This window comes from Helianthus annuus, chromosome 4 (genome assembly GCF_002127325.2).
Source record: "Helianthus annuus cultivar XRQ/B chromosome 4, HanXRQr2.0-SUNRISE, whole genome shotgun sequence".
NCBI lineage: Eukaryota > Viridiplantae > Streptophyta > Magnoliopsida > Asterales > Asteraceae > Helianthus > Helianthus annuus.
Window position 1 is genome coordinate 70010348 of NC_035436.2, and position 72089 is coordinate 70082436.

A 72089-nucleotide genomic window follows, 5' to 3' on the forward strand; every position below is an offset into this window, starting at 1 on the left:
ATCAGGGGGAAGCAAGTGGAGCTGGTGGTGATGGTGCAGCCAAGGATTGAGCTGCAGGATTGGGCAATGATGGAAATTTCTAGACATAGCCGGAGCCCAATTTTTTTTGTTTGATGGTAGTTTGTTTCGAACAATTTGATGGTCTGTAACTTGAACAATAGTTTTTAGGGTTAAGGATCCTGGATCCTTTGGACAATAGGTAGGATCGCAAATGGTGGAGGGATCCTCTGTTTGGGGGATGAAGCCTTTGTGATCCTGCCGCTTTTACTTTCCTGCACCTGCTATGACCGCATAAACAATGGACACCCTTTGCCAACCCATGTGGACGGGCCACGTTTTGCTGGTAGAAACGTGGGTTGGCAATCTTGACAACTTTTGAAAGGGTTTAAAATCCTTTGTTAATAAAATAACTCTAATCTTTCTGGCTTATCTCGTGTTGTTATCCTTTGTTTATCCTTTTATTTTCCAATTGTTAAGCAAATCATGTTCAATCATTTTAGGATATGATCCTGGATCAAATATCCTATAATCGAAAGATTTTCAAAAATAGTTTATGATCGAGGATCATAGGTTTAGTTGTCAAAGTGTAAGGGTTATTCAAAATAACAAGTATAATCAAAATAGTCAAGGATCATACCTGAGAATCCAAGTTAGGATCCTAACCTTTAATCAAGATAACCATAAGTGAAATTTTAACGGATAATAAGGATTAAGGATCCTTATTTGTTTAACTTCGAAAACCTGAAAAATGGAACATAACTTGGGGCTAAGCCAATGTAAAAGACAAATTAATAGCTGGGGACATGCCCAAAGGATAACTGCGGACAAGCCCAAAGGATCACTGGGGACAAGCCCAAAGGATAACTGGGGACAAGCCCAAAGGATCACTGGGGACAAGCCCAAAGGATAACTGGGGACAAGCCCAAGGATCGTATGTAAACTAGAGTATGGCCCTTACTGGCGACTATCCAAACTTGGTGACATGAAAATGTCAAAACCTTAGCTAACGTGAAAACGTTAGAAACCTTAGGAACGGATGTATGGTACGTCTACCATTATACGTAGGATCCTAGATATAGCCAGTACGATGAGGTTGTCAGCCCCTAAAGTGGGTACTGGTCCCAAAGACGTGAACTATACCAGGATCATCGTGCGCTACAGGCAAAAACTGGGGACAAGCCCAAGGATAACTGGGGTTGAACCCAAGGATCTGAGATGCTTTTGAAGACTATCGAAAATATGCTGAGGATACCTGGACTATCAGAACTCAAATTCTCGTGAGAGAAGGATGAAGGATACGTGATCCTTATCCTTAGGTAAAAATAAGAAAATGGAAAAGTTTTGAGATAAGGACTTTACCAGAATAAGGATCACTGATGTTGCCGGGATCCTTCGAGGATGCTTCCAATGTAAGGATCATATGCTTGAAGGATCCTGTTCACATGAAATATTTCTTTAAGTGAATAGCATTCCAGGCTCTTGGTAACAAATTTCCTTCCATGGTTAGCAATCTGTATGCCCCCTTTCCTGCTTCGGCTTCAATCAAGTAAGGGCCTTCCCATTTTGGTGCCAATTTTCCGTCAGCAGGATTGATGGTGTTTTGGAATGCTTTTCTCAACACCATATCCCCGACTTGGAACTTCCTTATCCTGACATTTTTGTTGTAGGCACCAGCCATTCTTTGTTGGTAGCTTGCCATCCTTATCCTAGCCAGATCCTTGATTTCCTCAATAGTATCCAAGTCTTGAGCTAGGTTTGCAGCATTCTCTTCAGGATCACGAGTACTTGTTCTAGTAGTTGGAATCACCATTTCTGTTGGGATCACTGCTTCTGCCCCAAATACTAAAGAGAAGGGTGTTTGACCAGTGGCATTCTTGGGAGTTGTCCTATCAACCCATAGCACATAAGGCAATTCCTCTGCCCATTTCCCCTTCTTGGATCCTAATTTCTTCTTCAGGTTGTTGATGATGATCTTGTTGGATGATTCTGCTTGACCATTGGCTTGTGGATGGACTGGTGTTGACGTTATCATCTTAATTCCCCAACTGTCACAAAAGTTAGTGGTTCTGCTCCCAATGAATTGGGAATCATTATCACATACAATTTCAGAGGGAATGCCAAATCTGGTTATAATGTTTCTCTTAATAAAGGATATAACTTCCTTTTCTCTGACTTGAGTAAAAGCTTCAGCTTCTATCCACTTGGAGTAGTAGTCGGTCATGGCAAGCATAAATACTTTTCCACCAGGTGCTTTAGGGAGCTTGCCAACTATATCCATCCCCCATCTCATGAATGGCCAAGAGGATGGTATTGGATGCAAAAATTCAGCTGGCTGATGAAGGATATTTCTGTGTCTTTGACAAGGATCACATTTCTTAGCATATTCTACAGCATCCCTTTTCATAGTTGGCCAGTAGTATCCTGTTCTAAGGATCCTTGAGAACGATGCCCTGCCCCCAGTATGGTTTCCACAATCTCCTTCATGGAAGTCTCTCAACACTTCTTGAATTTCAGGATCCTCGATACATCTTAAATATGGTCCTGCAAGAGATCGCTTATATAATACATTATTTAAGATTGTGAATTGAGATACCTTAATCCTGAAAGCTCTGGGATTTTCTCCCATAGGAATCTCCCCATGTTGTAAGTATCTCATGATTGGTGAGATCCATGATCCTGAATAAGATTGAGTTTCTTCACTAGGGATCATTGCTGTATCCTCTTCTATTTCCATGGCTACCTGATTTTCAATAGCAGGAGTCAGGATATGGATGATGGGGATACTTATATCCTCTGGGATCTTCAAGGATGATCCTAGATTGGCCAATGCATCAGCTTCTGTATTTTCCTCCCTTGGTACCTGTGTTAAACTGAAAGAAACAAAAGAGAGTGCCAATTCTTTGACTATCTCTAAATATTTGGTTAGTTTTTCTCCTTTAACAGCATAGGATCCATTAAAGTGATTAGTGATTAGTAATGAGTCTACGTATACTTTAAGGTATCTGACCCCCATATCCTTACCAATTTGTAAACCAGCAATTTAGGCTTCATATTCAGCCTCATTGTTGGTTGCTTGGAACTCACAGGCTATGGAGTGGGGTATTATGTCCCCCTGTGGCGATTTTAGAAGTATGCCGAGTCCTGTGCCTTTGATATTTGAGGATCCCTCAGTGTGTAGTATCCAAGGATCCTTGGTTTCATCTAGCTGCTGGACCTCCAATTCTGCTTCCTTTTGTAGATCACTACTGAAATCAGCCACAAAGTCTGCTAGTGCTTGGGATTTAATGGCTGTTCTAGGCTCATATCTTATATCATGGGCACTAAGCTTTACTGCCCACTTAGCCATCCTTCCGGACATCTCTGGTTTCCTGAGGACATTCTTGATTGGAAAATTAGTTCTAACAACAATAGTATGGGTTTCAAAATAATGTCTTAACTTAGTTGATGCCATAATTAATGCAAGAATAAGTTTTTCAAGGTGTGAGTACCTGGATTCGGCATCAAGTAAGCTCTTACTTACATAGTAGATAGGATGTTGTGTACCTTCATGATCCTTAACAAGGACTGCACTTACAGCGGTTGAGGATACCGCCAGGAATAAGGATAACACATCTCCTTTTCCGGGTTTCATTAATGCTGGTGCTGAGGACATATATTCTTTAAGGGCTTGTAAAGCATTCTCTTGCTTTTCAGTCCATTCAAATTTTTTGTTTTTCCTTAGGATATCATAAAATTCCTTACATCTTTCTGAGGATTTTGATATGAACCTGTTTAGGGCTGCTATCCTGCCTGTCAGCCTTTGCACATCCTTAGCATTGGCAGGGGACTTGATATTTATCAGTGCTTTAATTTCTTCCGGGCTTGCTTCAATGCCCCTCTGAGTTACCATATATCCTAGAAATTTACCTGCTTTAACACCAAAGTGACATTTCGAAGGATTAAGCTTCATGTTATAATTATCAAGGATATCAAATGCTTCCTCCAAGTCCCTTAGGTGATCCTCAGCTTTCTTTGACTTTACTACCATATCATCTATGTATACTTCCATAGTCTGTCCAATTTGGTCTTTGAACATCATATTCACCAGCCTTTGATATGTTGCACCTGCATTTCTTAGTCCAAAAGGCATGGCAATATAGCAATATAAACCGGTTGGGGTCATAAAGGTCGTATCCTCTTGGTCAGATGGCTCCATCTGAATTTGTTGGAATCCAGATGATGCATCTATAAAGGTTAACAGTTCATGCCCCGCTGTTGCATCCACCATGGAGTCAATGTGGGGTAATGGGAAAGGATCCTTGGGACATGCCTTATTCAGATCAGTGAAATCGACACATACCCTCCACTTTCCGTTTTTCTTTTGGACAACAACCACATTGGCTAACCATTTTGGATATTTTACCTCCCTGATCATACCTGCTCGAAGTAGTCTTTCTACTTCTTCCTGGATAATGGCATTCCTTTCTGGTGCAAACTTCCTCCTTTTTTGATGGATTGGTTTGATCGACCTGTCAATGCCAAGTTTATGAGTGATAATATCCTTAGATATACCTGTCATATCTTCATGTTTCCATGCAAAGGTAGATTTTCTTCTTTTGAGGAAGGATATTATGTCTTCTTTCAATTTGCCAAGGATCCCTGATCCGATATAGATTTTTGATTCAGGATCACTAGGATCCAAAAGGATTTCGTCCACATCCTGTTCCCTTGCCTCCAAGACATTCCTTGGAGGATACTGTAATTGCTATTGCTCCCTTGGCTTCGAGGTTGGTTTCATGGATGAGGTATAACAATCCTTAGCCTCCTGCTGATCACTGTCGATCTTGATTACCCCCATGGGCTAGGGAGTTTCACACATTGATGGTAGGTGGATGGGACTGCTTTCATATCATGTATCCAGGGCCTGCCAAGGATAACATTACAACAAGATAAACAGTCAATAACACAAAATTTTTGATAATTATGTAATCCTTCCACGTAGATTGGGAGTTTAATGTCCCCCAGGGTTTTCTTAGTTTCTCCACTGAATTCCACAAGCACGGAGGATCTTGGTGTGATGTCTGATTCCGGGATACCCATTTTCTTTAGAACATCAAGCTGGATAATGTTTACTGAGCTTCCTCCGTCGATAAGGATCCTGCGGACAAAATGGTTAGAGATACAGAGAGTAATAACTAAACTATCATGATGAGGATCCTGGATGTGAATGCGATCATCCTCATCAAACGTTATCGTTTTTCCTTCCGAGACACTTGATGTTCGAATAGGACTTTCTCCATTATCCATTTTAGCTTCCTTTGCATGCCTTTTAGCCGCTGAGAAGGATGTACCACAGATGTCTGATCCCCCGGAAATAAAGTTGATCACTTGTGCGTTTGCCGGAGGGGCTGGAGCTTTTTCAGGGATCCTTTCAGGATCCTGAGTCTTTTGCTTTTTCCTTCCCAACAATTCTTTCAAATGTCCCTTGCTTAGCAGATATCCAATTTCCTTTCTTAATGCGATGCATTCTTCAGTTAGATGCCCGAAATCCTCGTGGTATGCACACCACTTTGACTTGTCTTTAGTCCCGGATGGTTTATCATTCTTTCTGGGCCACCTGGGTTTTTCTCCTAGATTCTGCATTGCAAGGATTAGTTCATGATTGTCAACAGAAAAACAATATTCAGAAATTGGAGGATAATCCTCATCATCCTCTTCTTGGTCAACAGCATGCACGTTCTTGTTGTCATTTCTATGGTAGGATTTGAATTTATTGCTCTTGAAGGAGGATCCTTGCTTCTCCTGTTTTGAGGATCCTACTTGTCTCTCCTGGATCCTCTTGTCATCCTCTAACCGGATGAACCTGAGTGCCCGAGTTCTTACTTCATCTAGGTTCCTGCACGGTGTCATAACAAGATCATCATAGAACAATGAATCCTTAAGCAGTCCCATTTTGAAGGCCTCAACAGCCGTGGCCATATCCAAGTTGGGAATGTCTAAGGATTCTTTACTGAATTTAGTTATATAATCCCTTAATGATTCATTATGACTTTGAGTTACCCTATATAAATCACTAGTTAATCTTTCAAATTTTCTACTACAAGAGAATTGATTATTGAACAAATTAACTAAATTAGCAAATGAAGTGATAGAGTAAGGGGGAAGACTTAGCAGCCATTTAAGAGCTGATCCAGTAAGGGTGGATCCAAATCCTTTACATAGGCATGCTTCCTTTAACTTTTCTGGGATTGGATTGATCTCCATCCTCTCCCTGTATTGTGCTATGTGCTCCTCAGTATCCGTTGTACCATCATACAGCTTCATAGTAGGGATATGGAACCTTGTGGGTACCTCTGCATCACAAATTGGTGGTGCAAAACGAGATACCTTATGGCTTCCATCTGCAATCTCCGGGATAGGCTTGACTACCCCTGGAACACTTGAGATCATATCCTTCAGCTTCTGTAACTCCCTGGCCATAGCATGATTGATACCTGTATCCTGCACGAATCCATGGTTAGTGGTAAGATAATTATTTAAGGTGTTACCTCCCATCGGGTTCAAGTTAGGAACATTGGGTGTGAATCCATATTGCTGGGATTCTGGGATAATGGATGGACCAGTGGAAGCAATGGTCTGCATTGGAATAAAATCTCCTTGATGGACATCTAGGCTTCCTGTTTGCAAATTCTTCAAGGATCCTGGTATCTGTAGGGATTCTTGAATCTGGCATGATCCTGGGACGAAGGAGGATCCTTGAACCTGGGATGATCCTGGAACAAAGGAGGATCCTTGAACCTGGGATGATCCTGGAACAAAGGAGGATCCTTGAACCTGGGATGATCCTGGAACAAAGGAGGATCCTTGAACCTGGGATGATCCTGGGACAAAGGAGGATCCTAAGCTCATGAAGGATCCCAAATGCTGGGCGTAGGATCCCGCCGGTTGGAAATATGATCCTGATGCCGGAGTTATTGTTGCTGGGCTGAAATGCACTTCTCTTGATCCACCCATATATTGAATGTCTGGGACCTCTGATGGCTGAGAAGTAATCATTGGAGTATCAAAATTCAAAGATTTGGGCATTAGTGGGGAATGGTCCTCTGCCGTTTTCTTTTGCCTTTTGAGATCTCCGATTTCTCTGAGGATCCTGTCATTAGTTTCATCCTGCTGCTGCATACGATCCCTCATCTGCAAAATCAAAGTAAATATATCACTAGTACTGGGAAAAGAAGAAGTTAGAGCAGAAGATGATGGTTTAGAGGAGATAGAAGTTGGTCTCTTCTCAGCATTTTTCTGAGATCCAGCTGGTGGTGGAGGCAAAGGTGGAATGCCAGTAGATGAATTGACTGCCGACATCGCTGTGGATGTATTCTTCAATGATGAAGCCATGTAACTCTTTGAAATGATTTCGAACAGAAAGTTTTCTTATGAATGAAGCACCAATTGCCCCACGGTGGGCGCCAAACTGTTTTGGTCAAAAATCACACAAGGATAATGCAACCAAACTCTAAGTAAACAGGGAATGATGCTTGGTTTATTAAAAAAGTAAAGGATCACTTTGGTAAGAAATATGCAAGTGACACAAGGATTTATACGAGGAAAAAGCCCTTGATCAATGTATGATCTCCGGCATAAAAAACCTCGGGTGATGGCAACTACCGATCACCAAACTTCAATATAACAAAAAATGGTTACAACTTCGGATGATAATGAGCTGAGTACAAGGATCACTATAGTATCGAGTATCTAAGTGTGTGAGAAATGTGTTGTGTGTCTTCCGAATGGGGAAGAGTGTTATATATACAAGTGTGAGTGACCTATTTTAGGTAAATAGACTAACAATCAGCTCATTACCCCTTTAGAAATAAAAGTAAATCTAGCCTATATTATCGCCCTTAAATCATGCCGAGTTTCCATATCCTCTACAACGTTCATCTCTGATTAAGCATATGCCAAAGTTGTAAAGACGCGTTCCTTGTTTGCGATGCTAAGAGCGGATCCTGCTAGACATTCCTGCAAGATAACATTAAATTCAATGGAAACAACTGTTAGCATGAGGATCCCTATGATGGTCCGTGATCCTGATCCTGGAACTCTGCTGAGGATCACTATCTGCCAAAGAAACAAGGATCACTGGTTAGGATCACCTGTAAGGATCATGTGTTATAAAAATCCAGCCCTAACAGTATGTAAACTGGAATATGGCCCTTACTGGCGACTATCCAAACTTAGTGACATGAAAATGCCAAAACCTTAGCTAACGTGAAAACGTTAGAAACCTTAGGAACGGATGTATGGTACGTCTACCATTATACGTAGGATCCTAGGTATAGCCAGTACGATGGAATTATCAGCCCCTAAAGCGAGTACTGGTCCCAAAGACGTGAACTACACCAGGATCATCGTGCGCTACAGGCGAAAACTGGGGACAAGCCCAAGGATAACTAGGGACAAGCCCAAATAACTGGGGTTGAACCCAAGGATCTGAATTGCTTCTGAAGATTGTCGACAATATGCTAAGGATACCTGGACTATCAGAACTCAAAATCTCGTGAGAGAAGGATGAAGGATACATGATCCTTATCCTTAAATAAGAAAATATGTAAATAAGAGTTCGAGCTTAGGACATTACCAGAGTAAGGATCATTGATGCTTCAGGGATCCTTGAAGGATACTTCCAATGTAAGGATCATATATGCCAGAAGGATCCTGCTCACATGAAATATTTCTTCAAGTGGACAGCATTCCAGGCTCTTGGTAACAGATTACCTTCCATGGTTAGCAATCTATATGTCCCCTTTCCTTCTTCGGCTTCGATCAAATAAGGGCCTTCCCATTTTGGTGCCAATTTCCCATCAGCAGGATTGGTGGTATTTTGGAATGCTTTTCTCAATACCATATCCCCAACTTGGAATTTCCTTATCCTGACATTTTTGTTGTAAGCACCAGCCATTCTTTGTTGGTAGCTAGCCATCCTTATCCTAGCCAGATCCCTGATTTCCTCAATAGTATCCAAGTCTTGAGCCAGGTTTGCATCATTCTCCTCAGGATCACGGGCACTTGTTCTAGCAGTTGGAACCACCATTTCTGTTGGGATCACTGATTCTGCCCCAAATACCAAAGAGAAGGGTGTTTGACCAGTAGCATTCTTGGGAGTTGTCCTATCAGCCCAAAGCACATAAGGCAATTCCTCTGCCCATTTCCCCTTCTTGGATCCAAGTTTCTTCTTCAGATTGTTGATGATGATCTTGTTGGATGATTCTGCTTGACCATTGGCATGTGGGTGGACTGGTGTTGATGTTATCATCTTAATCCCCCAGCTGTCACAAAAGTTAGTAGTTCTGCTCCCAATAAATTGGGAACCATTATCACATACAATTTCAGAAGGAATGCCAAATCTAGTTATAATGTTTCTCTTAATAAAGGATATAACTTCCTTCTCTCTGACTTGGGCAAAAGCTTCAGCCTCTATCCACTTGGAGAAGTAGTCAGTCATAGCAAGTATGAACACTTTTCCACCAGGTGCCTTAGGGAGTTTGCCAACTATATCCATCCCCCATCTCATAAATGGCCAAGGGGATGGTATAGGATGTAGAAATTCAGCCGGCTGATGAAGGATATTGCTGTGTCTTTGACAAGGATCACACTTCTTAGCATACTCCACAGCATCCCTTTTCATAGTTGGCCAGTAGTATCTTGTCCTTAAGATCCTTGAGGATAATGCCCTGCCCCCAGTGTGGTTTCCACAATCTCCTTCATGGAAATCTTTTAACACTTCTTGAACTTCAGGATCCTCGATACATCTTAAATATGGTCCTGCAAGAGATCGCTTATACAGCATGTTATTTAAGATTGTGAATTGAGATACCTTAATTCTGAAAGCCCTAGGATTTTCTCCCATAGGAATCTCTCCGTGTTGTAAGTATCTTATTTCCATGGCCACCTGATTTTCAATAGCAGGAGCCAGCATATGGATAATGGGGATACTTATATCCTCTGGGATCTTCAAGGATGATCCTAGATTAGCCAATGCATCAGCTTCTGTATTTTCTTCCCTTGGTACCCGTGTCAAACTAAAGAAAACAAAGGAGAGTGCCAATTCTTTGACTATCTCTAAATATTTGGTTAGTTTTTCACCTTTAACAGCATAGGATCCATTAAAGTGATTAGTGATTAACAATGAATCCACGTATACCTCAAGATACCTGATCCCCATATGCTTAGCAATTTGCAAACCAGCGATTAAGGCTTCATATTCAGCCTCATTATTAGTGGCTTAGAACTCACAAGCTATGGAGTGGGGTATTATGTCCCCCTGTGGCGATTTTAGTAGTATACCAAGCCTCGTGCCTTTAACATTTGAGGATCCATCAGTATGCAGTATCCAAGGATCCTTGGTTTCATCCAGCTGCTGGACTTCCAATTCGGCTTCCTTTTGTAAATCACTACTGAAATCAGCCACAAAGTCTGCTAATGCTTGAGATTTGATGGCTGTTCTAGGCTCATATCTTATATCATGGGCACTAAGCTTTACTGCCCACTTAGCCATCCTTCTGGACATCTCTGGTTTCCTGAGGACATTCTTAATTGGAAAATTAGTTCTAACAACAATAACATGGGTTTCAAAATAATGTCTTAGTTTAGTAGATGCCATAATTAGTGCAAGAATAAGTTTTTCAAGATGTGAGTACCTGGATTCAGCATCAAGTAAACTCTTACTTACATAATAGACAGGATATTGTGTACCTTCATGATCCTTGACAAGGACTGCACTTACTGCTTTTGAGGATACCGCAAGATATAAGGATAACACGTCTCCTTTTTCTGGTTTCATCAATGCTGGAGCTGAGGACATGTATTCTTTGAGGGCTTGTAAAGCATTCTCGTGCTTTTCAGTCCATTCAAATTTTTTGTTCTTTCTTAGGATATCATAGAACTCTTTACACCTTTCTGAGGATTTGGATATAAATCTGTTGAGAGCTGCTATCCTGCCTGTTAGCCTTTGCACATCCTTAGCATTGGCAGGGGATTTGATATTCACCAATGCTTTGATTTGTTCTGGACTTGCTTCAATGCCCCTCTGGGTTACCATATATCCTAGGAATTTGCCTGCTTTAACACCGAAGTGACATTTTGAAGGATTAAGCTTCATGTTATAACTATCAAGGATATCAAATGCTTCCTCCAAATCCCTTAGGTGATCCTCAGCTTTTTTGGATTTTACCACCATATCGTCTATGTACACTTCCATAGTTTGTCCAATTTGATCCTTGAACATCATATTCACCAGCCTTTGATATGTTGCACCTGCATTCCTTAATCCAAACGGCATAGCAATATAGCAATATAAACCGGTTGGGGTCATAAAAGCCGTATCCTCTTGGTCAGATGGTTCCATCTGAATTTGTTGGAATCCAGATGATGCATCCATAAAGGTTAACAGTTCATGACCCGCCGTTGCATCCACCATGGAGTCAATGTGCGGTAATGGGAAAGGATCCTTGGGGCATGCCTTATTCAAATCAGTGAAATCGACACATACCCTCCACTTTCCATTTTTCTTTTGAACAACAACCACATTGGCCAGCCATTTTGGATATTTCACTTCTCTAATCATACCTGCTCGTAGTAATCTTTCTACCTCTTCCTGGATAATGGCATTTCTTTCTGGTGCAAACTTCCTCCTTTTTTGATGGATTGGCTTAACTGACCTGTCAATGCCAAGTTTATGAGTGATAATATCTTTAGATATACCTGTCATATCCTCATGTTTCCATGCAAAGGTAGATTTTCTTCTTTTGAGGAAGGATACGATGTCTTCTTTCATTTGTCCAAGGATCCCTGATCCGATATAGACTTTAGATTCAGGATCATCAGGATCCAGGAGGATTTCGTCCACATCCTGCTCTCTTGCCTCCAAGACACCCCTTGGAGGATACTTTAATTGCTATTGCTCCCTTGATTTCGAGGCTGGTTTCATTGATGAGGTGTAACAATCCTTAGCCTCCTGCTGATCACTATCGATCTTGATTATTCCCCAAGGGCTAGGGAGCTTCACACATTGATGGTAGGTGGATGGGACTGCCTTCATATCGTGTATCCAGGGCCTTCCAAGGATAACATTACAACAAGATAAACAGTCAATAACACAAAATTTCAGATAATTATGTAATCCTTCCACGTAAATTGGGAGTTTGATGTCCCCCAGGGTTTTGTTAGTTTCACCACTAAATCCCACAAGCACGGAGGATCTTGGTGTGATGTCTGATTCAGGAATACCCATTTTCTTCAGAACATCAAGTTGGATAATGTTTACCGAACTTCCTCCGTCAATAAGGATCCTGCGGACAAAATGGTTAGAAATAAAGAGAGTAATAACTAAACTATCATGATGAGGATCCTGGATGTTAATTCTATCATCCTCATCAAAGGTTATGATTTTTGCTTCCGAGACACTTGATGTTCGAATAGGTCTTTCTCCATTATCCGTTTTAGCTTCCTTTGCATGCCTTTTAGCTACTGAAAAGGATGTACCACAAATGTCTGATCCTCCGGAAATAAAGTTTATCACTTGTGCATCTGCCGGAGGGGCTGGAGCTTTTTCAGGGATCCTTTCAGGATCCTGAGTCCTTTGCTTTTTTCTTCCCAACAACTCTTTTAAATGCCCCTTGCTCAACAGATATCCAATTTCCTTTCTTAATGCGATGCATTCTTCTGTTAGATGCCCAAAATCCTCATGGTATGCACACCACTTTGATTTATCTTTAGCTGTGGCTGGTTTGTCATTTTTTCTGGGCCATCTGACTTTTTCTCCTAGATTCTGCATTGCAAGGATTAGTTCATGGTTATCAACGGAAAAACAGTATTCAGAAATCGGAGGATAATCCTCATCATCCTCTTCTTGGTCAACAGCATGCACATTCTGGTTGTCAGCTCTGTTATAGGATTTGAATTTGTTGCTTTTGAAAGAGGATCCTTGCTTCTCTTGTTTTGAGGATCCTACTTGTCTCTCCTGGATCCTCTTGTCATCCTCTAGCCGGATGAACCTGAGTGCCCGAGTTCTCACTTCGTCTAGGTTCCTGCATGGTGTCATAACAAGATCATCATAGAACAATGAATCCTTAAGCAATCCCATTTTGAAGGCCTCAACAGCTGTGGCCACATCCAAGTTGGGAATGTCCAAGGATTCTTTACTAAATTTGGTTATATAATCCCTTAATGATTCATTATGACCCTGAGTTATCCTATATAAATCACTAGTCACTCTTTCAAATTTTCTGCTACAAGAAAATTGATTATTGAATAAGTTAACTAAATTAGCAAACGAAGTAATAGAGTAAGGGGGAAGACTTAGCAGCCATTTAAGAGCTGATCCAGTAAGAGTGGATCCAAATCCCTTGCACAGGCATGCTTCCTTTAACCTTTCTGGAATTGGATTGATCTCCATCCTCTCCCTGTATTGTGCTATGTGTTCCTCAGGATCCGTTGTACCATCATACAGCTTCATAGTAGGGATATGGAATCTTTTGGGTATCTCAGCATCACAAATTGGTGGTGCAAAACGAGATACCTTGTGGCTTCCATCTGCAATCTCCGGGATAGGTTTGACTACCCCTGGGACACTTGATATCATATCCTTCAGTTTCTGCAGTTCTCTGGCCATAGCATGGTTGATACCTGTATCCTGCATGAATCCATGGTTTGTGGTAAGAGAACTATTAAAAGTGTTACCTCCCACAAGGTTCAAGTTAGGAACATTGGATGTGAATCCATATTGCTGGGATTCTGGGATGATGGAGGGACCAGTGGAAGCAATGGTTTGCATTGGAATAAAATCTCCTTGATGGACATCTGGGCTTCCTATCTGCAAACTTTTCGAGGATCCTGGTATCTGGAGGGATCCTTGAAACTGGGATGATCCTGGGATAAGAAAGGATCCTTGAACCTGGGATGATCCTGGAGCGAAGGCGGATCCTAGAATTTGCTGTGCTCCTGAGTAGGCTCCTGAATTCATGAAGGATCCCATATGCCGAGTATAGGATCTTGCCGGCTGGAAATATGATCCTGATGTCTGAGTCACTGTTGCTGAGCCAAAGTGTACTCCTTTTGATCCACCCATATGTTGAATGTCTGGGACCTCTGATGGCTGAGAAGTAATCATCGGAGTATCAAAATTCAAAGATTTGGGCATCAGTGGGGAATGATCCTCTGCCGTTTTCTTTTGCCTTTTGAGTTCTCCGATTTCCTTGAGGATCCTTTCATTAGTTTCATCCTGCCGCTGCATACGATCCCTCATCTGCAAAATCAAAGTAAAAATATCACTAGTACTAGGAGCAGAAGAAGTTAAAGCAGAAGAAGATGAAGGTTTAGAGAAAATAGGAGTTGGTCTCTTCTCAGCATTTTTCTGAGATCCAGCTGGTGGTGGTGGCAAAGGTGGAGTGCCCTGAGATGAGTTGACTGCAGACATCGCTGTGAAGGTATTCTTCAACGATGAAGCCATGCAACGCTCCGGAATGATCACCAACAGAAAAACTTTCTTATGAATGAAGCACCAATTGCCCCACGGTGGGCGCCAAACTATTTTGGTCAAAAATCACACAAGGATAATGCAACCAAACTCTTTGTAAACGAGGAATGATGCTTGGTATGATGAACAAAGATAAGGATCACTTAAATGAAAATTGCACAAGTGACACAAGGATTTATACGAGGAAAAAGCCCTTGATCAATGAATGATCTCCGGCATAAAAAACCTCGGGTGATGGAAACTACCAATCACCAAACTTCAATATAACAAACAATGTTTACAACTTCGGATGGTAACGAGCTAGGTACAAGGATCATTATAGTATCGTATGCTAAAGCGTGTGAGAAATGTGTTGTGTCTTCCAAATGCTGAAGAATGCCCTTTATATAAGTGTGTGTGGTCGTATTTTAGGCAAATCACCTAACTACTAGCTCGTTACCCCTTTAGGAATAGAAGTAAATTTAGCCTAACTAATTGCCCGTAAATTGTGCTAAGTTTCCATATTCTTCATAACGTCTATTCTTGGTTATGCATGTGCGAAATCAGCGTGACAGATTCCTTGATAACGTTGCTAAGACCAGTTCCAACTCGTAATTCCTGCAAAACAATATTAAATTCAAAGAGAGTAATCGTTAGTATGAGGATCCTTAGGATGATCCATGATCCTGATCCTGAAGCTCTTCTGAGGATCACTATCTGCCAAAGAAACAAGGATCACTTGTTAGGATATCATGTAAGGATCACAGGTCATTAAAATCCTGCCCTAACAATGGAAACTACCGATCACCAAACTTCAATATAACAAACAATGTTTACATCTTTGGATGGTAACGAGCTAGGTACAAGGATCACTATAGAATCGTATGCTAGAGCGTGTGAGAAATGTGTTGTGTCTTCCGAATGCTATAGAGTGCCATTTATATAAGCGTGTGTGGTTGTATTTTAGGCAAATCACCTAACTACTAGCTCGTTACCCCTTTAGAAATAGAAGTAAATTTAGCCTAACTAATTGCCCATAATTTGTGCTAAGTTTCCATATTCTCCACAACGTCTATTTCCGGAGATGTATGTGCGAGATTTACGTGAAAGATTCCTTAATAACGTTGCCAAGACCAGGTCCAACTCGTAATCCCTGCAAAACAACATTAGATTCAAAGAGAACAATCGTTAGTATGAGGATCCTTAGGATGATCCATGATCCTGATCCTGAAGCTCTTCTGAGGATCAATATCTGCCAAAGAAACAAGGATCACTCGTTAGGATATCATGTAAGGATCACAGGTCATTAAAATCCTGCCCTAACAATTGCCCCCAAAATATAAGGAGTAATTATATAATATTAACGAGTTATATTTTGCCGGATCTTATCTATAACTAACTCAACGGATATATAGCCGTTAAGAATGAACTATCCGTTGCGACCTGACGTCATGGAGGTGACAACCTGCACAAATCATCATTATAAATAGAAATAGGGATAGGATCGTTTGCATTTAAATTCAAGAACTCTTCCCTTTATAATCGCGACCAGAGGATTGAACAGGTATTCCCCTTTATCTTCTCTCTTCTCTTGCTCTGTTTTCTTTATCTTTCCACCATTCTTGTCAAAAAATGATGCTCCGGAATTCTCCCAGCAAGGATCCTAAGAATAACATCCCCTTGAAGGGTCAAGGGATCATCACGGATTCCCCCACCGAGAGGTGTTGTTTTACTGATTCTCAAATTGACAAAATCCGTCATTGTTTCCCGGCGAACACCCTCTTTAAATCTTTTATCCCTACCGCTCTAAGCGATTACATCTCTGAGACTTGGGTTGCTTTCCCGGTCACTCCTTTCATGATAGGATACTCGTATCCTTTCCCTCAGTTCACCGAGTCCTTTTTCTCTCTTACCGGCATCTGCTATATCCAGGCTATGCCGATGATTTAGAGGGTTTTATACACCCTTGAAAGGATCATCGAACAAGAAGGAATTGATCTGGGTATGGCGGAGCTGGCTGAGATGTATGATCTCACAACTTTTGGATCCCACCGATACTTGTTCAAACGAAAGGCTGGAGAAGAGCACCCTGTTCTCAAAGTTACCAAAAATGACATGAACTGGAAGCGGCGGTTCTTTTTTGTAAGGAGAGATACTATCCCTGATGGGAAGGATTTGCCCAAGAAATGGGTTACCCATGGTAGGATAGAGGATCCTGGAAGGATCACCATAGAACTTATTCCTTAGTATAAGGATCACTGACATTTTTCTGTTTCCTTTTTGTGCAGCTATATCCGTTTCTCATCTTAAGTTGACTCCTCCTGCAAAAGAGAGACTCTTGGCCTTTAAGAAGCTTGATCCTGAAATAAGAACTTTCCAGGTTACCACCCAGGATTCTCAGGAAGTATCCTCTGCCTCTGTCACAATGTCAAGTAAGTATCCTTATTAAGAAGTAATTCTATGTGGGAATTCGAATTAAGTTAAAATACTTATCTTATTTTGGTTGTGTAGGTGCTGGAAAATCCTTTATGTCTGTTTCGAAGTTCGGCATCGATGATCTTACTAATGTTAAATCCTCAAAGAAGAAGACTCCTGCTGCTAGCCCAACTGCTTCTGCCCCTAAAGCACCTATCAGGGGAAAAGGAAGCAAGAAGAGGAAGGCCTCTGAGGATTTGCAAGGTCTGCCCCTGCTCCGCCAACAGTGTCTGGATTACATCAATGAGGTAAGGATCACTGTCCTGCTTGTGTATCCTGCTGGTCTAAGGATCACTTGGTTCTGACATCATTCCATGTCTTCCTTGTAGAAATTTGCTGAAGTAGAGACATATGTTGGCCATGTTGAGGATCAGGATCGCCAGATTACTGACCTTCAACAGGTTGGGGTGTTGAAGGATCTCAAGATAGCCGATCTTTAGAAGGAGCTCCAGGCTACCAAGAATGATGCTACCAAGATGCTGATCAACTTTGACTATGAGAAGCACGAGATCACCCAGGATGCCAAGGTCTCTGCCGCGATAACTATGTACAAGATCCAGCTGCAAATGGCCATGGAAGCTCAGGATCCTGCTTTTGACAAGAGCACCTGGGATGTCGAAGGCTGGAAGGCTAGGCTGGCTGAACTGGAGGATGACGAGGAGGCTGAGGAGATCCCGATGCTTGAGGGTAGAGACATTGGCAAGGATCAGGGTGGAGAAGCAAGTGGAGCCGGTGGTGATGGTGCAGCGAAGGATTGAGCTGCAGGATTGGGCAATGATGGAAATTTCGAGACTTAGCCGGAGCCCAATTTTTTTGTTTGGTGGTTGTGATGTTTTAAAACAATTATGGTCTGTATTTGAACAATAGGTTTAGGGTTGAGGATCTAGGATCCTATGAACAATAGGTAGGATTACATATGGTGGAGGGATCCTCTGTTTGGGGGATGAAGCCATTGTGATCCTACCGCCTTTAATTTCCTGCACCTGCTATGACCGCATGAGCAATGGACACCCTTTGCCAACCCATGTGGACGGGCCACGTTTTGCTGGTAGAAACGTGGGTTGGAAATTTTGACAACTTTAAAAAGGGGTTAAATATTTAATGAATAAAATTTTTAACTTTTGACTTATCCTGTGATGTTATCCTTGTATATCTTTTGAACTTTCAATCGTTTTGATTTATACTTGTCTAAGTAAGAAAGGTTAAGCAAATTATGTTTAAGAAATTTAGGATATGATCCAGGATCAAATATCCTATAGTCGAGAACTTCCAAAAAGTAGTTAATTTTAAGGATCATAGGTTCAGTTGTCAAAGTGTAAGGGTTAGTCAAAATAATGAATGTATTCAAAACAATTAAGGATCATACCTGAGAATCCAAGTTAGGATCCTAACCTTTAACCAGGATAACCATAGGAAGAACTTTAATGGGTAATAAGGATTGAGGATCCTTAATTGTTTATCTTTGAAAACCTGAAAATAGAATATAACTTGGGACTAAGCCAATATCATAGATAAGTTAGTAACTGGGGACAAGCCCAAAGGATCACCGGGGACAAGCCCGAAGGATAACTGGGGACAAGCCCGAAGGATAACTGGGGGCAAGCCCGAAGGATAACTGGGGACAAGCCCGAAGGATAACTGGGGACAAGCCCAAGGATCGTATGTAAACTGGAGTATGGCCCTTACTGGCGACTATCCAAACTTAGTGACATGAACATGCCAAAACCTTAGCTAACGTGAAAACGTTAGAAACCTTAGGAACGGATGTATGGTACGTCTACCATTATACGTAGGATCCTAGGTATAGCCAGTACGATGGAATTATCAGCCCCTAAAGCGAGTACTGGTCCCAAAGACGTGAACTATACTAGGATCATCGTGCGCTACAGGCGAAAACTGGGGACAAGCCCAAGGATCGTGTGTAAACTGGGGTTGAACCCAAGGATCTGAGTTGCTCCTGAAGATTGTCGACAATATGCTAAGGATACCTGGACTATCAGAACTCAAAATCTCGTGAGAGAAGGATGAAGGATACATGATCCTTATCCTTAAATAAGAAAGTATGTAAATAAGAGTTCAAGCTTAGGACATTACCAGAGTAAGGATCGTCGATACTTCAGGGATCCTTGAAGGATACTTCTAATGTAAGGATCATATGTGCCAGAAGGATCCTGCTCACATGAAATATTTCTTCAAGTGGACAGCATTCCAGGCTCTTGGTAACAAATTACCCTCCATGGTCAGCAGTCTATATGCCCCCTTTCCTGCTTCGGCTTCGATCAAATAAGGGCCTTCCCATTTTGGTGCCAATTTCCCATCAGCAGGATTGGTGGTATTCTGGAATGCTTTTCTCAATACCATATCCCCAACTTGGAATTTCCTTATCCTGACATTTTTGTTATAAGCACCAGCCATTCTTTGTTGGTAGCTAGCCATCCTTATCCTAGCCAAGTCTCTGATTTCCTCAATAGTATCCAAGTCTTGAACCAAGTTCTGATCATTTTCCTCAGGATCACGGGTACTTGCTCTAGCAGTTGGAACCACCATTTCTGTTGGGATCACTGATTCTGCCCCAAACACCAAAAAGAAGGGTGTTTGACCAGTAGCATTCTTGGGAGTTGTCCTATCAGCCCAAAGCACATAAGGCAATTCCTTTGCCCATTTCCCCTTCTTGGATCCAAGTTTCTTCTTCAGATTGTTGATGATGATCTTGTTAGATGATTCTGCTTGACCATTAGCTTGTGGGTGGACTGGTGTTGATGTTATCATCTTAATCCCCCAGCTGTCACAAAAGTTAGTAGTTCTGCTCCTAATAAATTGGGAACCATTATCACATACAATTTCAGAAGGAATGCCAAATCTAGTTATAATATTTCTCTTAATAAAGGATATAACTTCCTTTTCTCTGACTTGGGCAAAAGCTTCAGCCTCTATCCACTTGGAGAAGTGGTCAGTTATAGCAAGCATGAACACTTTTCCACCAGGTGCCTTAGGGAGCTTGCCGACTATATCCATTCCCCATCTCATAAATGGCCAAGAGGATGGTATAGGATGTAGAAATTCAGCCGGCTGATGAAGGATATTGCTGTGTCTTTGACAAGGATCACACTTCTTAGCATACTCCACAGCATCCCTTTTCATAGTTGGCCAGTAGTATCCTGTCCTTAAGATCCTTGAGAACAATGCCCTGCCCCCAGTGTGGTTTCCACAATCTCCTTCATGGAAATCTTTTAAAACTTCTTGAACTTCAGGATCCTCGATACATCTTAAATATGGTCCTGCAAGAGATCGCTTATACAGCATATTATTTAAGATTGTGAATTGAGATACCTTAATTCTGAAAGCCATAGGGTTTTCTCCCATAGGAATCTCTCCGTGTTGTAAGTATCTCATGATTGGTGAGATCCATGATCCTGAACAAGATTGAGTATCCTCACTAGGGATCATTGCAGAATCCTCTTCTATTTCCATGGCCACCTGATTTTCAATAGCAGGAGCCAGGATATGGATGATGGGGATATTTATATCCTCTGGGATCTTCAAAGATGATCCTAGATTGGCCAGTGCATCAGCTTCTGTATTTTCTTCCCTTGGTACCTGTGTCAAACTGAAGAAAGCAAAGGAGAGTGCCAATTCTTTGACTATCTCTAAATATTTGGTTAGTTTTTCACCTTTAACAGCATAGGATCCATTAAAGTGATTAGTGATTAACAATGAATCCACGTATACCTCAAGATACCTGATCCCCATATGCTTAGCAATTTGCAAACCAGCAATTAAGGCTTCATATTCAGCCTCATTAATAGTGGCTTGGAACTCACAAGCTATGGAGTGGGGTATTATGTCCCCCTGTGGCGATTTTAGTAGTATACCAAGCCCCGTGCCTTTAATATTTGAGGATCCATCAGTATGTAGTATCCAAGGATCCTTGGTTTCATCCAGCTGCTGGACTTCCAATTCGGCTTCCTTTTGTAAATCACTACTGAAATCAGCCACAAAGTCTGCAAATGCTTGAGATTTGATGGCTGTTCTAGGCTCATATCTTATATCATGGGCACTGAGCTTTACTGCCCACTTAGCCATCCTTCCGGACATCTCTGGTTTCCTGAGGACATTCTTAATTGGAAAATTAGTTCTAACAATAATAACATGGGTTTCAAAATAATGTCTTAGTTTAGTAGATGCCATAATTAGTGCAAGAATGAGTTTTTCAAGGTGTGAATACCTGGATTCAGCATCAAGTAAACTCTTACTTACATAATAGACGGGATATTGTGTACCTTCATGATCCTTAACAAGGACTGCACTTACAACTTTTGAGGATACCGCAAGATATAAGGATAACACATCTCCTTTTTCTGGTTTCATCAATGCTGGAGCTGAGGACATGTATTCTTTGAGGGCTTGTAAAGCATTCTCGTTCTTTTCAGACCATTCGAATTTTTTGTTCTTTCTTAGGATATCATAGAACTCTTTACACCTTTCTGAGGATTTGGATATAAATCTGTTTAGAGCTGCTATCCTGCCTGTTAGCCTTTGCACATCCTTAGCGTTGGCATGGGATTTGATATTCACCAATGCTTTGATTTGTTCTGGACTTGCTTCAATGCCCCTCTGGGTTACCATATATCCTAGGAATTTGCCTGCTTTAACACCGAAGTGGCATTTTGAAGGATTAAGCTTCATGTTATAACTATCAAGGATATCAAATGCTTCCTCCAAATCCCTTAGGTGATCCTCAGCTTTTTTGGATTTTACCACCATATCGTCTATGTACACTTCCATAGTTTGTCCAATTTGATCCTTGAACATCATATGCACCAGCCTTTGATATGTTGCACCTGCATTTCTTAATCCAAATGGCATAGCAATATAACAATATAAACCGGTTGGGGTCATAAAAGCCGTATCCTCTTGGTCAGATGGTTCCATCTGAATTTGTTGGAATCCAGATGATGCATCCATAAAGGTTAACAGTTCATGACCCTTGGGACATGCCTTATTCAAATCAGTGAAATCGACACATACCCTCCACTTTCCATTTTTCTTTTGAACAACAACCACATTGGCAGCCATTTTGGATACTTTACTTCTCTAATCATACCTGCTCGTAGTAATCTTTCTGCCTCTTCCTGGATAATGGCATTTCTTTCTGGTGCAAACTTCCTCCTTTTTTGATGGATTGGTTTAACTGACCTGTCAATGCCAAGTTTATGAGTGATAATATCCTTAGATATAACTGTCATATCCTCATGTTTCCATGCAAAGGTAGATTTTCTTCTTTTGAGGAAGGATACGATGTCTTCTTTCATTTGTCCAAGGATCCCTGATCCGATATAGATTTTGGATTCAGGATCATCAGGATCCAAGAGAATTTCGTCCACATCCTGCTCTCTTGCCTCCAAGACACCCCTTGGAGGATACTTTAATTGCTATTGCTCCCTTGATCTCGAGGCTGGTTTCATTGATGAGGTGTAACAATCCTTAGCCTCCTGCTGATCACTATCGATCTTGATTATTCCCCAAGGGCTAGGGAGCTTCACACATTGATGGTAGGTGGATGGGACTGCCTTCATATCGTGTATCCAGGGTTTTCTTAGTTTCGCCACTAAATCCCATAAGCACGGTGGATCTTGGTGTGATGTCTGATTCAGGAATACCCATTTTCTTCAGAACATCAAGTTGGATAATGTTTACCAAACTTCCTCCGTCAATAAGGATCCTGCGGACAAAATGGTTAGAAATAAAGAGAGTAATAACTAAACTATCATGATGAGGATCCTGGATGTTAATTCTATCATCCTCATCAAAGGTTATGATATTTCCTTCCGAGACACTTGATGTTCGAATAGGTCTTTCTCCATTATCCATTTTAGCTTCCTTTGCATGCCTCCTAGCTGCTGAAAAGGATGTACCACAAATGTCTGATCCTCCGGAAATAAAGTTTATCACTTGTGCATCTGCCGGAGGGGCTGGAGCTTTTTCAGGGATCCTTTCAGGATCCTGAGTCCTTTGCTTTTTTCTTCCCAACAACTCTTTTAAATGCCCCTTGCTCAACAGATATCCAATTTCCTTTCTTAATGCGATGCATTCTTTTGTTAAATGCCCAAAATTCTCGTGGTATGCACACCATTTTGATTTGTCTTTAGCTGCGGCTGGTTTGTCATTTTTTCTAGGCCATCTGGCTTTTTCTCCTAGATTCTGCATTGCAAGGATTAGTTCATGGTTATCAACGGAAAAACAGTATTCAGAAATCGGAGGATAATCCTCATCATCCTCTTCTTGGTCAACAGCATGCACGTTCTGGTTGTCAGTTCTATTGTAGGATTTGAATTTGTTGCTTTTGAAAGAGGATCCTTGCTTTTCTTGTTTTGAGGATCCTACTTGTCTCTCCTGGATCCTCTTGTCATCCTCTAGCCAGATGAATCTGAGTGCCCGAGTCCTTACTTCGTCTAGGTTCCTGCATGGTGTCATAACAAGATCATCATAGAATAATGAATCCTTAAGCAATCCCATTTTGAAAGCCTCAACAGCTGTGGCCACATCCAAGTTGGGAATGTCCAAGGATTCTTTTCTAAATTTGGTTATATAATCCCTTAATGATTCATTATGACCCTGAGTTATCCTATATAAATCACTAGTCAATCGTTCAAATTTTCTGCTACAAGAAAATTGATTATTGAATAAGTTAACTAAATTAGCGAACGAAGTAATAGAGTAAGGGGGAAGACTTAGCAGCCATTTAAGAGCTGATCCTGTAAGAGTGGATCCAAATCCCTTGCATAGGCATGCTTCCTTTAACCTTTCTGGAAGTGGATTGATCTCCATCCTCTCCCTGTATCGTGCTATGTGTTCCTCAGGATCCGTTGTACCATCATACAGCTTCATAGTCGGAATATGGAATCTTTTGGGTATCTCAGCATCACAAATTGGTGGTGCAAAACGAGATACCTTATGGCTTCCATCTGCAATCTCCGGGATAGGTTTGACTACCCCTGGAACACTTGAAATCATATCCTTCAGTTTCTGCAGTTCTCTGGCCATAGCATGGTTGATACCTGTATCCTGCATGAATCCATGGTTAGTGGTAAGAGAATTATTAAAAGTGTTACCTCCCATCGGGTTCAAGTTAGGAACATTGGATGTGAATCCGTATTGCTGGGATTCCGGGATAATGGAGGGACCAGTGGAAGCAATGGTCTGCATCGGAATAAAATCTCCTTGATGGACATCTGAACTTCCTGTCTGCAAACTCTTCGAGGATCCTGGTATCTGGAGGGATCCTTGAAACTGGGATGATCCTGGAATAAAGGAGGATCCTTGAAATTGCTGCGCTCCTGAGTAGGCTCCTGAATTCATGAAGGATCCCATATACTGAGTATAGGATCCTACCGGCTGGAAATGTGATCCTGATGCCTGAGTCACTGTTGATGAGCCGAAATGTACTCCTCTTGATCCACCCATATGCTGAATGTCTGGAATCTCTGATGGCAGAGAAGTAATCATCGGAGTATCAAAATTCAAAGATTTGGGCATTAGTGGGGAACGATCCTCTGCCGTTTTCTTTTGTCTTTTGAGATCTCCGATTTCCTTGAGGATCCTGTCATTAGTTTCATCCTGCTGCTGCATACGATCCCTCATCTGCAAAATCAAAGTAAATATATCACTAGTACTGGGAGCAGAAGAAGTTAAAGCAGAAGAAGATGAAGGTTTAGAGAAAATAGGAGTTGGTCTCTTCTCAGCATTTTTCTGAGATCCAGCTAGTGGTGGCGGCAAAGGTGGAGTGCCCTGAGATGAGTTGACTGCAGACATCGCTGTGGAGGTATTCTTCAACGATGAAGCCATGCAACGCTCCGGAATGATCACTAACAGAAAAACTTTCTTATGAATGAAGCACCAATGGCCCCACGGTGGGCGCCAAACTGTTTTGGTTAAAAATCACACAAGGATTATGCAACCAAACTCTTTGTAAACGGGGAATGATGCTTGGTATGATGAACAAAGATAAGGATCACTTAAATGAAAATTGCACAAGTGACACAAGGATTTATACGAGGAAAAAGCCCTTGATCAATGAATGATCTCCGGCATAAAAAACCTCGGGTAATGGAAACTACCGATCACCAAACTTCAATATAACAAACAATGTTTACAACTTTGGATGGTAACGAGCTAGGTACAAGGATCACTATAGTATCGTATGCTAGAGCGTGTGAGAAATGTGTTGTGTCTTCCGAATGCTGTAGAGTGCCATTTATATAAGCGTGTCTGGTTGTATTTTAGGCAAATCACCTAACTACTAGCTCGTTACCCCTTTAGAAATAGAAGTAAATTTAGCCTAACTAATTGCCCGTAATTTGTGCTAAGTTTCCATATTCTCCACAGCGTCTATTTCCGGAGATGTATGTGCGAGATTTACGTGAAAGATTCCTTAATAACGTTGCCAAGACCAGGTCCAACTCGTAAACCCTGCAAAACAACATTAGATTCAAAGAGAACAATCATTAGTATGAGGATCCTTAGGATGATCCATGATCCTGATCCTGAAGCTCTTCTGAGGATCACTATCTGCCAAAGAAACAAGGATCACTCGTTAGGATATCATGTAAGGATCACAGGTCATTAAAATCCTGCCCTAACACTATTGGCCGACGATGAGGAAAGATGCTGCAGAATATGCTCGAAGATGTGATGCATGTCAAAGGCACAGTAACATATTACATCAACTAGCTGAACCACTATATCCTATAGCTTCCCCTTGGCCATTCATGAAGTGGGGGATGGACATAGTAGGTGTTAGGGCTGGATTTTCATTATAGGTGATCCTTATACGTGATCCTAACCAGTGATCCTTGTTTCTTTGGCAGACAGTGATCCTCAGCAGGACTTCAGGATCAGGATCATGGGACATTATAGTGATCCTCATGCTAACGGCCACTTCCGCTCAATACAATATTGTTTTGCAGGAACATCTAGCAGGATACGCTCTAGGCATCATGATCCAGGGACGCGTCTTCACAATTATGGCAAGAGCTTAATTGAAGATAGACGTTGCACAGGATATGGAAACTAGGCTTGATTTATGGGCGGCTATTTAGGCTAGATTGTATCTCATTTCTAAAGGGGTAATGAGCTGAATATTAGTTTAACTACCTAAAATAGGTCACCTACACTTGTATAAATACCACTCTTCCTCATTTGGAAGAACACACGATATACAACGCAACTCTCACACACTTAGACACCAAAAGCAATAGTGATCCTTGTACTCAGCTCATTATCATCCAAAGTTGTAACCATTTTGTTCTTATATTGTAGTTTGGTGATCGGTAGTTGCCATCACCCGAGGTTTTTTATGCCGGAGATCATATACTGATCAAGGGCTTTTTCCTCGTATAAATCATTGTGTCTTTGCATCTCTATCACGAAAGTGATCCTTTACTTTTATAATTAACCAAGCATCATACCCCAATTACATAAAGTTTGGTTACATTATCCTTGTGTGATTTTTGACCAAAACAGTTTGGCGCCCACCGTGGGGCAATTGGTGCTTCATTCATAAGAAAACCTTTTGTTCGAAATCATCTCAAAGAATTACATGGCTTCATCATTGAAAAACATGTCCACGGCGATGTCTGCAGTCACCTCATCTCAGAACACTCTACCTCCTCCACCGGCAGGATCCCAGAAGAATGCTGAGAAGAGACAAACTCCTACTACTTCTAAATCTCCATCTCCTTCTGCTATGAACTCTTATATTCCCAGTACTAGTGACGTATTTACTTTGATTTTGCAGATGAAGGATCGTATGCAGCGGCAGGATGAAACTAATGAAAGGATCCTCAGGGAAATTGGAGATCTCAAAAGACAGAAGAAAACGGCAGAGGATCATTCTCCATTAATGCCCAAATCCTTGAGCTTTGATACTCCAATGATTACTTCTCAGCCATCAGGAATTCCAGACGTGCAAATCATGGGAGAATCAAGAGGATTGCACCACGGATCGACAGCAATGACTCAGGCATTAGGCTCACACTTCCAGCCGGCAGGATCCTACCCCCAGCATTTAGGATCCTTCATGAATCCGGGAGCCTATCCGGGGGCACAGCAGTTTCAAGGATCCTACTTTGTTCCAGGATCATTCCAGGGCCAAGGATCCTCCTTCGTTCCAGGATCATCCCAGACACCAGGATCCTTCCAGATACCAGGATCCCTAAAAAGTTTGCAAACAGGAAGTCTAGATGTTCATCAAGGGGACTTCATTCCAATGCAGACCATTGCTTCCACTGGTCCCTCCGTTTTTCCAGAATCCCAGCAATATGGGTTCCCTAACTTGAACCCAATGGGAGGTAACACTTTAAATAATTATCCTACCACTAACCATGGATTCATGCAGGATACAGGTACCAATCATGCTATGGCCAGGGAGTTGCAGAGGCTAAAAGATATGATTTCAAGTGTTCCAGGGGTAGTCAAGCCTATCCCAGAGATTGCAGATGGAAGCCACAAGGTATCTCGCTTTGCACCACCAATTTGTGATGCAGAGGTACCCAAAAGATTCCATGTCCCTATCATGAAGCTGTATGATGGCACAACGGATCCAGAGGAGCATATAGCACAATACAGGGAGAGGATGGAGATCAATCCTATCCCAGAAAAGTTGAAGGAAGCATGCCTATGTAAAGGATTTGGATCCACTCTTACTGGATCAGCTCTTAAGTGGCTGCTAAGTCTTCCCCCCTACTCTATTACTTCATTTGCTAATTTAGTTAATTTATTCAATAACCAATTCTCTTGTAGCAGAAAATTTGAAAAATTAACTAGTGATTTGTACAGGATAACTCAAAATCATAATGAATCATTAAGGGATTATATAACTAAATTTAGTAAAGAATCCTTGGACATTCCCAACTTGGATATGGCTACGGCTGTTGAAGCCTTCAAAATGGGACTGCTCAAGGATTCATTGTTCTATGATGATCTTGTTATGACACCATGCAGGAACCTAGATGAAGTAAGAACTCGAGCACTCAGGTTCATCCGGCTAGAGGATGACAAGAGGATCCAGGAGAGACAAGTAGGATCCTCAAAACAGGAGAAGCAAGGATCCTCCTTCAAGAACAACAAATTCAAATCCTACCATAGAAATGAGAACAAGAATGTGCATGCTATTGACCAAGAAGAGGATGATGAAGATTATCCTCCAATCTCAGAATATTGCTTTTCCGTTGATAATCATGAACTGATCCTTGCAATGCAGAATCTAGGAGAAAAAGCTAGATGGCCCAGGAAGAATGATAAACCATCCGGGACTAAAGACAAGCCAAAATGGTGTGCATACCATGAGGATTTCGGGCATCTAACTGAAGAATGCATAGCTTTAAGGAAAGAGATTGGATATCTGTTAAGCAAGGGGCACCTAAAAGAATTATTGGGAAGAAAAAAGCAAAGGACTCAGGATCCTGAAAGGATCCTCGAAAAAGCTCCAGCACCTCCGGCAAATGCACAAGTGATCAACTTTATATCCGGAGGATCAGACATCTGTGGTACATCCTTCTCGGCGGCTAAAAGACATGCAAAAGAATCAAAAATGGATAATGGTGAAAGGCCTATTAGAACATCAAGTGTCTCAGAAGGGAAGATGATAACATTTGATGAGGATGATCGCATTAACATTCAGGATCCTCACCATGATAGTTTAGTTATCACTCTCTTTATCTCTAACAATTTTGTCCGCAGGATCCTTATTGATGGAGGGAGCTCAGTGAACATTATCCAGCTTGACGTCCTGAAGAAGATGGGAATCCCAGAATCAGACATTACACCAAGATCCTCCGTGCTTGTAGGATTCAGTGGGGAAACGAAGAAAACTCTGGGGGACATCAAACTCCCAATCTACGTGGAAGGATTACATAATTACCAAAAATTTTGTGTTATTGACTGTTTATCTTGTTGCAACGTTATCCTTGGCAGACCTTGGATACATGATATGAAAGCAGTCCCATCTACCTACCATCAATGTGTGAAGCTCCCTAGCCCATGGGGAATAATCAAGATCGACAGTGATCAGCAGGAGGCTAAGGATTGTTATACCTCATCTATGAAGCCAACCTCGAAGCCAAGGGAGCAATAGCAATTACAGTATCCTCCAAGGAATGTCTTGGAGGCAAGGGAACAAGATGTGGATGAAATCCTCTTGGATCCTAGTGATCCTGAATTAAAAATCTATATCGGATCAGGGATCCTTGGCAAGATGAAAGAAGACTTAATATCCTTCCTCAAAAGAAGAAAATCTACCTTTGCTTGGAAACATGAAGATATGACAGGTATATCTAAGGATATTATTACTCACAAACTTGGCATTGACAGGTCTATCAAACCAATCCATCAAAAAAGGAGGAAGTTTGCACCAGAAAGGAATGCCATTATCCAAGAAGAAGTAGAGAGACTACTTCGAGCAGGTATGATCAGAGAGGTAAAATATCCAAAATGGTTAGCCAATGTGGTCGTTGTCCAAAAGAAAAATGGAAAGTGGAGGGTATGTGTCGATTTCACTGATTTGAATAAGGCATGTCCCAAGGATCCTTTCCCATTACCCCACATTGACTCCATGGTGGATGCAACAGCGGGGCATGAACTGTTGACCTTTATGGATGCATCATCTGGATTCCAACAAATTCAGATGGAACCATCTGACCAAGAGGATACAACCTTTATGACCCCAACCGGTTTATATTGTTATATTGCCATGCCTTTTGGACTAAGAAATGCAGGTGCAACATATCAAAGGCTGGTAAATATGATGTTCAAAGATCAAATTGGAAAAACTATGGAGGTGTACATAGATGATATGGTGGTCAAATCAAAGAAAGCTGAGGATCACCTAAGGGATTTGGAAGAAGCATTCGATATCCTAGATAATTACAACATGAAACTTAATCCTTCAAAATGCCATTTTGGTGTTAAGGCAGGAAAGTTCCTAGGATACATGGTAACTCAGAGGGGCATTGAAGCAAGCCCGGAACAAGTCAAAGCATTAGTAAATATCAAATCTCCTGCCAATGCCAAGGATGTTCAAAGACTGACAGGTAGGATAGCAGCTTTGAACAGGTTCATATCGAAATCCTCAGAAAAATGCAAAGAATTCTACGATATCCTAAGGAAGAATAAGAAGTTTGAATGGACTGAGAAGCATGAGAACGCTTTACAAGCCCTTAAAGAATATATGTCCTCAGCACCAGCATTAGCAAAACCGGAAAAAGGAGATGTGTTATCCTTATATTTGGCGGTATCCTCAACCGCTGTAAGTGCTGTCCTTGTGAAGGATCACGAAGATACACAATATCCTATCTACTATGTAAGTAAGAGTTTACTTGATGCCGAATCCAGGTACTCACACATCGAAAAACTCATTCTTGCATTAATCATGGCATCCACTAAGTTAAGGCATTATTTTGAAACCCATACTATTGTTGTTAAAACTAATTTTCCAATTAAGAATGTCCTCAGGAAACCGGAGATGTCAGGGAGAATGGCTAAGTGGGCAGTGAAGCTTAGTGCCCATGATATAAGATATGAACCAAGAACAGCCATTAAATCACAAGCCTTAGCCGACTTTGTGGCTGATTTCAGTAGTGATCTACAAAAAGAAGCAGAATTGGAGGTCCAGCAGCTGGATGAAACCAAGGATCCTTGGATATTACACACTGACGGATCCTCAAATGTCAAGGGCACAGGGCTCGGGATCCTACTAAAATCGCCACAGGGGGACATAATACCCCACTCCATAGCCTGTGAGTTCCAAGCAACTAACAATGAGGCTGAGTATGAAGCCTTGATTGCTGGCTTGCAAATTGCTAAGGATATGGGGGTAAAATATCTTAAAGTATATGTAGACTCATTATTAATCACCAATCACTTTAATGGATCCTATGCTGTTAAAGGTAAAAAACTAACCAAATATTTAGAGATAGTCAAAGAATTGGCACTCTCTTTTGTTTCTTTTAGCTTAACACAGGTACCAAGGGAGGATAACACGGAAGCTGATGCATTGGCCAACTTAGGATCATCCTTAAAAATTCCAGCAGACATAAGTATCCCTATCATCCATATCCTGGCTCCTGCTATTAAAAATCAAGTGGCCATGGAAATAGAAGAGGATACTGCAATAATCCCTAGTGAAGAAGCTCAATCTTATTCAGGATCATGGGTCTCACCAATCATGAGATACTTGCAACACGGGGAGATCCCAATGGAAGAAAATCCTAGAGCTTTCAGGATTAAGGTATCTCAATTCACAATTTTGAATAACGTATTATATAAGCGATCTCTTGCAGGACCATATTTGAGATGTATTGAGGATCCTGAAATTGAAGAAGTATTGAAAGATTTCCACGAAGGAGATTGTGGAAACCACACTGGGGGCAGAGCATTGTTCTCAAGGATCCTTAGAACAGGATACTACTGGCCAACCATGAAAAGGGATGCTATAGAGTATGCTAAGAAGTGTGATCCTTGCCAAAGACATAGCAATATCCTCCATCAGCCAGCTGAATTTTTACACCCAATACCATCCTCTTGGCCATTCATGAGATGGGGAATGGATATAGTTGGCAAGCTTCCTAAAGCACCTGGTGGAAAAGTATTTATGCTTGCCATGACTGACTATTTTTCCAAATGGATAGAAGCTGAAGCCTTCGCTCAAGTCAGGGAAAAGGAAGTCATATCCTTCATTAAGAGAAACATTATAACTAGATTTGGCATTCCCTCTGAAATTCTATGTGATAATGGTTCCCAATTCATTGGAAGCAGAACCACTAACTTTTGTGACAGTTGGGGAATCAAGATGATCACATCAACACCAGTTCACCCACAAGCCAATGGTCAAGCAGAATCATCCAACAAGATCATCATCAACAATCTGAAGAAGAAACTAGGATCCAAGAAGGGGAAATGGGCAGAGGAGTTACCTTATGTGCTATGGGCTGATAGAACAACTCCCAAGAATGCCACTGGTCAAACACCTTTCTCTTTAGTATTTGGGGCAGAAGCAGTGATCCCAACAGAAATGGTGATCCCGACTGCTAGAACAAGTACCCGTGATCCTGAAGAAAATGCTACAATTCTAGCTCAGGATTTGGACACTATTGAAGAAATCAGAGATCTAGCTAGGATAAGGATGGCAAGCTACCAACAAAGAATGGCTGGTGCCTACAACAAAAATGTCAGATTAAGGAAATTCCAAGTCGGAGATATGGTGTTGAGAAAAGCATTTCAAAATACTATCAATCCTGCTGACGGGAAGTTAGCACCAAAATGGGAAGGCCCCTACTTGATTGAAGCTGAAGCAGGAAAAGGGGCATACAGGTTGCTAACCATGGAAGGAAACTTGTTGCCAAGAGCCTGGAATGCTGTTCACTTAAAGAAATATTTCATGTGAACATGATCCTCCATGCATGTGATCCTTACATTGAAGTATCCTTAAAGGATCCCGGAGATATCAGTGATCCTTACTCTGGTAATGTCCTTATCTTAAAACATTTACATTTCCTTACTTTTTACCAAAGGATAAGGATCCTGTATCCTTCATCCTCTTCTCACGAACCATTTGAGTTATGATAGTTCAGGTATCTTCAGCATATCGTCAAAGATCTTCAAAAGCAATGCAGATCCTTGGGCTTGTCCCCAGTTATCCTTGGGATTGTCCCCAGTTTCCGCCAGCAGCGCACGATGATCCTGATATAGTTCACGTCTTTGGGACCAGTACCCACTTCCGGGGCTGACAACCTCATCGTACTGGCTATACCCAGGATCCTCCGTATAATGGTAGACGTACCATACATCCGTTCCTAAGGTTTCTAACGTTTTCACGTTAGCTAAGGTTTTGACATTTTCATGTCACTAAGCTTGGATAGTCGCCAGTAAGGGCCATACTCCAGTTTACATACGATCCTTTGGGCTTGTCCCCAGTTATCCTTTGGGCTTGTCCCCAGTTATCCTTTGGGCTTGTCCCCAGTGATCCTCCGGGATCATTCTCAGTTATCCTTTGGGCATGTCCCCAGTTACTAATCTATTTCTTACATTGGCTTAGTCTCAAATTGTGCTTCGTTTCTCAGGATTGTCAAAGTTAAAACACATAAGGATCCTTAATCCTTATTATCTAGTAAAATCTTATCTACGACTGTCTCGGTTGAAGGTTAGGATCCTAACTTGGATCCTCAGGTATGATCCTTGACTATTTTGATTATACTCATTATCCTAACTAACCCTTATACTTTGACAACCAAACCTATGATCCTTGAACTAAAATACTTTGAATATTTTCAATATCAGGATATTTGATCTAGGATCATATCCTAAATTTATTAAATATATTTTCAACTCTTGCCACTTTAACAAATATACTACAAAAACAGCTAAGAAACAAGAAGATAAGGATAACAACACGAGATAAGCCAGAAAAGTTAAAGTTATATTATTAAACAAAAGGATCATTAACCCTTTCAAGAAAGTTGTCAAAATTGCCAACCCACATTTCTACCAGCAAAACGTGGCCCGTCCACATGGGTTGGCAAAGGGTGTCCATTGTCTATGCGGTTTTAGCATTATGCAGGAAATTAAAAGCGGCAGGATCACAAAGGCTTCATCCCCCAAACAGAGGATCCCTCCACCTTTTGTAATCCTACCTATTGTTCAAAGGATCCAGGATCCTTAACCCTAAGAAACTATTGTTCAGAGATTACAGACCATAATTGTTTCAAACCATCAACAACCACAAAAAACTATTACCAAACCTAAAAAATTGGGCTCCGGCCTAGTCAACAATATCCATCATCGCCCAATCATGCAGCCTACTCCTTCGCTGCTCCATCACCACCAGCCTCTCCACCCTGATCCTTTTCAGCATCACCGCTTTCCAGCATGGGAATATCCTCAGCCTCATCCTCGTCCTCCAGGTCCGCCAGCCTTGCCTTCCAACCTTCAACGTCCCACGAGCTTTTGTCAAAGGTAGGATCCTAAGCCTCCTCAGCCATCTGAAGTTGTATCTTGTACATAGCAATTGCCGCGGAGACCTTGGCATCTTGGGTGATCTCCTGCTTCTCGTTATCCATATCGATCAACCTCTGAGCAGCCTCATCCTTCGTGGCCCGGAGTTCCTTCTCAAGATCCGCTATCTTGAGATCCTTAAGCACGCCCATTTGTTGAAGGTCGGCAATCTGGCTCTCTTGATCCTCAACATGGCCAAGATAGGTCTCGATCTCGGCAAGTTTCTGTAAAGAGGGAAATAAGGTAAGTTCAGAACCGGATGATCCTCAAAGGAACAGGATACACAAACAGGATATTCGGAACGGATAACCAACAGGGGCAGTGATCCTTACCTCATTCACATAGTCAAGGAATTGCTGACGGAGGAGGGGAAAACCTTGGAGATCTTCAGAGGTTTTCCTCTTTTTTCCCTTGCCCCGAATAGGTGCCTTGGGGGCTGAAACTGAAGGACTGGCAGCAGGAGCCTTCTTCCTCGAGGACTTTACGGTGGTGAGATCATCTATTCCAAATTTAGAAGCAGATTTGACAGACCTGGCAGACTTTCCAGCACCTACACAATCAAAAAACAAGATAAGTTGCTTTATTAATCAGACAATCCTACATATAATTTATTTTCTATAAGGATACTTACTTGACATAGTGGCAGATGCAGAGGATACTTCTTGAGAATCTTGGACGGTGACTTGGAAACTTCTGACATCAGGATTAAGCTTTTTAAAAGCTAGGACTCTCTCTTTTGCAGCAGGGCTTAATTTCAGATGAGCAATGGATATAGCTGCACAAGAGATAAAAAGAGATATTAGTGATCCTCATTATATGAGACAGGGCTGATAGTGATCCTTCGAGGATCCTCTATCCTACCATGAGTGGCCCATTCCTTGGGCAGATCCTTCCCATCTGGGATGGAATCCCTCCTAACAAAGAAAAAGCGACGCTTCCAGTTTGTATCGTTCTTAGTGACCTTGAAGACAGGGTGATCCTCCCCGGCTTTCCGTTTCAACAAATACCGGTGAGAACCAAAGGTGGTGAGATCGTAAAACTCAGCTAACTCCGCCATCCCCAGATCAATCCCTTCCTGCTCGATGATCCTCTCGAAGGTATACAGAACCCTCCAGATCATCGGCATAGCTTGGATATATGAGATGCCGGTTAAGGAAAAGAAAGATTGGGTGAACAATGGAAAAGGATATGAATACCCTATGATGAATGGAGTAGCAGGAAAAGCCACCCAGGTATTCGAAACAGAGTCACTCAGAGCGGTAGGTGTGAAGGACTTGAAAACAGTATTCGCCGGAAAGCAATGACGAATTCTGTCTATGTGAACATCAGTAAAGCAACACCTCTCCGTAGGAGAATCCTTGATAATCCCCTGGCTTTTTAAGGGACTATCCTTCTTAGAATCCTTGTGTGGAGAATTCCGGAGCAACATGTTTGTGACGAGGCGGAAACAGAGTAGAAGCAGAAAACAGAGCAAAGAGAAAAGAAAGAGAGAAAGAGAAGAATACCTGATCAATCTTCGGTGCAGAATATAAAGGGAGTGTATCTTGAATTTAAATACAAACTGATCCTCACCCTATCTCCTATTTATAATCATGATCTGCAGGGATTGTCACATCTATGACGTAATGATCGCAACGGCTAGTCCGGGTGTAACGGCTAGTTTCTTGGAGTTGCCCGTTAGAGATAAGATCGAAACAAAACATAACTCGTCTATTTACAATTAACTCCTTATATTTTGGGGGCAATTGTTAGGGCTGGATTTTCATTATAGGTGATCCTTATACGTGATCCTAACCAGTGATCCTTGTTTCTTTGGCAGACAGTGATCCTCAGCAGGACTTCAGGATCAGGATCATGGGACATTATAGTGATCCTCATGCTAACGGCCACTTCCGCTCAATACAATATTGTTTTGCAGGAACATCTAGCAGGATACGCTCTAGGCATCATGATCCAGGGACGCGTCTTCACAATTATGGCAAGAGCTTAATTGAAGATAGACGTTGCACAGGATATGGAAACTAGGCTTGATTTATGGGCGGCTATTTAGGCTAGATTGTATCTCATTTCTAAAGGGGTAATGAGCTGAATATTAGTTTAACTACCTAAAATAGGTCACCTACACTTGTATAAATACCACTCTTCCTCATTTGGAAGAACACACGATATACAACGCAACTCTCACACACTTAGACACCAAAAGCAATAGTGATCCTTGTACTCAGCTCATTATCATCCAAAGTTGTAACCATTTTGTTCTTATATTGTAGTTTGGTGATCGGTAGTTGCCATCACCCGAGGTTTTTTATGCCGGAGATCGTATACTGATCAAGGGCTTTTTCCTCGTATAAATCATTGTGTCTTTGCATCTCTATCACGAAAGTGATCCTTTACTTTTATAATTAACCAAGCATCATACCCCAATTACATAAAGTTTGGTTACATTATCCTTGTGTGATTTTTGACCAAAACAGTAGGGAAGCTGCCGAAAGCTCCAGGAGGAAAAGTCTTTATCCTGGCAATGACTAACTATTTTTCTAAATGGGTTGAAGCTGAAGCATTTGTTCAAGTTAGGGACCAAGAAGTAGTATCCTTCATAAAAAGAAATATCCTGACCAGGTTTGGAGTACCAGCGGAGATAATTTGTGACAATGGTTCTCAGTTTATATTTATGAGGACTACTGACTTTTGCAAGAGTTGGGGAATCAAAATGATCACATCTACTCCAGTACATCCTCAAGCAAATGGACAAGCAGAATCTTCGAACAAGATAATTGTCAGCAACCTGAAGAAGAGACTAGGAGCTAAGAAAGGAAGATGGGCAGAAGAACTACCCTTTGTTTTGTGGGCTGATAGAACAACAATAAAGAGTGCAAATGGCCAAACTCCATTCTCCTTAGTATTTGGAGCAGAAGCAGTGATCCCAACAGAAATGGTGATACCTACAGCAAGATCTCATCTCTGGGATCCTGAGCAGAATCCTGAAGCTTTGTGCCAGGAATTGGATACTGTGGATGAAGCAAGGATGGCAGCATATCAACAGAGGATATCCAGAGCATATAATAAGAATATAAGGACTAGAAGGTTTTAAGTTAGGGATTGGGTGATAAGAAAGGCTCTTCAGTATACTACTAACCCTGCCGATGGAAAGTTGGCTCCAAAGTGGGAAGGACCATATGAGGTTGAATCAGAATCAGGGAAAGGAGCATACCGACTCAAGAGCATGGAGGGGGATGTGCTACCAAGATCCTGGAATGCTATACACTTAAAGCTCTATTTCAAGTGAGTTTAGAATTTAATTTCTAACTTAGGATGGTATGAATTCTATCTCTTTTAATATGTTTGATATTATTTATTCTTTTAAACCCAATACTGACCTAAGCATTGGAGGGGTGTTAGCCAGGCTAACACCCACCTTAGTTTACGGTTATTTTGCAGAATATGCTTCAGGATATCGCTCCAGGATATACACTCAGGATAATTCGAAAGAATAGAGGATTGGCCCCCTCTCTCACGATTAAGGGATCCTAATCCCTTCACAGGTTTAAAGGCATTCACCTTTCTTACAAATTTGTTTTAAACACCCCGCCTGGAGCGCAAGCCATCCAGGGATAGTTCAAGGTAGCGGGACCAGTTCATGTAAAAGTGACTGACAATTTCGTTATTGTTGGCTATATCCTGGATCCTCAAGGTATATGAGGATTGATCACCCTCTCTCACGAAAGGGTATTTTCATACTCTCTAAGGTTTAAAGGTTTTCACCTTTCTAAGTCTTGGAGTTTATACACTCCCGCCTGTAGTGCATGAAAATAAGGGTTTATCCCCAGGATATTAAGGGTTTATCCCCAAGAAGTTCAGGCTTTATCCACAGAAAAACTAAAGTATGACTATGTTTGCATTCCTAAGTCTTCAAAAATGCTGAACACAGGGGACATACACCATACAATTCAAAGGATGGGTTCAAGTTTCTAAATGTGCACTTGGGACATTCCTAAGATGGAAGATTGGAATCGACCCTCTAAGAGTCTTTGGTATGATCTCTCCTTTTTATTTTATTTAACTTATGTTTTCTAAGTTATGTGGCAGTAACCTGACCAGGATATCTCTCAGGATACTCTCAGCATATGTTCTGAAAATGTTCCCAAGAATGTTCAAAGAAAACTATTTCAGAATAAAATTTATGCACTAAAAATGTAACAACAAAGATAGGGTCAAAAGAAAGTTATATTATTAACGTGTCAAATGTTTGTGCTTTTGGTTTCATGTCAAACTGAGATCCATCCACCGAAAGCACAATGAGTTCCTAGTTATATTTACATAACAGTTGAAGTTTTCATGTCAAACCGAGACCCATCCACCTCCAACTGTTATATTGTTCAAAAACCATGCAGGAAATATAAATTGTTCAAGCACAGGAAAAGTAAAATGCAGGGAAAGTAAATTGTTTTAGGGCTACAAACCAACATTCAAATTTAAAAAAGTGGGCTCCGGCCTAGGCATCAACATCCATCATTGCCCACTTGAATGCCCTCACACAACGACATCTTCACCAGCCTTCTCCGTCTTCTTAGCCTCGGCATCCTGACCAGCATCCTCTCCAGCGTCCTCACCAGCATCCGTCCCAGCATCCTTCTTTTCTCCAGCCTTGTCCACCACCTCTGCTGACTTAGAGGATTCACCAGCCCCAGTAGGATACGGCACAGCTTTGCCTCCAAGCTCCTTCAGCTTTGCTACCCAGGAATTAACTGGCCAGGATGGGCACTCCAAACCTGTCTCCTTGGCCTCATAAGCCATCTTGATGCGAGCTTCTTGCAGGGAGAAAACAGCTGAATTTTTTATCCCTTCCCAGAAGGAGACCATGGCCTGTTCATGCTCCACTTGGACGACTGCCAGCTTTATTTCAGCATCCTGAGTGACCTTCTTCAACTTATTCTCATAGTGCCGGCTCTTGGCTTCAGCAATGGTGCCCTGATCAGCAACACTGGTCTCGAGCTGCTTGATCCTGGCTTCTTGAAATTTGGCTGTGCTGCAGGCATCAGTGTAGAGATGGAGTAGATGCTGGAGACCCTGCAAGTCGAAATTCAGGTATAAGTTAAAAACTGGCTAACCAGGATATTCTGTCAGGATATATATGCAGGATATGGTACCAGGATATTACCATGTTAAGGAAGGACGTCATTGGCTCTAAGGAGTTAGTAAAGCTGAGTTCTTCATAAGAGAACCCTTCAGAGCCTGGAGTGCTGGCCTCGGAACCTTTCCTCTTCTTGGCAGTGGAGGCGCAAGTTCTCGGGTTGGGCTTAGGAGCCGGGAGTGGTTTGGAACTGGTAGTGGCAGGAGTTTCCTTCTTGACGTTGACTGGAGTGGGGTAACTATCAAGCTCTTCAAGGTCTAAGAGGATTGGAACTTTGCTAGAGTCTGCATACAGGGAGTAAAACTCTTTCCTAAACATATCAAATAAAAACATGTATGCAGGATATTGTGCAGGATCCTTATCAGACATGTTTGAACTGGAGAGTGGACTTGGAGATGGTGGAAACGGATTGAAACTTCTTTCAGCTTCTGGGAGGAGTCTGATGGCCTCGATTCTCTTCTGTGAGTCGGCTACTCGGCTGTGTGCAAGAAAATAAAAAATTTAGTGCAAGATATGAAACAACAGGATCATCCTAACACCCTAAATCCTACCCTTTCTCAACCACTGCATCGGATAATCCGTTCCACCAGGGATTGAGTCTCTTTTTACAAAGAAAAATTTGGATTTCCATTCCTCCTCATTCCTGGTGGCATGGAGTATCAGTGGATCGCCGGAGGTAGAGTAGAACAAGAATCGGCAAGAACCAAGGCATCTAAGCCGATATGCTAAGGGAAGGTCATGAATAGAAATATGGGGGATATGGTTGTTCTTGATTTGATCAAGAACAAGCAGGACTCGCCAAAGCATCGGCATTGTTTGACTGAAACAGATTTTTGTGTTGTTAAAGAACTCGGTGATGAAATCAGGAAACGGAAATTGCAACCCTAAGGTAAAGGGAAAAGCATTAAAACACAACCACTCATTGGAAACCATGTCTGATCGGATTTCCCGATCAAACGGCCGGAACACCGTCCCTTTCGAAAAGATGCTAGAGGTTTTAAGAGCCGACAAGTGAGCGCTATCAAAGGAGCATATTTCTTCTCCGGATCTTGGAGAATATTCTGGTGGATAAATGAAGGAGCGGAGTCACCAGAGCTAGATCTGGTTTACCTCGCCATATGGTTACCGGAATATTGGGATAACTAATGAGAAAGAAGATGGAAGTGAGAGAGAAGATTTTACCTTTTTCTCTTCGGTGAGGGTTAAATGAGGATGAGGATGAGAAGTTATAGGGAAGTAATGAGTAATTATAGGCTGCATGGTTACAAGTAGTCACATCAAGGTCTTATCTCTTAATTGCCTCGTTTACCGTGAAAAAATGTAACCGTTAGGACTCAGGATCCTTAACGGTAACATTTTTGAGACAATTGTTATGGGTGAAATTCTGAGCCCATATCCTGGATAATATCTTAAATTATATCTTGATTATATGATAAATGTTCATGCCTGGGATGCTGACTCAGGATATTGGTAACATCCTGACATGGTATCCTGAGGATCACTAACGGATTATGTGAAGGAGTACGAGTCCAAGCTTGCAACGTTCATGAAGACCTTTTCCCCTGAAGACTCGGTCCAAGTTGTTCGAAGAAAGACGTTGAAGGCGCTTTACTTGGTCTCCAACGTTAACTAAAGAATATTCGATGGCATCCCCCATTTATAGGAGATTTTGTTTTCATTTCTTAGCTATAAATAGACGGATATATCAGATCGAATAAGACACAACATTCACTGCTCTCAAACACTTCTACTCTCTCGCAACTCTCACTTTCTGAAAAAAGCATTGTAACACTTAGCGATCTGATCAATATCCTGCACTGTATCCTGACATTTGAAGTAATAAGAAGAACAAGGCAGCTGCGATTGTCAGCTCCCGAGGTTTTGTGCCGACGATCTAGATTGATCAAGGGCTTTTCTCCTGAGCTATATCCTAAAACTATTTTTGCAAACAACCAATTCAGCATATTTACAACACACATTCTTAGCACACTACCTCACTTAACTAATTTGATCACTAAATTGCTTAGGTATTTTTTTGACCAAAACAACTATGTCTTACCGCCGGAGGCCTGGTACAAAATCTGCTAGGTTTGAGCCTTCTTATGCTGTTATACACATGTTAATGCATTAGCTACACATTAATTGATCTGTTCCTTGTTGCCTCATACCAGTTTACAAATACATACAAACATACTTACAAATGTTTTCAAGGATGATTCGTGCACACATACAAATCACATGAACTCGCTCAACTTTTGTTGATGTTTCTCAAACTACATGTATTTCAGGGAATTAGAAGTGGATCTGGCGGGCGTTTGGATGTTTCAAGTTATGTTAAGAATAAAGGATGCCATCCAGTGTCTTAGGATTTGGTTAGTGTGTCTTATCCTGGACGAGACACATCTTCCAAAGCCTGGTTTTATTTAAAGCCTTTTGTCGAGTCCTTATGGAACTCTAAAACTATTTGCATGGTTTGTAATTCGAATTTGAAGTCTCTGATTTAAGACAATGTTATCATGTTTTTAAACTTACTTAATGGATGATCATCTTTGGTTTTATCATATAGTTGTTGTTATGATTGAATGCAATGGTATTAAGCAAGTCACACATAATCACGCTTCCGCAAAAGTCGGGTGTGACAGTTTGGTATCAGAGCTTCGATTGTAGCGAACTAGGATTCCTTCTCAAGTCTAGACTATAATCATTAGGGCTCTCACAAAAATATTTTTACAACATGTTTTCATTGCATATATGAAATGCCTAGATCCAGGGGAACAAATAATTTTTACAAACAGACATGAAACATGATAGTAAGGTTGCATAAGTGGTTTAGTCTGGGAGACTAGGTGGCTTAGTCTGGGAGATTAGGTGGTTTAGTCTGGGAGACTAGGAAGGATACATGATTTCATTGACTTTGCTTGCATACTTAACGTTGGTAGTTAATATATGTGCATATGTTGTGATTATTCTGTTACAGACACTATGTCTTCATCCGAGAGCGGATTGTCCGATACTGATGACCCTATGGCTATTGTCTCCGATGATGAGATTGCCCCGGAGCTAGAGATCTTTACATCCAATACTGAGAGCGACGCAGATTTGCTATCAGACGACGACGACGACGACTTCCAACCATTCGCGTTGCCTGACTTTGGAGATGACTTACCGCTTGCTGATGGCATTCTAGACGAGGATCCTTTTGTTGTTCCCACCCCAGTCCATGATCATCTTATCATCGATCATCCCCATGGTGAGCATATTGGGGAATCGATCCTCGCTCCTGTGGTCATCCCTCCTGAGGATTGGCCTTTTGACGACTTGATTGATGTTGACGTTGATTTGTTTATTGATGGTCCTCCTGATGATGCCCTTGGTGATGGAGAGCTAGATGAGGACGTTGTTGCTAGTCCACTCCCTGAGATCCTTGTTATTGAGATTTCCTCTGACTCTAGATTACACTTTGTCTCAGATTCCTTTGAGTCTGTGACATCTTCCGCCTTACGGGCAGTTGGATTGCGACGTTATGCCACTGATTCTGACGATGATATGACCATGTCAGTAGCACCATCCCCTCCACACGAGCTTAAGCCTGGTCTTGAGCCAGATTTTGTTCCTGTTGATCAGCCTGATGCTGCACCTGCTGATCTTGAGCCTTTACCTGATCATGACCCTATTCCTTTTGGCATACCTAATATTGCACCCCTCATACTGTTGGTGCACCTACGTCTGCTGACTACGTCTTCCATCAAGTCTTGAAGATTTAGGAGATCAAACATGACACGGAATCCTAGATTAGATTGTTTGAACAGGGATCGCTTATATGTACAAATCTAGAGTCGCTTTTGTGTCATAGTTGGGTTAGGATCGCCTATGTGGACATGTGCTGGATCGCTTATGTGTCACTGTGTAGGGTCGCTCATTCGGCATGTCGTATGAGCGGACCAGAACCTCTATATATAGGTTTGTAGAGCGATCCACATCATATAGTTAAGGGTGTATTGTTCCGGTACTCTGCCGAAGTGCTGTCTGATCGTGTAATCTTGCAAGAAATCAATACAACAGCAATATTAAAGTGAATACAGCGTCAATTGCATCGAATTATTAGTTTCCGCCTCTTAATTCGGATACGAACTTCTCTGAACGACTCAAACAGGTCGCCAAACGATCCTACAAGTGGTATCAGAGCTCAGGAGGAGGAGTTCTTGCCATTTTAGCTGCTATTCTTCTGATTTTCTACACTTTCTTCACTATTTCAAAATTTTTCACGGTAAAACAAGCTCAAAATCACACAGTGCACTCGGAATCATGAATTAACAAATCCTTGAAGTTTTCAGATCTAAAATCGAAGTAGAAACCAAGATTTTAGGTGATTTGTTCATTCAGGATCGCTCAAAAGGTGACATCAGCATCTGAACCACTCCAAATTACGTGTCTGGACCGCTCCAAATATCAATTTTGACTTCTGGATCGCTCGAAATTTTGGTTATGGACCGCTCATCAGTACACTTTTGAACCGCTTTTAGTGACATAACTTGGACCGCTCATACTTTAGTCCGCTCGTACGAACGAATTTTGGACCGCTCGAATATACATCGTGCTTGGATCGCTCCAAAATCAAAAGGTTGAACCGCTCGAACGGACCTTGTCTGAACCGCTCGAACATATACTGTCTGGATCACTCATTCAGATTGCTGTTGGACCGCTCGAACTAACTTTTGTGAATCGCTCGAACTAACCTTTGTAGACCGCTCATTTAGATTGTTGTTGTGCATTTGTGAACAATTTGTGAACAATGGATACGGAATTTTATAACGCATTTGCTACCCCAGCCTCAATTACTCAAAGTGCCTTGATTGAAAATGAAACCAGAACGTCTCAGAAACCACGGAAACTCATGGATATTGATGATTACAATGTGTGGTCGGAACGATTCGGAAATTGGGTTGAAGCCTATCATCTTGATGCGTGGGAACACAACGAGGAACCATATGTTAAACTCACAAAGGATAATATTGTGAATGGTACTCCACTAACACTTAGAGAAATGAGTACTGCAGATAAAAAGAAATATAGAGATGAGAAATTGATGGTGAGTCTACTTCTGCAAGCGATAAAAGAAGATATTTTGATACTGCTTCAACATGATGGAACTGCATATTCGATTTGGACAGAGTTGGAAGCAAAGTTTACAGGAAGTGATGATATGTTAAAGAACAAAATGTCTCTCATGAAGAAGGACTTTGATTTGTTTCGGGGATTGAAAAATGAAACCACCAAACAAATTATTGATAGATATTGTAACTTGGTGAGAAATATGACAAAGTTAGGTGTTAAGAAAGATACTGATGAATTAATTGAAAAACTTGCAGATGCGCTTCCATATGAAATCTGGGGAACATTTTTGATGATGCTGAAGTCCAACAAAGTGGAATATAAAAAGATGAAACTAGGAGACTTCATAAAGCATTTGGAAGCTCAAGAGATGGAGCAGAGAAAGATCGCTAGGATGAAGAACTACGATGGAGAGCAGGATATCAGTCTGTACTACAAGCATGGTGCTACTGATTCAACAAAGTTTTCTCCTAAGATCGAAACTGCTTACAGTGTTAAAGATTCTGCTGAGAAGACGGCATCTCAAGGATTAAGCAACAGCACAAGATTTTCATCTTTTGATCCTAATGTATCTGTAACAAAGAATGGTAGAAAACTTCAGTGTAACATTGTGTTAAGCCTTGAAAATGATCAAGACTACACTGAAGACATTGCAAAAAATCAAATGTCTTTGTTAGGGATGATTTTAGAGTCTTATAGTTGTTTTGTTGCAGGAAAGATCGGAAACCCAATGCTCACGAAAGAGGATTACGATCAAATTGATGCTGAAGAAATGGAATTGATGGATATAAAATGGTGTATGGCGAGTGTGATGAGACGCGCTGAAAAGTTCAAACAAATTACTGGCCGTGATGATTTTCGTGATGCAAACGTTTCAGCTTTAGGTTTTGACAAATCTAAAGTTACATGTTTTCGTTGCAGGGAGAAGGGGCATTTCAAGAGGGAATGCAAAAACCGTGAAGCTACCGGTGCCCAAAATCCTTTCGGAAACAATGATTATCACAAGAAGGCCATCTATCATCAAATCACTCAACCAGCACAGCAGCATCAGGCACAAACGGCTCATGGGAGAGATGTGGTGGATAAAAAGGCATGTGTTGTTAGTCAGGGAAAATATGATAATTTTACCTGGGAAAAGTATCTTCCGAAAGAAAGCAAAGTGTGTTTAGCTAAACAAAATGACGAGAAGTTGGCTGAAGGATTTACTTGGGATGATTTCTGTACAGGTCAAGACTTTATGGCCAAAAATACTTCTCATGCTTTCTTTGCTAATGCTTATGATTTGAAATGTGCAGAAAGATGCAGAAAAGTCATGGAAGCTGCTGAAGAGAGACGAAGAAAGATCATAGAGGAGGCTGAAGAGGAAGAGAGATTGAAGGAAGAAGCAAAAGCTGAGAAATTGAGAAGAGCTCACTTTTTAAATTCAAGCAGGACAGCCAAAGAGGTTCCTGAATTTGAGATTAAAGTGGATGCTGAACCGGTCATGGTCCAAGAAAAGTGCATGAACTGTGATTCGCTGATTAAGCAGAACAATGAGCTGTTGCACAATATTCACAAGTTGAAAGAATCGTATGATACTATGAACAGAGAAATCAACAAATATACAGATTCTGATGGTGAACAAGCTGAAGCTATGAATACTTTGAAGATAGCTTATCTGAGACAGCTTGATACGGCGAACTATAACATAAAGAAATGTGCAGATCTCGAGCTTGAGTTAGCAACACAAAAGATAGAAACTGAGAAAGTTAAGAAATTATTAGACAGTTACTCATGTTCTACTTTTGTTGTTGACAGGATTTATCCAGTTGTGAAAGATTTGAAGACTTTTGAAGAAGTGAAGATATTTGAAGAAGAAAAATCCGTGACAAAAGATGAAGAAAAATTGAAGACTTCTGGTAAGAAACTGAGTGTATCTTATAACAGATGTCCGCCCCCAGTCGAAAATGGATATTCACCTCGAAATCCAAATTCAGAAAGAGTCAATCAAGCGATCAATTTGAAATGGGAGTCTGGGTCGTCGGATAACTTACCAGAAAGTATTGATGTCACATATACGTCATCAGACACTGATGAGTCAAAGTTGATAAAAAGTATGGTCGATCAGGTGTTAGACACAGATGACAATGAGGAATCAAAACCGAAGTCAAAACCCAAGTCAAAGTCTGGGTCCAGTGCGTCAAAGCCAACAGTTAAAAAGGACAAACGGGTTTATGATAAAGAGTTTTTACTTTCGAAATCTAATTTGAATGATGAATCAATCAAAGTGGCATATACTTTGAAAGGTTCTGACAAATTATATTCAGATGAAAGTTTTCCAATAAGAAGTGTCAGATTTGAAATGATTCACAAGGTTTTCAAAATCACAGAAATTAATCTTTCTGAAATAAAAGATTTCAATCTTAATGGAAAACCTAAACAATACACTTCAAGAGATCAACAGAGAATTAACAAGAAAATGGGTTACAATTGTGGTTATAGTTTCCAAAAGAAACCAAACCATGATCGTAATTTTAAAAAGAAAGGTCTTGGTTTTAATCCACAGAAAAACTATAAAAATGAAAAAGTTTATAAACCAAAAACAATGTTTGTTGCAGGAAAAACAACAGAAGCTGACAAAGAGAAATCATTCAGAAATCAGACAAATCAAGAATTCCTTGCTAAGAAGCAAGAGAATATGAAGAAGAAAGAAGACCCGAAGAAGGTTGAAAAGAGATCTTGTTTTCAGTGTAAAGATGTGGGTCATGTTGCGAAAGATTGTCCGAAGACATTTCGACCAAAACAAGAGGTCTCAAGAAAAATGAAAGAAAAAGTTGTTGAAACGACTGAACTGTCAACCCGGAAGTTCACAGGCTTTGAGAATTCAACTTATGAAAAAGGAGAATGTTCAAAGAGTGCTTCCAAAAGAATAGACAATGCCACAAATCAGAAATGGGTTGTAAAAGGTTCAGGTAACAAGTCTGGTGATGAATCTGATTCCATAAAATCAGAGGAGCCACGTGTTGAGAAAAAGATTGAAAAGAAAGTTCAGAAAGTGGACGATGTGAATTTTCCGCCAGTAAGTGCTAAAAATTACAAATCTAAAATCGGAAAAGTTGAAATATCAAATCAGTTTTATTCTGACAAGAAGAAAATTGATGTTGAAAAAACTTTCAATGGAAATGTAAAACGCATCTTTGGAAAATGGTCAGTGGTAAGGCCCAAAGCATTCAGGATTTTTATGCTTCCAAAGGATGGGTTTACAGGTCAGTTGAAAGAAACAATGAAAACGATGAGGTTACACCCAAGGAAGGTCAGGCTTGGGTGGATATATTTTTTCAAGAATGAAAACCTGACTTGCCGGAGATCCCAAGATGGTATTGCGGATCATGAATCGGCATATTTCTAAATCTGTTTGTGAAGTTGCAGGACTTGCCGGAACTCCCAGGTTTGTAAGCGAGGAGTAGGAATCGGCACCTTGAGAATTTAACCAAAAGATGGTAATTGGTTGAAAAACAGGTTTGAAGAGCTTGAATTGCTAAACTTACAAGTGATTGTAAGGTTGTGGTTGTTATAAATGGTTCAGAATGAGAACCAGTTGATCTTACAAGTGATTAAATCAAGGTCATTGAGTTGGACTTGATTTAACTATCATTCATGAAATTGGTAAACAATGTGATGATTTTGCCCCATTTTTACAAAAGATAAAAGCAATCAAACTTATTTTCCGGAAAAACCATTTTGATTAAAACAAACTTAAGTGTTTTGAAATCATTATGGGAAAATAGTTTGTTGTGAGGGGGAGTTCTGATTGTTTAAGCCAAACGGATGGAGAATTGAAGTGTTTCGATATCAGTTGTCATGTTCTGTACAGTTTGTTTTCAATTTTCTTTAGATGTATTTGAATTTTAGGGGGAGTAAGAATTTTTAGAAAATCCAAAAACATCAGAAAATTTGAAAAAGCCAAAAATATGATAAAATTGAAAAATGAGTTTTTGTTGCATAAAAGAGGAAATGATAGTACGTCAGTGAACTATCACAGCACGCTAAAGAATTGTAAAGTCAAAATGTGATAAACAATCTTACTGCGGATGTGTCAGTAGATTTTCGCACATTTAGTAGATTGAAACGAGATATAAACCTAAATCAAACTTACTTAATTCGTGGGTAACTATACTTGGATATATGGGTAACCCCCGAAATCTTGTTTGAAAGGTCCCGTATTCTGAGATACTAGGTCTTTATACTCAGTGATATCTGGGGTATTATTCCAGGACTTCTGCTGTATGGAAATACTGACCTAGTCCCCGAATAATACTTTCTGCAAAAAGCTTTGAAATATAAGCGCCGCCCTCAGCAAACTGATTAAACAATAAAATTGGTAATCTTTGCTGTTGTAACAAAAGATCCTCTAAAGGGGACCCACCAAAAGTCGAAGCCGTCATCTCTCTGCGTATATGGAAGTATCGACCTGAGCTCTCACGGCCCTCGCACATTACCCCTTTACAGATATCATCTGTGGTATACTCACCTGTAAGACTGAATATTTGGGATCTGGATACGGGAGTATATTCAAGTGGAGTGATACACAATTAAGTTTAAGTCTTTAAAACATTAATATCGTATCTCGAATCGATTGAAATTTGTGTTGAAAATTTAAGTGGACAAACATACTGACAATCTAGGTAAATTGTTTAGAACTTATCATGTAATCAAGCTTAACGGTGTTTGTGATATGCTTCAAAACTGATATGATCCTCTTGCACAAACTCACAAAAATATTGTTTATAAATATTTCATTTCTGCGTTTATTTTTATTCAAAAATCCAAAAAGATTTTCAGTGTGTTTTAGCATAAATTTTGAAAAATCAAAAATATTTTCGACAACTGGTGTTGAGATGCTGATTTTCGAAATTCAAAGTGCTAAACTTGAAGAACTGGTTTGGGGGAGTGTTTGTGTATAGTTGGTAAAGTTGTTTTGATAAGAACCAGTAATCATTTCTTGAATGCAAAATCATTACTGTATTGGTTCAACAAAGTTCTTAATTTGTTGAGAGGTTTTAATCTTTGAAGAAACTTATGGATGGGTAGAGATTGTGCAGGTATTAAAGGGCCAGGTTACGATCTTGAACCTGACAGGAGCCTGATTACGATCTCAGAAACAGTGAAAGATTGAATTCCAGACTACGATCCCAGCTATGTGAGAGGGGGAGTCTGAAGACACCGTGTTAACATTCAAGAGAGAAGAGTTTGTTGATAATGGAGATAGAGAATTAAGATTCTTGGAATGACAGATATTTCAGAGGCAGATTGTCGACTGATGAAGATTGTAGATAGACATGTGCGAATGCAGTCTAGAATGATCTATGAAGACAATTATGAAGATTCCGTCAACATCCGAGGGGGAGTCTGTTGGTGCACCTACGTCTGCTGACTACGTCTTCCATCAAGTCTTGAAGATTTAGGAGATCAAACATGACACGGAATCCTAGATTAGATTGTTTGAACAGGGATCGCTTATATGTACAAATCTAGAGTCGCTTTTGTGTCATAGTTGGGTTAGGATCGCCTATGTGGACATGTGCTGGATCGCTTATGTGTCACTGTGTAGGGTCGCTCATACGGCATGTCGTATGAGCGGACCAGAACCTCTATATATAGGTCTGTAGAGCGATCCACATCATATAGTTAAGGGTGTATTGTTCCGGTACTCTGCCGAAGTGCTGTCTGATCGTGTAATCTTGCAAGAAATCAATACAACAGCAATATTAAAGTGAATACAGCGTCAATTGCATCGAATTATTAGTTTCCGCCTCTTAATTCGGATACGAACTTCTCTGAACGACTCAAACAGGTCGCCAAACGATCCTACACATACCTGACCCAGTTCCTGCACCCGTTGATCCTCCTGTTGTTGAGCCATTTATTCCTCCACCTGCACCTGCACCCGCTGATGTTGCTCCTTTTCATTCTATGGAGTCTGATGTCCATCGTGTTGATTTACCTATCGATTTCATACAAGACATCCCTGCACCCCGTCCAGGGGAGGGTACTTCAGGCCAACAGCCTAGTCATGACCCTCATGTTTCAGCAGCTTTTCCACACATTCTCAGTCTGCACCTTTTGCTCCTTTTACTTCTTCACCTACTGATGAGCCATTTCGATGGTCCCCGCCGTATTCCATTCCGACCTCAGACCCCTACCATCCTTCGCATTTTGTTGGCTATACACAGGATGAGTCACTTTATTCGCTTCAGCTTTGATTTGAAGTTATGAGCCGCAGAGGCTTGGAGCTTGAGTCGATACCGCGTCCTTTACCATGTTCTTGTCAGTCTACTTTTGTTCCCCCACGTTCATCACTGCCTCCTTTCGCACGTCCACCTGCTCCTCTTACTCCTTTTCCATAGTTTGATGCTCGATTTCTTACGGTCGAGCAGCAGATCCGATACTTGCTTCGTCATGTGCACAAGCTCGAGGAGGAGCTCACACATGTTCTCAGTTTGATTTTCCTCCCTCCTCCTCCTCCGCCATCAGTACAGTAGGTTTTTGGTTTTGTGCAGATGCATTACCTTTTATGAGGGTACCACTTTTGAGCTGAGCTTGTGAAGCCTTTTGGAGACCACCTTTTGATTGTAAGACTTTTATAAGCTTGGTAGACTTGCTGGACAAGGGTAGGGTGATCCTGTGTTCCCTTTTGATATGATATACCTTGTAAAACATGTAACAATACTTCGTGGTCGATGATTAATGAAAGCCTAATCATCATGTTCTCATTAAACATGTAAATCAACAACGTGCTTGTTTGTTATGTTCTCATTAAGCATATTCCCAATTACTTGTTTAGGCTATGATTGTGCTGTTGCTTGATTATTTGAGATGATGATATATTATGTGTATATATATATACGACCTTTAAGACAACTATATACATTCCCTGAACAAATAAGACCTGACCAATCTGAACTCCTTCTTAAAAGATGTCTCCTCAAGAGATCATTCGGCTGACCGAGGCAGAATTACGAGCGCACATCTCACAGGCCATAGCTCGGCACGAGGTTCTTCGCTACAGACACATCGGAAGTACCTCAGGGAATAACCCACCTAACGGTAATGTTTAAGTCACCTAAGACAGATTACAATACGTTTGGACATTTTTGAGGATGCTTCGCTAATGCTTTCTGTGATGATGTTGCTCGGGTACAGGCTGTACCTACAAGCAGTTTTTGGACTGCAAGCCTCTGAACTTCGACGGCACTGGGGGTGCCGTATCTTTGTGAGATGGGTCGAGAATACGGATTCTGTTGTGCGAATGAGAGGAAAAGCAACAAGTCACATAGGTTTCTGGATTGTTTGAAGACGAGGCTCTGTCACAATGGAACCTTCGGGTTCAGACAATGGGCGAGGCTGCTGCTGAGTTGAAAGAAATGATGCGTAAGGAGTATTGTTCTCAGATGGAGATCCAGAAGCTGGAAATTGAATTCTGGAACCTAAAGATGGAAGGTCCAAAGGTGGTGGATTACGTGCAGAAACTTCACGAATTGTCGCGAGTCGTTCCATATCTGGTGGAACCAGAGCTTAAGAGGATAGGACGATTCATCTGGGGATTGGCGCCTCAGATTCTGAGCTTGATGACGGCATCAACGCCTCCAACAACTATCGATGCAAGTAACTTGAGTGTGGCGCTCAATAAGGAAGCACTTAGATTGGAGAAACATTCGACCCCTGAAGAGGAGAAGAAAACTCAGGTGGAGTCATCTGGAAAGAATAAAAGGAAGCTCACTAGTTTACAAAAGGATACTCGGACGAATTACAAGAACAAGGCTAAAAAGGGAAAAGAGTACATGGGTATCCTACCTAAGTGCGACAATTGTCGACGTTATCATGTCGGGCGATGTAGATATGGAAAATGTGAAAACTGTGGCAAGGTGGGGCATGTCAAGGAGACGTGTAGGCAAGGTACTGAAGGTGGAAACGGAGGTCAAGATGGTAGCAGGAATCACAAAAGAAACAACGATAACAACGACTATCAAATGCAGAAAGGGTGACAATCAAAGACGCGGTCAAGGTTGTTTTAACTGTGGAGACAAAAGGCATTTCAGAAAATATTACCCTAAAAACAATCAGGCACGTGGATGAAAGCTCAACAACGGAGCTAGGGAAGCACACTAGGATCCAAATGAGGTTATCATTACGACCCATATTAGTCAACGTTATGCATCTGTGCTGCTTGATACTGTTGCCAATTTTAGCTTCGTATCTCTAGAGTTTAAGAGTATACTTGGTTTAGTAGCAAGTAAGTTAGAAATCCCATACTCGATAGAACTAGCTAATGGGAAGCCAGTAGTAGCCAACGAAGTGATTAGAGGCTGTGTGATAGAACTTAGAAAGCGTGAGTTATCAATAGATCTTCTGCCAGTTGAGTTGGGAAGCTTTGACATCGTAGATGGGATGGATTGGTTGTCGAGTAATCATGCGGAGATTGTTCACCATGAGAAGATTTTCCGCAGCCGGATGGCGAGTGAAGAGACGATCGAGATTCATGAAGAGAAGCAGGATACGCCCCTACGGATTATCAGTCGTTTGAAGGCACGAAAGTTTTTGCGCAAAGGATGTGTTGCCTACTTGGCTCTTGTCGTGAACAAAGAAGCCGAAGAACCTAAGCTCGAAGATATCCCTATGATAAGGGAATATACTGAAGTCTTTCCCGAAGACACGCCAGGATTACTGCCTCAATGACAAGTTGAATTTCGCATTGACTTAGTTCCAGGCGCCGCGCTTGTAGCCAAGGCATCCTACCGGCTTGCGCCTTCAGAAATGTCGGAGTGTCAGCACGACTCCGGGGTTTGCTAGATAAGGGATTTATATGGCCAAGCTTCTCGCCTCAGGGAACTCCAGTTCTGTCCGTAAAAAAAAAGATGGTAGCTTTCAAGCATATGTCGACTACCAGGAGCTGAAACAAACTAACCATCAAGAAATTAGTATCCCGGCCGAGGATTAATGATTTAATTCGACCAGCTGCAAGGATCCTACTACTATTCCAAGATCGGTCTTCGATCAGGCTATCGCCGGCAACGAATTTAGGAAGAAAGTATACCAAAGTACAGTAAGTCAACCACTTGTTTTAAACATACGTTAATATTGTGTTTTCTACACGATGCACAAAACAGTTTTACACATAATACGAAACTTTGAGAACCTAGGAAAACGTGTACTTAGGACCTTCGGGAACTTAGGTCAAAACTCATTAAAGGTTATCACTTAGGAACCGCGTCTGTTAACTCAAGCAAACCCCATTATTCTGACGTAAATGCTATTTCAGTTAGCCGAACAAATAAAGTACTCAAATTTCTTATGTTCAAATTCCACTTTTGCTTCTAGCGAGTAGATTTTTGCATCTCTACTCCTCTTAATGATAGTTGCATCATGACAATTTTCTTCATTAAAGCAAACACTCCTTTGTCTCGATACTTGATCATTTCTTCATTAAAGCGAATACTCATTGATTCATTACATGGAAATTCATATGTTACGCATGCACCATTTGTTGTGCACGTGGTTTCGTTTCAAATAAAGCGCTTCAACAAAGTTCAAACATTATTTTGCTTCAACTAATTATTGATTTGTGATTTGAATGACCTACATTATTGTAATTGTTGACTCCTTTGCTATAAAGTCAACATACTTCCTTGAAATTTCTTTTCTTTCAAGTTACATACATGGTTTATCCTTGTAACCATGCCGAATTCCCTTGTTGATACATACGTTTATTGTCGCTGAGACCAAGTTCAATTTCTTGAACTTGTCCATTTTGCATATTCAATTCAAGACGCCATATGATGTATTGAGAGCATCATATTCAAATTCATTTTTACAAGTGTTCCTTCTGTTCCGAGTCGTAGTAGACTTGTTTAGGCTACAACTCCATTAAGTCGTCTGTTGATTTCGACACCTTGTGGTGATGCTTTCACAAGATTAAAGCTTGCGCTAAACTCATTTACATCTCTCCTACACGGATTTAATTGTTTATTTAATTAACTTGCTCTAAATGTGTTCCGTTTTATCATGATTAAAGCAGTCTTAGCACAATTGTGTGTCAAGACAATGGTACATAAGTTCGTTTTATATTTGGGTGTACCTCCTAGCGGTTCTCTCATTCACGATCGAATACCATGCAGTATTAATTGCTTTCCATCTTCGATCGGAAACAGTAGTCCTTTGGTGTTTTAGGTTCAATTGAGAAATCCTACAATGCCATTTGAATCAAATTTTCAGGTTTGCTTCATCTCACTTTCATTTGAATTCAAACACGGTGAACTTGTTCGGTCACCGCTATTATTGGATTATATCATTCCGACACCTCGTGGTGTTGATACAACCTTGTAGCTTGTGCTAGTCACGGTCAACTGTTTCATACGAAACTGCATATACCTTTCGTTTGACTCATCATTTAAACACTCTTAATGCAACTACGAATCAAGACAATAATACACCAGATTTGGTTGAAATTCATTCCAGTGTATTCTCACAATTCAATGATGTCAACACGCTATCTTATCCATGTATTTATTCGAAAGTTGACAGATCATTTTCATGTCACTATTACACTTGAGTTTGCTGATTCTGAGATCGTCTAGCGGATGTTATTGTTTCTAGAACTCATTTGCATTTCGTAAACGATCGTTTAGAGTTCTATTGATCGAAACCCCTCTTATGGTGAACCCCTGTTAACTAAGTTACACTAGATTATACATCTATACGTCTCGTGTCCTTTGACATCAAATTCTGGAACACATACCTTCTAACCATCGGGTTCTTATTGCTGCCGTGTGCCCTTGGATTTATCTGATTCGAATAAGTTTTGTTTCGGTTTCGTGGTTAAAGCACTTTGGTATTATTCATATCCATGCACGTATAACGTAACCCTAAGGAGTTAACGTAGTATAAATTTCGAGGACGAAATTTTCTTAACAGGGGGAGAATGTGACAACTGCCAAAATTCCAGGTATCCATACAATTATTAAATAATGATTAGTGCTTAATGACTGTACTGAATTACAATTAATGACTTGAATTGCTTTCTGATTATTGCTTTATATATACATGTGCATCACACATTGCTTAATGTCATAACATTATTGCATGCAAACTTTATTGATTCAAATAATGCACGAAAACAAAGCTAGCACAGTTATCAGACAAATCAGAAAAATACTGACGGAATTCAGTATATAGGCAGAAAATGTGTTGAGACACAGAATGAGTCAGAAACCAAGTATTACACTAGTATAGTGTGTAGGAAAGTAAGGATCACAAAACTGCCTTCCTAGAGATAGTTTAAGTGCCGGATAGTGCCTAAAACTCACACAAACTACAGAATTCTGCAGAAAATCTGCAAATTCAGCATTTAAACACATTTATAACATGCATAAATATGGTTAAATGGTCCTGAATGCTTTCCTAAGTGTCGGGAATCAAAAGTGTCATAAAAGGGTACATAAAGCACACTAAACTGCATAGTTTAGCACCTTAACGAACCGGTAACCAACCGAACAACCGGACACTACGTGAAACATCAAATTTTCACTAGAAGCATTGTTTTAACATGACCAAGCTAGTTATGATCCCCAAACATCCTAACACACTATATAACATACTAGTAATTAAATACCCTAACTAAACACTTGGATTTGAACTAGATGATCTAAATAACATTACATTCTAACTCTAACCCCCCCCCTATACCTACGGCCTACATGTGGCCCCCACTTCTTGATTTCATTTGGGTATTTTATTAGATTATGTCTACACCTTTAGAAGCATATTAACCTTTAGATAAGAATGTGTTGGAAAGTTTTATTATAAACCCACTAGTAACCTTCATTCTCACATATCACCATCACCATCTTCTTCTTTCCTTCTCCCTACTCTCGGCCGAACACACTACCCACACCACCACCATTTTTCATTCAAGTTCCATTCATTCTACATACAAATAAGGGTGTAAGAAGGTGTATAAGGAAGCTTGAGGCTTTCGAAAGTTCAAGGACCTTCTCTATTTGCTTTTATCCAACTCTTTTCTTCTCTTGATCATCCCTAGCCTTGAGCTAGTAGTAAGAACACTAATCTTTCCATTTTACATCCTATCTAAGTGGTTAAAAGATGATACATGATGATTAACTTGAAAAACACTAAGAATCAAGAGAATGAAACTTGAACATAAGCTTAAATCATGAAGAAACTATGTTGTTTATGTGTGATTTACTTGTTGATTGTTGATTTCTTATGTAGATCATTGTTGGACCCAGTTTGGGCTTAAAAACTTCTTTTCACGTAATATGGCAGGTGATTTCAGTAGATGTGAAAAAGATGTGCGGAAATGGAAATCAGACTTTCAAGAAACATGACCTACAGAATATCAAGTTTATATCACTTTGAAACAAAATAGTTTATAAGGTGATTGTAAGATTATTATGTAATACAAATGAATCTTGAATTATGTGGGTGAGAGGGCAATGGAGTTTTGTAGTGTGTATGAATGCTAAGCTTAACTCAATTGTCTTCTGCTTGGTGAGACTTCTATTTATAGAAGGCTGGGTACATGAATAAACATTTGTTTACTCATGTAATAAGTCCTGCATAAAGTAGCCATTTGACATATTCATTGAATCCAACAGTCAAGTTGCATTTGTAATCATGATATCCAATAATGTCAAGTTCTTCGGTCATTGTGACAGGATAGAGCTGATTTTTAGACAAGTGGGGTATTTATCAGAATTTCTGATAAACCACTTTATCAGAAATTCTGGTGAACAAATCATCAGAAAATCTGATGATCAGAATCGTCAGAAATTGATGATATTTCATCAGAAATATCATCAGATCCACCACAAATGACCTTCTCTGATAATCTTCTTCAGCTCTTGATCAACTTGTGATTCTTTGAAGTAGATGTTGTTCATTTCAGTTGTCCTATCCGATCTTCTTCTTCTTGTTGTGATCTTCAGGACTGTTATCTTCTTCACAGATCCAGTTGAATCTGATTTTCTTCAATACTTACAAATAAAGTTTCCTAACAGTTTCCCCCTAAGTATTGTAAGAAATGAACTATCTCTATATCTAGCATAAACAACTTTCAACTAATTCTTGAAAAGAAAGTTCAAACAACTAAGTTCAGAAACATAAAAATAACCAAACCAACCATTGTTCAAAAAAAATAATAAAATATTGTTCTCAAAAACATAAATTCACTTTCATCAATTCGTTAATTGATCTTCACTCCTCTTCTGTATTTGTCTGCTGGTTTCAGCATTTTCTTGTGATCAATTGCCTTTTGAGTTTCCTTGTAAAGTTCTTTGTACCATCCTCTGGATTCCATCCACTTTTCAATGCAGTCTTCAATTGTTTTTCTCAGCTGTTCATTGTTCTTTCCCTTCTTCTTGAGTTGCTCTTGCTTCTCATTCATGCAGTTCTTTATATATTTCAGAGTTTGGTTCGAATACTTGCATATTTCACTGATTCTGAACAGAGCTTTCTCATCATGAGCATCTTTGAAGACTACACACATTTCTGGTTTGTTAAAGATTGCTCCAGTTCTTACTAGTTTAGAAGGAATTTCAGCTGGAATTGTGTTGTTAGGAGGAGGTAATAGCACTTTGTTGCTGTACTCAAAGTTGATACATAGATCAAAGTCTGCCAGTGCAGCCCTTTTATATAACTTTACTCCTTCACTTTTGAAGCTATCAAGGGCTCTTCTGATCACAACTGAACCAGTTTTGTCTTTATCAATGATATTCTTCTTTTGACTATGCCCATTGGGTGAATATCATCAGCCAGATTTCCATCAGTAACCTTTTGTTCACTTTTATCTTTTCTGATCAAGGTGTATTTGTTTTGTCCTTCATTACCTAAGATACCTCCTCCAGTGGTTAGAGTGTCGATTCTTTCAATAAAAACTATTGGATTGGTCATTGGTTTGTGCAGAAATTCCCAGCTTCCATTATTTCTGACTTCAACAATATTTTTGCTCATTGGAGAGAGTGGCCTTGCTAGGTTGTCTTCTTTACCTTTCCAGTAGTAGTGCTTCAGGTGTTCTTCAGGGTACATGATTGTGTGTAAATCACCTTTCAGCACTTTTATTTCTTTGATGTTTCCATCTGAATCTTCTCTCATCACTTTTCTTGGCCTTTTTGAGGAGGTCACTTCATGTTCCATTATTCTCTTTTCTTTTGTATCCATCTTTATGCTGAACTCTGTTTGTCCTGTGAGAGCTGTGGAAGATGACTGAACTGGAACATGTTCTTTCTGTTGGACCCTTGAAGTATCTTGCTTTGGGATGTTTGGTGGAGGACCCATGAGTAAATTTGGCTTACTAGGAGGGGGACCCATGGGTTGCTTCTGTTTTTGAGTTGTTAGAGTTTTTGATTGTTTGGTTTGATCTTGTTGAATGATTTCTTGTTGTTGAGGAGTTTCTGACTCTCCGGCTTGTTTTTCTTGTGGAATTGGGGCTTTCAGTTCATGAAGATCAGCTTTTGCCAGTCTGGCAACATTGTACTGCAACCTCTTCACTAACAGATGAACATTAGCAAGAGTTTGACTATTTGTTTCCTCTTGTTTCTTCATTCTTTGAAACTCCAGATTTTCTTGATTTTTCTGTATAGTCAATTCTGTTGGTGCACGGAATGTCTGTTGACTACGTTTATCTCAAGTCTTAGGTCAAGATAGGTTAGATTGGAGCTTGAAAGTCAAAATTAGGGTTAATATTGTAATTTCGCTTATATGTACATTAGAGTAGGTGATTTCGCTTATTAGGACATATGGGTTTCGCTCATATGGTTCTAGGTGATTTAGCTTATACGTCACATGGGATTTCGCTCATATGTCATGTCATAAGAGCGAAATCAGGTTAACTATATATAACCTAGTGTGTGATTTCATTTGTAACTTGGAGCGAAATCAGGTCATGCTTGGTGTAACGAAACTCTGTCAAAATTAATTCATAAAGCATCAATATAGAAGGATTAAAGAGGAAAAGCTGTTGTTACTTTGTGTACATTGATTCCGCCTTTATACGCAAAGATGAACTACCTTAACTGACTTTTCAGGGTTGCAGACCGGTCCAACAAGTGGTATCAGAGCTCAGGACGAGGAGTTCATACTACTACAGCTTGATTCTACCAGATTCTCTTACTTCTACTCACTTTCTCTCATACTTTTCTGATTTGAACTAGTTCCTACGGTTGAAATGACCTGAATTTCGAATTTTGAATTTCGGACTAAAAATGGTAAAAATATACTAAAAACCTGATTTCGCTTTTATGAACTTCGAGGGGTAATTGTTTGATTTCGCTGATAAGGACATAAAGTTTCTTGATTTCGCTCAAAGGTCACCCTAATTTCGCTCGTAGGAAATTTTAATTGCTTGATTTCGCTTATTTGAACATCTGATTTCACTTATATAGACAAAATCAGATTTCGCTCATATAGACAAAATCAGATTTCGCTCATATAGACAAACTCCGATTTCGCTCATAAGGTCAAGTTGCTAATTTCGCCCGAGTGTACATCAGTTCTGATTTTGCTTTTGTGTCATCACAACTGATTTCGCTTATTAGTCACTGTTTGTCAAAAATTTCGAAAATTTTTCTAAGTGTTTGCTGATTTTTCAGGTACATTCAAGATGGATGACATTTTCTTGAACCCGTTTAGCGACATGTTCGCATTCTCTGGAAATTCTAGAAACGATGATACTTCGTCAAGCAATGCGAATGAGACCCCGCCAAATGCGAAGAAAAAGTTAACGGAAGCTTGGGAATCTGAAAGTGCCTTTGGAACCTTCAATAAACCTCCAAAGCTACTGGCTATCGAGGAATATAGTCGGTGGTCAAGAAAGTTTGAAGATTGGTTGATGGTAGTTGCATTTCCCAGCTGGAAGAGTCTGAAAAACGGTTATCACAATGGAAACAAAAATGGTGAAACTTTAACATCAGCTGAGGAGATTGAATCATTTGTGGCTGAGCAAAAATGTGTGGCATTGTTATTTCAGTCCGTCCGGGAAGACATAATCTCATTGATCGACTATTCAAATGCAAAAGATCTCTGGAAAAAGTTAGAAAAGAAATGTATAGGTAGTGAAGAAATCAAGAAAAACAAAATGAAACTACTTAGGAATGAGTTTGATATGTTTGGGTGTTTAAAGAATGAATCAGTTTCAAAAATGATTGAGAGGTTTGGACACCTGAAACTGGAACTAGCTAGACATGGTATTAAGTATCCTGAAGATGAGCTAGTAGACAAACTGTTTGATTCATTCCCAGATGAAATGGATTGGCGATATTATGCGCTGATGCTGAAAAATACTATCAAAGAGCCAGAAGTGTTAACTGTAGATTTGCTGATTGAAAAACTCGAAAGTCACGAGTTGGAACTGAAGAAGACATTCAAAGTTAATCACTCATCCTACCAGCAGAATTTGGATTTGCATTATCCAAAAAGTATGATGCCAAAAGCAACTTCTCCCAAGACTGCGTTTTCTACTGAGAATGTGTCCACAACTAGCAAAGAAAGTCAAAGCGGTCAAAGCAGTGGAAATCACAGTGGTTATCACAGTGGATCTTCATCATCTGCAAGTCATTCTGATGGAAAGAATCGTTTTCAATGTAACATCGCAATAGATTTAAAGAATGCTTAGAATTTTGACGAAGAGTCTGCTAAACAACAGATGATTTTCCTAGCATCTGTGTTAGAGTCGTATGAAGGGTTAGTAGCAGGGAAGATAGGCAACACCAACCTGACGAAAGAGGACTATGATCAAATAGATCCTGAAGAAATGGAATTAATCGACATACGGTGGTGCATGGCCAGTGCTGTTCGTCGAGCACAGCGTTTCATGGAAATAACCGGCAGGAAGACAATTGGTGGTCCGTCTACCAAGCTGGGGTTTGATAAGTCCAAGGTGACGTGTTTCAAGTGTAAGCAGAAAGGTCACTTCAAGCGAGAATACAGAAACGCATATGCTGATGACTCCGAGAACCCATTCAGGGAGGATTACTACAAGAAGGCAATTTATCACCAGAATAAATCTGAGCCACCTAGATTGAAGCAGTTTGAAGACAACAGAGAGAAATCTAGAGCTCTTGCAGTAATTTACGATGACGAAGGGTATGATTGGAGTGAAGAGGTTCTACTGGAGGAAGAAGCGGTTGGTTACGCTTTTATGGCAAAGAATGAACCTGTTCCGTGGAAAGACAACACAACTAAGGAGCAGAAGTACAAATACAGAAAAATGTTGGCTGAAACAGAATAATTAGAATTTCTGGTATCTATTTAGAAGCGAAGAGAGCAAGAAGATGGGATCCATATCAGGGAGTGTTGTCTTGATCAAGATGGAAATATTGTGGTCGATGACAAAACTCTTGATCTGGAAGCCATAATCAAGGAGTTCAAAGATGAGGATGATTATTGGCAAAATAAATGGTGGGAAACTGGAGATGAGAAAGAGAAAGAAGAGAAAGAGAAGAAGGAGAAAGAAGAGAAAGAGAAGTCAAAGAAAATTGATACTGGGGTTATTGACACAACGCAGGAGTTAACTGCTGAAAACCTAGGAAAAATGGGTGACAATGTGCTGGCTGCTAAGGCACTTGAGGTAGACTCTAACTCCGTGTCTGAGTCAAAAAGCCAGGTCAGTTCAAACTTGCCAACAAATGTGTCAGGTAAGAAAATTGATGGAAATGTTGAATGCAAAAATTGCATCAAAGAATGCAAATTTTGTAATACAGTCACGTATCTCAACGGAAAGAAAGTTGATGATCTGACAGCAAAAGTCAGAAACATTGAGAATCAAATTCTTGATCGTGACAAAAGGGTTAAAGCTTCAACTGAACGGATAAAATAATTAACTAACCAAATTGAAAATGATAAAATTGATCATGAAAGAATTAAACAAGAAAATGAAAAGTTAATTCTTGAAAACCGTCAGATTTCTGAGAAGTTTGAAAAACTCAAAAGCACAATGAAAGATAATGATGATCGAAATGGTAAAACTTATAAAGAAAACATTCAACTAAAAGCAATGCTTAGAGTAAAAGAAGAATCAATTAACCAACAACTGGATGAAATCGCTAAACTGAAACTTAAAATTCAAGAGACTGTAATCGAAAACGAGCGAATCCAGTTGAAGCTTAACAGTTACAGCTCCTTAAGCTTTGTTTTGCAACACATTGTTCCCAAACCCATCGGGAAAAACAAAGCTGGCGAAGATGTTTATTCTGATGGAACCGGGGTGGGTTTTCATAGAGTTCCACCGCCGATTTTGGATAATTACACGAAAAAGCAATCTGGGTTGGTTGAAATTGAAGAAGAAAGTGAAGTGAAACTTCCTAAATCAATTGTTGTCACGTTCACATCTTCCAATGACGATAGTGTCCAACATGATGTTGTAAAAAGTGTTGTTGAAAATGTGCTAAAAACGGATAGTGACACTACTGAGGAAGATGGATGTTTCTTGGATAAGTACATTCCAAAACAAAAGTCCAAGAAAAACTTAAATGAAGAATCAAATCTTGTCATGTACAAGATGATGGGTTCAGATAAGTTGTTTTCGGATTCAGAGTTTCCAATTGAGAATGTAAACATGAACAAATTGACAAATGTTTTCAAGTTGGTTGAAGTTGATTTGTCAGAAGTGAACAATCTGAGTCAAACAAAGAGTCAAATGAAGTTTCAAAAAGATAAATCATACTACAAGAAACCTATTGTTTCACCGCGTTTTTATAATAACAACCAAAACAATTGGTTGGGTGGTTATCAGGGGAGTAAGTCTTATCAGAAAAGAAATGTTCAAAACAAGAGGTTTGTTGAGAAGAAAAAGTTTGTGAACAGTTCGAGTTCACTTGCAGATGAAGAGAAAGAGATTTTTTCAAAATCGAATGAAGAGTTCTTTGAGAAGAGAGCTTAACAGGCTCAGTCTGAAGGCACAAGTCGAGTGGTTGATACTCGAACATGCTTCAGATGTAATCAAGTTGGGCACATTAAACGAAAGTGTACCAACGTGAAGCCTAAGACTGAAACTGTGAAGATTCAACAGAAGAAAGTTGAGGTGAAGGGTAAAGCACCAATGGTTTTTGAGAAAAAGAGTGTGAAAAATGAAAACACCAAAGTGAAAAATGAACCTGTAAAGAAGTCGGTAACTAAAAATGACAAATTTTACAAACGGGTTGCATTATCTCAACAAGCTTGGAAACTCAAAACTGAGAAAAAGATTTCACCTTCTGAGGATTCAATTCAAATTGATGATGATGCAAATTTTCCACCTCTTAAGGCTGAAAACTTTAAAATTCAAATTGCAAGAGTTAAAACTGTCAAGGTTACACCCAAGGCTGATGAGGCTTGGGTGGACACCATGTTTGACTAAACAGTTTGAATTGCCGGAGCTTCCTTGATCGCGAAGCATGAATCGGCATCCTTATTGAAGTTTTAAATCATATTGTTATATGTGCAGGATCTTCCGAGATTGGTTTCACGTTGGATTATGGACAGTGGAGCGTCTCGAAATTTGACAGGAAAGACTGCATTATTGTATGATGTGAAGAATATCAGTGGGGGTTATGTTGGTTTTGCGAGTAATCAAGGAGGAATGATTATTGGTCAAGGAACGTTATCCAATGGGATTGTGACGTTTGAAAGAGTTAACTACATTGCTGAGCTAGAGAACAATATGCTGAGTATCTCGCAGATCTGTGACAGAATGTATACCACTCACTTCACTGATAAAGAATGTTTGATCTTGAAACCAGGATTTGTTATCCCTGAGGAATGGATTATCATGAGGGCACCGAGAGTTAATGATCTGTACGTGTTGGATATGAGCGTAGCTACTACAACCACAGATCAAGCTCATTATTTTGTGTCCAGAGCAATGGAAAAAGAATCGAGATTGTGGCACCCGAAGATGGGGCATATTCATCTTAGAAAAATGAATCACTTGGTGCACAATGATTTGGTTACAGGAGTTCATGTCAAAGGTTTTCATCTGGAAGGGGAGTGCATTAGCTGTGTTAAAGGCAAGCAGAAGAAAAAGTCACACCCTACAAAGCAAGTCAATTCAGTCTCAAGACCCCTGGAGGGACTTCACATGGATTTGTTTGGTCCAGTGAATGTCAAGAGTATTACACGAGATAAATATTGTCTTGTGGTTACTGATAATTATTCCAGATTTTCGCGGGTTTCTTTCTTGAAGACGAAAGACGAAACGTTTGACAGTTTGATGGCGTTGTTCAAGAAGATTGAAAATCTGTACCAAAGGCGTATCAAAAGAATTCGAAGTGATAATGGTACTGAATTCAAGAACAGCAAGATGGAAGAATTTTGTGATGAAAGAGGTATTTTGCATGAGTTTAGTGCTCCGTACACTCCGCAGCAGAATGGAGTCGCAGAACGCAAAAACCAGACACTAATCAAGACGGCTAGAACTATGCTCGCAGACTCAAAGTTACCGATTAATTTCTGAGCTGAAGCTGTTTCCGCCGCATGTTATATGCTCAACAGAGTCCTCACTGTCAAGAAGTTCAACAAAACATGCTTTGAGCTGATCAATAATCGCAAACCGAATTTGAAGTATCTAGAACCGTTCGGGTCACCCTGTACAGTTATAGAGCCTTATGGAAAGTTTGGTCCGAAGTGCATTGAGGGTATATTTGTTGAATATTCAAGTCCTACGCGACGTGTCTTCGTTCCAAGTGAGAAGCGGATTACTGAAGCTGCAAATGTTGAATGTCAAGGTTATTCTATGCCGCGATAAAGTCCAGGAGATTCATGGCGATATCATTATGACAAGTTGTGGGAATCGTTTGACATGATGGAAGAACAAGAGGAAGAAGAAGATTTCTATGATGAATTGGATATTTTGCGTGAGTACGTGTCACAGCAAAGGTTCCCAGCTGAATATTCAAGGCGACCACGAGAAACTTCAAATAATGATGAAGCAGGTCCGAGTAATGCTGGTGAACACGATGATGTCCAACAAAATGAAGTTGCTCAAGATAATCAGTCGGTTGAGAATGATAATCAAGAAGCTGAAAATATGCCGATCTTTGATCATGGAGATTCAGATTCTGAGGGGGAGCAGATTCAGGATTTAAATCAAATAAACCAAATTGGTGAACAAAGTTCAAATCAAAATGTTACTAATCTGGAAGGCGATGTGGATGTTCCAAGCAAAGCAATGCCGCGAACTTTTCATATCATCCAGAGGAGTTGATCATAGGAGAATTGTAAGCAGGCGTTCGCACGAGACGTAAAATAGACCAGGGCCTTACATGTTTTTATTCTACAATAGCACCTTTACAAACTGAATTTTCATTAAGTTGTTTTATCTCACAGATCGAACCGAGAACTTACAAAGAGGCGCTTACTGAAGACTCTTCGGTCATTGCGATGCAAGAAGAGTTAAGTCAGTTTGAAAAGTTGGGAGTGTGGAAGCTAGTGGATTTACCGGATGGTCAAAGGAAAATCAATACAAAATGGGTATTCAAGTGTAAGAGAGACGACAGAGGAGTTGTTGTAAGGAACAAAGCTCGACTCGTTGTTCAGGGCTTTAGTCAACAGGAGGGGATTGATTTTACAGAAGTCTATGCTCCTGTGGCACGACTAGAGGCAATCAGAATTTTCCTTCCATTTGCGTCTTGGAAGAACTTTAAAGTATATATGTTAGATGTAAAATCGGCGTTTCTTTATGGGAAGGTTAAAGAGGAGGTTTATGTCGGTCAGCCGCCGGGCTTTACTGACCCGATCCACAAAAACAAGGTCTACTTATTGGACAAAGCGCTGTATGGTTTACACCAGGCCCCGAGAGCTTGGTACGAGACTTTGTCTCAACACCTACTAGCCAACAGTTTCATACATGGAAAAGTGGATGCCACTCTCTTCACTAAAGAGGTCGACGGACATCTTCTGATAGTTCAGATTTATGTGGACGATATAATCTTTGGGTCGACGAATGAGAATCTATGCAAAGATTTTGAACAGGTGATGAAGCAAAAATTCGAAATGTCATCAGTGGGGGAGATGAAATTCTTTCTGGGACTACAAGTTGAACAACTACCTGAGGGAATTTTTATTCACCAGACGAAGTACGTTCGTGATATTCTAGAGAAATTTGGAATGTCAAGTTCTACTCTAGCTGCTACCCCACTTGCAACAAATCATGGGATTCACCCAGATCTCACCAGAGACAGGGCTGATGAAACGTTCTACCGTTCCATGATAGGTTCTTTGACGTACCTAACTGCTTCACGTCCTGATATTATGTACCCAACGTGCCTCGCACCAAGATATCAATCTAACCCGAGAGCTTCGCACATGATTATTGTGAAGAGGATATTACGCTACCTGAAGGGAACTCCTACATTGGGGTTGTGGTATCCTAGAAAAGGCGACTTTACGCTCGAAGGGTATTCCGATTCGGATTTCGGATGCTGCAAAGTCAATAAAAAATCAACAACTGCAGGATGCCAGTTCTTTGGACCTAGATTGGTTACCTGGCAGTGTAAGAAACAAACGTCTGTGGCGTTATCTACATGTGAAGCGGAGTATGTTTCTGCTAGCAGTTGCTGTTCTCAGATCCTGTGGATACAGCAACAGATGCGCGACTACGGTTTGCAGTTTCTTAACACACCTCTTTTTGTTGATAATGAGGCCACAATAAATATAACAAAGAATCCAGTACATCACGCTAAAACTAAACATATAGAAATTTGTCATCACTTTATTCGGGATTGTTTCGAGAAAAAGTTGATACGAATTGAGAAAATCCACACTGACGAACAGAAAGCTGATTTGCATACCAAATCTTTTGATAAAAATCGGTTTAAATATTTGTTAAAACTAAACGGTATGAAGCTTCTTTCGGTGTCGGATGGCATAATTGGCGTTGATGAGAGTACTGTTGTGGATGAAGATGAGAAACAATCTGCAATGGTTTGTCGATTTTTTACTTGTTTTGGTATTTAGGGGGAGTAGATGTATATAGATATATTTTTCAGAAAATACAAAAACAGTAAAAAAATGCAAAAATACAAAAACATGGTAAAATTTCAAAATCCAAAAACATTAGAAAACTGAAAATGAGCTTGTGTAAAAAGGGAAAATGATAGTACATCGGCTAGACAATTACAGTATGCTAAAGAATTGTAAAGTTTAAATGAGTTAAACAGTCTCACTAATGATGTGTCGATAGGTTTTCGCACATTTAGTAGATTTATTCGGGATATAAACCTAAAATCTCAAACTTGCGAAATTCGTGGGGAACACTACTTGGATATATAGGTAACCCCTGAAATCTCGTTTGAAAGGTCCCATATTCTGAGATACTAGGTCTTTATACTCAGTGATATCTGGGGTATTATTCCGGGACTTCTGCTGAATGGAAGTTCTGACCTAGTCCCCGAATAATACTTTCCGCATTGCTTGAAATATAGCACCACCCTCAGCAAGCTGATGAAACAATAAAATTGATAGTCGCTGTTGTTGTAACTAAAAGATCCTCTAAAGGGGACACACCGAAAAGTCGAAGCCGTCATCTCTCGGCGTATACGGAAGTATCGACCTGAGCTCTCACGGCCCTCGCATTTAACCCCTGACAGATATCATCTGTGGTATACTCACCTGTAAGACTGAATGTCTGGGATTCTGGATACGGGAGTATATTCAAGAGGTGGGACACATGAATGAGCTAAGTTCATAAGACATCTAAAGCGTATCCTGAATAGATTGAAATCTGTGTGAGAATTTAAGATGGATCAGTATATCGACAATCGAGGTGAATTGTTTAAGTCTGAGTATGTAATGAAGCTTAACAGTACTAGTAATTTGTCTGAAAAGCTGATATGATTCCCTAACACGCTCACCAAAAATAAGTTTGTAAATAGTTTACTTTCTTTATTTTCTGCAATTTAAGTTTCTGTAGTTCATTTCTTAGTTTAGAACACTTTATTAAAATCCAAAAAGATTATTTCTGCTTTATTTTTGACAAACCAAAGTGTAGAGTTAATTGTTGGATTCTCGAAGATTGAAGCAAATGCAGGAAAAGTTCTGAGCTGAAGAATGAGGAGAGCTTACTTTGTCAGAGTTTGAGTGATTTACAAGTTAAAACAAGTTCATTAATTTGATGTTTGTTGTTTTCAGAATAATGTTTGAAAAAGTTTTACAAAATCAGTCTGTATCGTCAAAAGATCAACCAAGGTCATTAAATTGGACTTGGTAGATTATTTGAGTAATCAGGGTCATTAACTTGGACCTGAATACTTGAGTGGATTTATAGTACTGATAGATTGTGTGATTTTGTGAAAAGATAGTTTGTAATGATTGATGTTTGAGACACAGGTTTTGGACTTCATCATTCCCACGGAAGCTAATTGTCAAAGCTTGAACCAGATTAAGACCTCAGATTCTAGCATTTTGAGAGGGGGGGTCTGTGAAAGGGGGAGTCTGGATCAACAGTCAAAGGGAAGTTTGAAGATGAAGCCAGGACAAGATCCTGAACCTGTGAAGATAGGGAGTTTACGATGTGAAGACAGAGTTGGAGAAAAGACCAAGACTGAAGACTCGGAGCCGAAGACTTCGTCAACATCCAAGGGGGAGTCTGTTGGCGCACGGAATGTCTGTTGACTACGTTTATCTCAAGTCTTAGGTCAAGATAGGTTAGATTGGAGCTTGAAAGTCAAAATTAGGGTTAATATTGTAATTTCTCTTATATGTACATTAGAGTAGGTGATTTCGCTTATTAGGACATAGGGGTTTCGCTCATATGGTTCTGGGTGATTTAGCTTATATGTCACATGGGATTTTGCTCATATGTCATGTCATAAGAGCGAAATCAGGCTAACTATATATACCCTAGTGTGTGATTTCATTTGTAACTTGGAGCGAAATCAGGTCATGCTTGGTGTAACGAAACTCTGTCAAAATCAATTCAGAAAGCATCAATATAGAAGGAATTAAAGAGGAAAAGCTGTTGTTACTTTGTTACATTGATTCCGCCTTTATACGCAAAGATGAACTACCTTAACTGACTTTTCAGGGTTGCAGACCGGTCCAACAAATTCCACCATCAGCTTCTCAAAAGCCTCAGCCATGCTGCTGTTGTTGGCTCTGAGGAACTGTATTTCTTCAAGAATTCTTCCTGAATTTGAGCTTTCTCCTGCAGTTGCAACCTTTGCCATCTGTTTCTTGATCTCTTGTAGTTCTTTGAGAGCTTTCTTGAATTCTGATGAGCTCTCTCTGTTTTTTGATGACTCTTGCAGTTTGTTGAGGGCTGCAGTGTTGTCTTATGTTTGCTTCTGCACAACTTTGACAGTTTCTGATAAAACTTTGATATCCGATTTTTGATTTCTGATTTCTTCCAGTATCAGATCAAGTTTTCTTTCTGTGGCTGTTTTCTCAGTACAAACAGCAGTTGTGTCTTCAAGTTCCTTGTGAAGTTGTTCAGTGGACATAGATTGATGTCCTTGTTATATAGGAGGAACAACAGATGTTCCATCTTTAACACCAACAGAAAACACATTCTCTGTTGTTCTGAGGTTAAGAGGATTGAAATATTCCATATTCTCTGTACCCTCACCAGAAAATTGAAACACATTCAAGTTTTGGTTTTCCTCATATCCTTGAACCTTTTCAGGTTCTCCATGAGTTGTTGAGAAACTCTTAGTTTTCTCATCCAGGTTTCCTTGATCAATAGACTGATCTCCACCTGTTGCCACCTCATTTTCCTCCTCAGAATCCGATTAAGAAAATTGGTCTTTGGTTCCAATCTCACTTTGTCTTACAGAAACAGTGCCTATTTTTGAAATTTCATAATTTCCTTGAATTGAATCATCAGAATCACTCTTAGAATTATGAACAATATCAAGTTTAGAGTGTTGTGCACCTGTTTCTCCCATGTGTGAGATTTCAGCATGATGTTCTTCTGCCACAGGACTCATGTTCACATCTTCATCAGCTGGATGAGGATCTGACTCACCCTGCTGCTCCATTCTTGGTGTACTTGACTCTTGTGCATCATGCTCCATGGGGGACACACTTTCAAAAACTTCTTTGTTTTCTGGCTTTCTGCTTAACATTTTCAGATATTCTGCTCTGTATGGTAAATCTTCTGGTATCAGATACATCATTCTTTCTGACAGAACAGGCACATCATAATCTGACTTCCAAGACCCTACAGTAGTCCAAGGTCTCATAATTTTTGTACTCCACATATTTTCTGATACTGGAATTTCTAGGTTCCTTTCAGAAAATGCATCAGAAATTATGATTGACAGAAATCTTGGAAAAGGTAGATGTGAATCTATCCTTCCAGTGTGAGTCAGAATTGATCTTCTGATCAGATTAAATATTTCTGTTCCAAAATCAATGTTCAACCCATTAATGAGACTGAACATGATTGTTAGAATATTCATATTCATCTGATCTGTACCTCCAATTTTTGATGATAAACACTTGTTCAGAATTTCCATTAACACTTTCTAGAGGGCAGGTAGCTTGTTCCTCTTGAATTCATTGATTTTTGAAATCTTTGTCTTGTAGCCCATTACAGCATCAAGTTGTGAAAACATATCTTCTTTTTCTGGTGCTTCTTCATAGCTTTGGTTTAAGGGTAGTTCCAAACATTCCCTTATTTTCTTCGGTGAGATTGTAATGAAAATATCTCCCCACACATTTGCTATTAGCTCAATCTGATTTGAGACTTTGAGAGTTTTTACAACTTGTTGTAAGAGTTTTTCTGGTACCTCTCTGGTCTTTGTTGCCCTTTAATGGAAGAAATTCAGCTTCGGTGATGAAAGGAACAGAGTGTTCGATTGGTGGTATGTTGATGTTGATAGCAACCATTGAGAATTTGGGTTTTTGTTTCGGAAAAGGGTTTTTAGGGTTTTGAGTTTGAAAGTTGAAGATGGAAGTTTCTGTTTTTGAATGAGGTATTTATAGTGTATTGAGACAGAGATCTTTGAGTGTTTTTCGTGGGTTGTTTGTATTCAAGGTGGTTAATGACACCTTAATGATGTTTTAATCCGTTTAGGAAACAACCGTTTTTGAATAACCTTTGGATTATCTCTAATTTAATGTAAATCTTTCTAATGAAAATCAGATATTCCAAGGATTTTATCAGATAAATACTAATATCCAACTTGCACCTTTTCTCCATGTGGGACCCCTTTTGTTTCAAAAAGGTTCAATAGAAACCTTCTCTGAGATTGTGTATCTTCCCAAATTTTCCTTTTGATGATATATATCACAAAATCTTTGATTCATTAATATTTCATCAGAAGGCATTTGATTCATTTATAGAGATTAAATCAGCATTTTTTTTTTGAGATGAGAGGGAATAAATGGAGTTTCAAGATTTTTACTTACATTGCAGTTCTGAACTCCACGCCTTTGTTCTGATTTAGGAAGTGTTTGTCATACAGCTTGTTCCAGTCCTCAGAAAAAAAATATTTTGAAAAAACTTATTTCAAAAATTTAGATGGTTATAAGTTTCTTTGAATCTGGTTAATGGCAATGTTTTCTGATGTTTCTTTCTGTTGATTTGTCAGACTTCCTGGTTGTCAAGAGATTTTTCCGATAAAAATTTGATTTTCTGATATATTATCAGATTTTCTGGTTATTTTGAGAATTGTCTGGTGTATCAACAGATTCTGATGACTTAATGGGTTTTCTGAAAAATTACCAGATTTTCTGATTGATCATCAGATTTTTTGAGTTTCACTAAATCAATCAGATTTCATTTGAGTTTTACCAGTTTTTCTTTGTTTTTATCAGACATGTTGTTTTAGTTCCCCCTAAATCTATTGTCATGTTTTTGTTTTTTTT